This window comes from Lonchura striata, chromosome 34 (assembly GCF_046129695.1).
Source record: "Lonchura striata isolate bLonStr1 chromosome 34, bLonStr1.mat, whole genome shotgun sequence".
Lineage (NCBI taxonomy): Eukaryota > Metazoa > Chordata > Aves > Passeriformes > Estrildidae > Lonchura > Lonchura striata.
In genome coordinates this window covers 5,118,376-5,173,031 of record NC_134636.1, presented here as the reverse complement: position 1 = coordinate 5,173,031, position 54,656 = coordinate 5,118,376, and the positions used below count along the sequence as shown (strand labels likewise).

General features: G+C 47.8%; 1 long non-coding RNA gene and 1 pseudogene across 1 annotated transcript; both read left to right on the top strand.

Annotated features, from left to right (window-relative positions):
- Positions 1–4,899: 4,899 nt before the first annotated feature.
- Positions 4,900–13,890, top strand: LOC144247869 (uncharacterized). Its single transcript, XR_013341348.1, has 2 exons — positions 4,900–5,016; positions 13,049–13,890. It is a non-coding gene; the product is annotated as an uncharacterized LOC144247869 (long non-coding RNA).
- Positions 13,891–14,300: 410 nt separating this feature from the next.
- Positions 14,301–21,799, top strand: LOC144247868 (uncharacterized; annotated as a pseudogene).
- Positions 21,800–54,656: the final 32,857 nt, after the last annotated feature.

The following is a 54,656-nucleotide window of genomic DNA, read 5'->3' as shown; positions in this document are numbered from 1 at the left end:
TCCCATCACGTGACACCAGACAAAATATTCTGCTGTAGCAGTCAAGCCATAAGCCAGACACAGCCTGAACACAAATTGTTCTCTGAATTATGTTATTACTCTTTGTTTACCCTAAAGAACCCTATTGCTTTCCTTTCTTAACTCTTACCAAAAACCCCTAACCTTATACCCACTCCCCCATCCTTAGCATAGAAAAAAAAAAAAAAAAAGTGGGGGCAGGGGAAGGAAGGGAAGGAGGATAACAAATTTTGCTTATATTCCTTATCAGAACCCCCATCCTTGTCCAAAGATGAAATTGTCTCTGTTGGTGCTGTCCTCACTGCTGCCTGGATGCCCCTCACTGTACTGTATGCCTTCTGCTGGATTAGCCACGGCCTAGCCACAATGGTTGGGTAACCTTAGCAAAGACATTAAAACAGGATAACATGTTCTTATTCATGGGAAGCATTGATAACCCACTTTCCACATGTTTGGTAGGGATTCCATTCATAGCAGGTGACAGAGCTCCTCCGCACCACAGGTGAGAGACCAAACATGGCAGATACTTGGGACGAGTGGACAAAAATATTGCCCAATGCTCCAGAGGAATCCAAAGAATTGGACATGTTGGGATCCTCCAAGGCAACATACTGTGTCAAATTTTACTTTAGGTGTCCAAAGAACAATTGGCCAGAAATTGACAAGACAAAAAACACATACAGAAAAGACAGATCACCCATTAATAAAGCCTATAACTATCCGGATTGGTGCAATTACACCATTCGGGTGATCTCTGTATCCTCTCTCCACCCCAAAGTATTACCCAAGGGAACGTTTCTCATGTGTGGTGACAGAGTATGGGCTGGGAGCCTCTCCTGTCTCCAGGGAGGTCCCTGTAGATTTGGAAAACTTTCTACCCTCACTCCAAACATTACCTTGTTACATAATTGGAAAAAAGAAAGCGAATTGAAATGCCACAAAAGATCCTACATGGAATTTGATCAAAATTGTGATCCAAAATTATATAATTAGAACAAACCAAAAAAGATTGCAGTCTCTCTGTTCCTACCCTGGGTAGCTGCAGCTAAAGCTCTTGCCAAAATAAATCACTTAGGGTGCTGGCTCAATAAGCAAGCCAACGCTACCTCTGTTGCCCCAAGTGATCTTTTAAAGGAAGAAGAAATCACAAGACATGCATAGTTTCAAAATTGAGCAGCAATCGATTTCCTACTGCTAGCCCATGGACATGGCTGCCAAGATTTTGAAGGAATGTATTGCTTCAATCTCTCTTCATGCTCGTAATCCATCCAAACAAACATCCAGAAACAGAAGGAACTTGTGAAGGACTTAAAAGTAGAAAGCAACCCAGACTGGGTCAATGACCTTTTTGGTCAATGGGGATTAACAGGATGGGTTGCATCTTTGGTTAAGGGAATTTTGTGGATTTTCATTGCACGGTGACTGGACCACAAAAGCCCCTCTTCTGCATTCGGGCCTTCGTTATCTCTCTGTAAGGCTATAGGTTGTATTCTCCTCAACCCTGGCAATTGGACAATTTCCAACACCCCGTTACCCTATATAAACCCCCATCTCTGCCCAGTTTGGCAGAAGAGCTGTCACTGCATCCCTTCAGAGGAGCTGGCAATAAAGGACACCACTGTGGAACCACATACAGCCTTCTCTCTATCCCTGTGTGTCTGCCAGAGGCACTTGTGAGCACAGAGCGAAATCACTAAGAGCTGAACTCACAGAGCTGAAATCACTACAGAGGTGCTCACTAAGTTGCCTGAGGCTGGGACCTGAGCCGAGGGACCCAGACAGGCTGAGCCTGACAGCGCAGCGCTATCCCGACACCCATGGCAGTGGCTGCCCAGGGGCCAGATGGACCCCTGGGACCCCAGGCCACATTAACCAGGAGTGACTGGGATCACAGAGGAACCATAAAGGAAGTTACTGGAATAATACTGGGACTATGTGGGAGTGACTGGAATCATACTGGGTGACTTGGAGTGACTGGGACCTTACTGGGGGCAAATGGTACCATAATGAGAGTGACTGGGTTCATACTGGGAAGGACTGGAACCATACTGGGAGTGCCTGGAACTATTGTAGGGGTGAATGGGAACACCTGGGAACATGCTGGGATCATACAGGAATCACACTGGGAGTGACCGGGATGATACTACGATCACTAAGTGCAACTGGAAGTGACTGGGACCATACTGGGGGTGACTGGGAGCCACAGGGCCCATGCTGGGAGGAGCCTGGGGGGAACTGGGAGAACTGGCCCAGCCGGGGCTCAGGGTTGTTCTCCTCCAGGACTGCCCTGGGTCCTCCTGCCAGCCCTGGCCTCACAGAGCCAAGGGACAGGGGACAGCTGAGGGACAGGGGACAGCCGAGGGACAGGGGACAGGGCACAGCTGAGGGACAGGGGACAGCCAAGGGACAGGGCACAGCTGAGGGATAGGGACCAGCCAGGGAACATGGCCTGGCCAAGGGACACTGAGGCCCAGAACTTTGGGCTGTTGCCCTTGGGGTCCCAGCACAGGCCCAGGGGCAGAATCCCCTCCAGAAACTGTTGTTTGCTTTCAGCTCTGCTCTGGAACATTCCCCAGGAGCACCTGCAGTGGCTGCAGCCCGGCTGGGTGCCCGGGGCCACCAAAGCCGCTCTGGCAGTGCCCTCCTGTCTTGGGCAGGGCACGGAACACTCAAGGAAAGGCTCGTGCTGGGCTCAGGGCAGGGACAGGGCACTCCCCTGGTGCTGCAATGGGCACAGCAGAGCCAGCCTGGGCAAAGGACTGGGACAATGTCCCATGGAATCCCAGCATGGATTACTTCTCATTGCACTGCTCTCATTGGATTGGTCATCAATTGAAATCATTCCCCCATGGAATTCCCATGGCAGTGAGTTGCGGGGGAGATCCATCCATGGAATTCTCACCTGACTGGGACGAGAGTGACATCTGGTCATGGAAATTCCATGGGAATCCCTGCATTCCCAAGTCCCCCATTCCCATAGGAATTGCCCTTCCCCTCTTACACCCACCCTTGTGCTCCAGAGCCTCCTGACTAATATCTGATGTATTTTGGGGGCCTTTCCACACAGCTGTGTCCCAGGCAATGCTTCATCTGCTCCACCATGATCCCTTTGGATTCCCAGCACCTCTGGGTGATCCAGGTGGCACCGTCGGACACTGCAAAGCTCCCAGATCGCAGTTGGAAGGAGATGAAATCTCAGCCCTTGTAGCCGTACCCATGGGATCCACGGACGCTCTGTTGGACAGGAGGTCACAGCTGGAAACTACCTGCAGCGTGTGGAGACTTGGGAATGAGGAGAGAACGAACCCATGGAGTTGTGTCCCAGCCCCAGGGAGCACCTTGGAGATGGAGCTCCCTGGATTCCCATCCCAGCCCCACAGATCCCCTCCATCAACAGAGATCCCATCCCAGCCGTTCAGAGTCCTCCATTCCCACAGATCCCAGCCCAGCCCCTGGCTCCCCCCACTCTGGTTGTACTGGCCCCGTCTCCAGGTCACTGTCGGCCACGGGCCGGTTCCTGTCCTTAAGCTGGGTCGGGCTGTCCCAATATCTCAGCTCTAGCTGTCCAAATATCCCAGCTCTGGCTATCCCAATATCCAAGGTCTGGCTGTCCCAATATCCCAGTTCTGGCTATCCCAATGTCCCAGCTCTGGCTATCCCAATGTCCCAGCTCAGCTCCCGCCCCCATCCCCAGTGTCTGTGGCTCCATCCGGCCCTGCTTGCTGCCGCAGTGCTCGCAGGGGCTCCCATGCACATCCCCCACAATCAAGGACTGGGGGACCCGCAGGCTGGGCTCTGACAGCGCCACTTCCAGGAAATGCCGGGAGTGGAGAACTGGGGGGACATGGAGATTTGGGGGAGCTGAGGGGGTGGAAAGTGAGAGTTTAGGGATCCAGGGGGATCCACACACCAAGGAAAGGGGGGACATGAAGAGCAGGCAGAGCTGGGAAGGAGGTTCAGGGGCTCAGAGTCAAGGAAAGGGAGAGCTGGGATGGGGTGTCCAGGGAATCCTGTGCCCAGGAAAGGGTGTGCCAGGGCTCTTGAGTGTGAGGAAAGGAGGGGCTGGGGGCTGGGAAAGGCAGGAATGGGGGCCCAGGGGGCCCAGATGAGGGGAAAAGGGTGGGGCTGGGGGCTGGGAGAGGTGGGGGGCAGGGAACAGGTTGTGTTGGTGCCGGATAAGGGGGTGCAGGGGGGTCTCAGTGCCAGGCAAAGGGGTAAAAGCGGGTCTTGGTTCTCAGGAATGGGGGTGCAGGAGAGTCTCAGGGTCACGGAAACGGGGGGCAGGGACGTGGAGAGGTAGAAGGGAGTTCCAGGGATCCTTGAGCCAAGGAAAGGGGAGGCCAGGGTTTCCCAAAAAGGGGGAATCAGGAAGGGGACACCCGGGATGTTCAGGAAGGGGGAGTTCAGGACGTCTCTGGTTTTGCAAAAGGGAGGGCTGGGGGCTGGGAAAGGCAGGAATGGGGGTCCAAGGCGTCCCAGGATCAGGCACACGGGAAGTCTGGAGGCTGGGAGCCGGGAAAAGGGGAGCAGGGGGCCCTGATGCCCGGAAATGGGGGATTCAGGGCGGTCCCTGTGCAGGAGAAGGGGAGCAGGGGGGTCCCGGTGCCGGAAATGGCGGATCAGGGTCCCGGTGCCGGGGGTCCCACTCCCCCCTCGCCCGCCAGGAGCGCCCGCAGCCCCAGCGCTGGAGCCACCGCGCTGCTCCTCCTCACTCCCAGTATGATCCCAGTAGAACTCAGTCACCCAGGAGCTGCTCCCAGTATGATCCCAGTACAGCGCAGTCACTGCCACTCCTGGCATCCCCCCATCCCTCTCAGCGTTCCGACCGGCCCCGGCTCCATCCCCCGGCTTCGGCGGCTGCGCGGCTTCGGGAGCGGAGGAGGAGGGGGAGGGAGGGAGGAAGAGGCGGAGCGGCAGTCGGAAAAAGCCGGAGGTGAGAACGGGGAATCGCGCCGCCTGAGCCCGCAGCACCCTGGGAGCATCGGCCCCATCCCGCAGGTGCCCGGGGTGGGGGAGCTCGCCCCAAATATCCCGGGTTTGGAGTTTCTGGGGGGCTGTTCGGAGCTGGCAGGGCTCCCAAGCCGAGCCGCAGCTGCCCTCGGGGGACATCGGGGGTCCCCGGGAGGTGTTTCTGGGGGGTCCCGGTGGGCGGTGGTGGCGGCAGAGCGCCGGCGGGAGCACACTGGTTTTGGGGAGCCCCGGGAGAGCCGCGGCTTCCCTGGGCGGGAGCCCAGAGATAGGAAAGGCCTAGGAGCCCCAGCGGGGACCCCGAGAGGGGGGACCCCTGGCAGTGCCAGCATCCTGGCAATGGGGGGTGCTGGGGCTGGAGGGGCGGCATGGCCGGGAAAAGGGGTTCGGGGCTCCCGGGGCCACCAGGGACTGCTCCCAGCAGAGGCCCAGTTGCTCACCCTGCGTGCTTCCTGTTTCAACGGTACTCCCAGGATGAGCCCAGGTGCAGCAGTACGCGGAATAAATAAATAGACTCCACAATTTGGGGTAGTTATGATGTGGGTATGTATTGTCAGCGCCCGACACAAGTAAGATAGCTCTCCAAGACTTGTGCCCTGAGCTTCAGTATGACCCACACCTTTATTCACAAAGGTGTTCCATATGCAGTACCTTACACGACTTTTCTATGCATATTCAACCCCTGGCCCCGCCTGTCCTTGCCTCTCATGCTAAATAGGTCCACACCCTTCTAGGCATGTGTGGTTTGCTGTGGTGGTCCTGCCGGGGTCTCTGGTCGTCTCTTGAGGCTGAAGATCGTGGTCTTCCTCATGGTTGAACTTTTTAATTTCTCTCCTCTGCGAGTGTGCTTTTGGTGCTTATCTGAGTACCGTCTGTCAGTCTCGGTATGCTTAGGGACAGAGGAGCCTCTTTATCTGGGTTCTTTGTATCTTCAGTTCTTTCTGCTATTGTGCCTTATGTAGGAAGCTTCAGAAATTTGCATTTTCTTATGCTCTTTTGTACCATGGCAGAGGTTTCTTAAGTAAAAGGTTAAAATTCAAAAGTGAACTCCAAAAATCTGCATTTCAGTCCCCCCTTTTCTTAAAAATATAGTAAATTCTTTTACTATAGGGGTTTTGATCTAAATTCTGACTTACCATTATGATGGTTCTTTTTTAGTAGGATTCCGTGAGTCCTTGAGAGTGAAGTCAAAATAGCCACGTGCTTTAACATTCCACATGAGTGTTAAAACAGACATCATTATACGTATGGTAATTAAAATCAATAAAACTATAATTCGGTGACATAAAGTGTTCATGATCCCAGTTGCTGTTGGCAAACATCCAAATAGTGCATCCCACCAGTTATGACTTGTGTCTTGTTTTACTCTTTGCAGGATTCTGTTTATTTTGTGTATGCAGTTACAGAGCTGTCTGCCCATTCTTTTGAATCTCTTCTACAATTTTGATTAGATATTGATGTTTCATCTTGGGTTAAATTCATTCCAATGGGTGTTGGGTGGTAATTCATTGTATGTCGTGTAGTTTGATTTGATTAAGTGGTGGGATACGACTGGTGCTGAATACACAAAGTCACACCTGGTAACCTTAATAAAGTTGCAAATACAAGAATTTGAATGGCTCTTAACAGCTATGGGGACTTTGTTCCTATCAATTTCTATGATATCACATTCAGTCCTTAACCATACACAGTTATTATCTATATACACTAGTGCAGTTTGTTGGTTGGTGTCTGGGTGGATCTCAAAGTGGCAAATGCCTTGGTCAGTGTCAAGGCATATGTCTTGAGCACTAACCAGATTATTCTCACAGATGAATCCTTGTTCCTGAACATTGCAAGGCTCTAAGTTAACAGTTTGCCATCTCCCTTGGATTTTCCAAGCCCATACCCTGTGTTCTGAGTGGTATAATACCAATTTTTCATGACTCAACCCTAAGGCAACAATGGGGTGAATAGCATGGCATTCAATGGAGTGAACTGTGGCGTTACATATAGTGAGCACAAAGGCAGTAGCCGTGTTAGTGGTGGGATTATATGTAGAATTTACCATGGTCCACCAAGATTGGAAGTTTCTCTCCAAGTCTGTAGCACTGTCCCAGACAACCTTTTTTACTTCAGTTGGAAACACCCCCTCGCTTCCTTATGATTAGAGCAGCTGTTGACTGTATCCATAATTGTGTTTGTATACAGCTAAGGGCTAAAGGTATGCTATCCTGTGCCCCCTTTAGTGCATCTGTTACTAAGCTATGGTCTTGATGTTCAGTTTCTCTCCATCTTGGCAACACCTTTGAGATTTGCCACTGACTGTTTCCCAATGCCAATAGAGATGATTGTAAAGGCTGTTTCAATTTTATCAGATCGCTAGTTGCTACAGCTAATTTGTTCATTAATATTTCAGTGTCAATCCCATTCAAAACCCCTAACCAGGTCCCTAACATCCCAGTTAGATCCCATCACATTCTGTCCCTGAAGTGTACTTGTTTTTGCAGCTATTTTGTCCATCACTCGAAGGATGACCTTAGGAAGGGGGAGCAAGCTGGTTGAACCGTCGAGATATTAGTTTGCATTAACAGTTCAACATGCTTAAGGGACCATTCTGCATTAAATAACAGTTTTTGTTTACCCGTATTCCTTATAACATACGGGCCAATTTCATAAACCTGAGGTTCAGGCTTAAATGGCATATTTTGGGTTTGTGTTTGAGTGCTGGGTTGGGTTGTAACGGGCTTGACTATAGTGCTTATCATAAATTTGAAAGACAGTCCAATAGTGTTGCGGGCCCAGAGGCAAACCACATTGACTGCTTATCTTAATGTGAAGTTGTGCCAACAGTCTAATTCATTTGGATGATTGCAAATCTTCAGCACTTATTCACACTGATTTGGGTTGCTTTACTATGAGTAGTCCCATTAATCATTTGACATCCTATTTTAATTACCTCCCCTATGGTCCCTTGAAGTGACCACAACCTCTCTTTATGCCACTCCTGCTTTTTATATATTTGGTCACTGTGCATGACCAGAGTTGTTAGATATGAACCTTTTAAAGATTTCCCCATGGTTTTGATGTATTGAGTAAAGGCTTAGGACCAGGGCCATTCAGCGTTGCTCTGGCTAGGAGTACTTTCTAATTTTTGGATTACAACTATGGTTGTAAACAACACTTTAGCAAAAATCCCCACCCACCATGATACATTCATTTTGTCTAGGTAAATTTCAGTTTCAGCTCACTATCACCTGGTGTTATTCTCCAAGTGGCGTCTGGAGTTTTCTTAACATGCCTGTGGTGGATCCAAGTGCTTTGTTCTATAATTTTGTTTGCAGTGAAGTGGTAAGGAGCATTTGGTATGGTCCCTCACATTGTGGTTCCAAGGCTCTCTCTGTAAGAGACTTAACACATACATAGTCTCCAGGTTGTATGTCATGTACTGGTGTATCGAGCCCCGCACCCCGAGTTCCAGCCATATATTCCTCAATTGCTCTATGTTGTTTATTTAGAGTGATCGTATAGGAGGTTAGTGACACATCTTGGGTAGACATTCCCTTATGCAACCCATATGGTCTCCCATACAGCAATTCAAAGGGACTCAGCTTTTCTTTAGTCCTGGGTTTGGTTCGAATCTGCAGTAATGCTAATGGGAGGGATTGAGGCCATGATAAATTAGCCTCTTGTCCTAATCATACAACTTGTTTGATTAAATGATTCATTTTCTCTATCTGCCACTTGATTGTGGGTTATATGGGGTGTGAAGTTCCCAGTCTATGCCCAAGTATTAGCTAACCTGTTGCACCAATTTTGCGATAAAATATGATCCCCTATCTGAGGAGATTGTGGCTGGGACTCCAAAGCGTGGTATGATTTCCTGTACCAATACTGATTTATAAAAAAAATATGGATATTGATCTAGTACTGATATCCAACTGTGACGGATGAAAACTCTCTAACAGTTTAAAGTTAGAAAGTGTATGTTTATTCAACGCCGGGCAGCGTGTGGGATAGCTCCCAAATACACACCGCACCTTCCAGGTGATTATAGAGTCTTTTTATCCATACAAGTATTGAATACATAAAATACAAATACATATTCATAATTTTGGTACATCTCATTCCCCGCTTCATATGCTAATTACTCCAAAAGCTATTAAGCATGCATAGTTTGTTCCTTGAAATGGGTCGGTGGTCCCTTTCATGGGGAGGGCTCCCATAATGAGGTAGTAAATGAAGTCTTCCTCGTTCTGACCTTTCTGCCTTTTCAATGCAAATATGACAAATGAACTCTTGGTAGAGCTCCCATTCCTTGTCTTCTATTGATTTCAGAACAGAGGAGGCCCACAATTGTCTTATGTTCCTAAAAGCTATTTGTCAGTTTCTATATTCTTCATTATAAACCCAGCTAACTGAACATTGTGCTGACAAGCAATCAATTATTAGTTAACTACTAACTCCTTACTTCATCTAGGCCTACTCATTTGTTATTATTATTTTAATTAACTCTAGTAAGGCTTATTTCTAACTAAAATCTTAGCTCCTCTAAAATCTCTAAATTCCTTAAAATTTACATTTCAATACCTTAGTTACTTCCTGAGCTTTAGAAGTCCTGGTGAGGAATGCTTCTGGCTATCCTGAAAAGGTATCTGTTAGCACTAGTATAAACTTATACCACCCTTTTCTTGGCAATTCCGTGAAATCGATCTGCCATTGCTGCCCCAGCCCATGACCCTTCCCAGTCTGGCCAAGTTTTGGTTTGGGAATATTTTTGGGGTTGGTCTGGAGGCAAAGGTCACATTGTTGAGTCACTTGTGTGATAGTTGCCTGTAAATGCCTTTCTATGATCCTTTCATTTAGATATTTATATAGGGCATCGATACCTAAATAAATTAGGGACCATAATAAATAGGAGGGTATAACTAATTTTCCATCTATGGTGGCCCATCCCTCTTGGTCATAGTCTCTTTTTTGCTCATAGATAATTTTTTTGTCTAATTTGTTGTATTTTGGCTTACCTTCAAGGGAAATTTGCCTGTCTGGAACCAGGGCCGCCTCAGTTATTACCTCAATTTTTGCTGCTTCTTTTGCTTCCCTATCTGCCAGCTCATTCCCTTCTTCCAATTCTGAGTTTATCTTCGGATGTGCCTTAATGTGCATGATTGCTACTTTCTCTGGCAACTTGACTGCTTCCCAAAGTCACAGTATTTCTGATGCATGTTTAATATTTTGCCCTTGAGAGTTCAGCAGTCCTCTCTCTTTCCAAATGGCTCTGTGAGCATGCACTACTCTAAATGCATACTTTGAGTCTGTATATATGTTTCTTTCTTTCCCTCTTGCCAATTCTAAGGCCCAAGTTAGAGCGACTATCTCGGCCTTTTGTGCAGAGGTATTCGTTGGCAGGGGTCCAGATTCTATTACCTCCTTGCAGGTAGTTACTGCGTACCCGGCATGCCGTTTTCCACTGATGACGTAACTGCTTCCCTCAGTGAACCAGACTTCTGCATTATCGAGAGGGGTGTCTTTCAAGTCAGGGCAGCTGGAATAGGTGGCCTCGATGGTCTACAGGCAGTCATGTTCTACTGGTTCTCCCTGGTTTCCACTGAGGAAGGAGGCTGGATTGACAATGTTAGTCACCACTATCTCTACATCATCTTGCTCCACCATGATAGCTTAGTATCTCAGGAACCGTTGTGGGGAAAGCCAATGTCCGCCTTTCACCTCTAGCACTGCAGACACAGTGTGGGACACTAGCACAGTCATTTTCTGGCCCAGGGTAAATTTACATGCCTCTTGGATGTTCAGTACAACTGCTGCAACAGCTCTGAGGCATCCAGGCCACCCTTTAGTGGCTGCATCTAATTGCTTAGAGAAATAAGCCACTGCTCTGTGGTACGGGCCGAGGTCCTGTGCTAATATTCCCAAGGCAATTCCTTGCTTCTCATGGGAGAACAAAAGGAAAGGCTTACTCACGTCTGGTAATCCTAGAGCTGGAGCTGACATGAGGGCTTTTTTCAGTTGGTTGAAAGCCTGTGTAGATTCCTTTGTCCATTGAATGTCCCTGCTTTCAGTTGCAATCAGTTCATATAAGGGCTTCACAAACAGTCCATAGTTATAGATCCATAACCCGCACCCCCTGTCATCCCCAGGAAAGTTCATAGTTCCTTTACAGTCTGAGGTTTTTGGGTCTGGCATATTGCCTCCTTCCGGCTTTGGCCTAGGGTACGTTGTCCAGCACTGACTTCATAACCCAGATAAGTTACCTTTTGTTTTACTACTTGGGCCTTTTTCTTTGATAGCCACTACCCTTGGAGTCCCAAAAAGTTCAAGAGGCTTACCATCCAGGCCACGCATGCTTCCCTTGTCTGCGTGGCTATCAGTATGTCATCTACGTACTGTAGCAGCTTCCCTGCCTCTGGAGGGGCTTCCCAGGTCTCTAATTCCTTTGCAAGTTGTTCTCCAAACAAAGTAGATGAGTTTTTGAATCCTTATGGGAGTCTGGTCCATGTAAATTGAGTTCTTTGCCCGCTTTTAGGACTTTCCCATTCAAATGCAAAAATTTTCTGGCTGGCTTCATGGATAGGAAGGCAAAAGTCTTTAAAATGGTAAACCAAGTTAGTTTGGGTGTTAAGCAAGTTAATAATGCGTAGGGATTGGCCACCACAGGATACAGATCTTCAGTTACCTTGTTCACAGCTTGCAGATCTTGTACCAGTATGACCATCAGGTTTGCAAACTGTTAGGATAGGAGTGTTAAAATCAGATTGACATTCTTTTAATAATCCTAGGTGCAAAATGTTCTCAGTTATTGGGCTAATCCCTTCCTTATCCTTTTTCCTCAAGGGATACTGTTTAACCCTGACAGGTTGCTTTCCCTCTTTTAGTCTGATCTGTATAGGGGGAATGTTTCTTGCTCTCCCTGCTACATCAGAGGCCCATACCCCAGGGAATACCTGATTGATTATCTCTTCATCAGTCTCAGTTTCTCTCATGACTTCACTAGTAGTTAGTATCAAACTCAATACTTCTACAGACTATTGATCATTTACCTCCAGAGTCATCTCCCCATTGTTAAATATAATAGTTGCCTGTAATTGTCCCAGCAAATCTCTGCCCAAAAGTGGCTCAGAGGAATTGGGTATATATAGAAATTTGTGGATCCCCTACCGTTTTCTTAGTTTATATTTTAATGGCCTAAAGAAAAATGCCTTTTCAGTTTGGCCAGTCCAACCTGTAACTATAGCATAATCATCCCCTATGGGCATCAAGGCTGTATTTAGAACTGAGTACATTGCCCCAGTATCAACTAGGAATTTTGCTTCTTTCTCCTTTGTCCCCAGCTTCAGATTTACAACCAGAGGGATTGCTGGGGTAGTCTCTTCCAGTCCCCCCTAATCCTCCTGCACATGGGCAACCACCCCTCTCCTTTGATTCCGTTGACCATTCTGTTTCCGTTCTGGACAGTCCTTCTTCCAATGGCCCTGTCTCTTACAGTTAACACACTGATTTCTGCTTAATCAAGGAGGGCCTTGCTTGGATGGCCCCTGCCTGCTCTCATGTTTTTCTCTCCGCTCCTCCTGCACCATTGCTATTAAGTTTTTAATCCCTCATTTATACCCCTCTTCCCTGTTGCTAAAGACTGTCCAGGCTTCCCCCAGTAAAGCTTCTAAATTCCATGCATTTTCTTCTCGGATTTTTTGGAGTTTGCACCTAATGTCCCCCATGGACTGTCCCAAAGATAGATTAATTAGTTGTATCCCCACTTCAGATGCAGGGTCTAGTGGTGTATAGCATCACATTGCATTTCTCAGGCAGTCCAGGAACTCTGTGGGGGATTCTGAGGGTCCCTGTTTAATAGCATATAAAGCTGACCAGTTTATAGTTTTAGGGATTGCTCTTTCCACTCCCAGTATAATCCAGTCCTGATATTTCTTTAGCCTCTGTCTTTCCTCTGGGTTTGGGTTCCAGCCTGGGTCCTGAAGTGGAAAGTGTTCCCTTAGACCCACTTCTTGTTGTCTAAAGTGGTCTGCTACCAGATCTCTTGCTGTTTTTAAAACCAACTGTTTTTCTGTTTCAGTGAATGTGTCTAATAACAGCTGGATATCACCCCAGTCTGGATTGTGCTACTTCATAATGTATCATAGATGTTTAGCAGTATTTACTGGGTTATTTTGGTAATCTCCTGCAACCCTTTCCCATGCTTCCAAATCAAGGGTGGAGAAGGGCACCTTCACTAATATCTTTTCCCCTCCTGGTATTAGCGTCTCCCATAGAGGGGACTGTAATATTTGTCCTCTGGTTTGGGATGCAGTTGGGCTGCTTGGAGGGGTTGGAGCAGGAGTCTTCTGTAAAGGAGGAGGAGTAGAAGTAGTAGAAGGGATAGGAGGAATAGGTGGAATAGATGGAATGGGGGGTGCAGGTGGAATAGGTGGTGTAGGTGGGATAGGTGGAGTAGGAGGCAGTGTAGGTGGTACTGATGTCCCACCTACACCAAGCCTCCACCCCTACTCCCCTGCCCTCCCAAGTGAAGGCTAAAGGTGGCCTAGATCTCGTTCCTCTAGTGCTGTGCGAGACACTTTGTTCTGGTGCACCTCTGTCTTATGCTACAAGGCTGAGCAGGACCGTTAAAGTTCTCCCATTTTGCTTCTGTTTTCTTTTTCAAGAGCCAGAACGAGGGGGTCAGAGAGGGGCCCTGATGCCTCAGTCCCTTTGCCAGTCAGGGTTATTTTGGAGGGAGAAGAACATATCACAGCAGGAAACCTCTTCCCATTTCCTCTCTCTTTGTAGAAATAACATTAGCTGTAACAAGGTATTATATTCTAATGTACCTGTAGGAGGCCATCTGGCCCCCTCCTCTAGGCGATAGAGTGGCCACCAACGGGAGCAATATTTGATTAAACTTTTTTTATTTTCTATGCCCCCTTTGCCTACTATTTCTTTTCAGTGTGCTAAGACACATCCTTGCGGGCTGGCCTTGGGTACTTCCTTACTCTGTTTTGCTCCCATTTGTCTTTTAGAGCAAACTTAACTTATTCAGTTCTGAATGTTCAAATATAAGTCACAGATAAAAGGACCCCTTTTTATTTTTTAGTCATTAAAACAAAATATTAATAAAAATATAGTTATTCAAATAACCAAATAAAATATTAATAGCCAAATTAATAATTGATAATATTTTGATATTAGAATATTATTCTATTATATAATTAACCATCAATTGTTGTTAATTTATTGTTTTCCCAGTGCCACATAAATTTACTAACTCCTAAGGGTTCAATCCAAACCACTGGGGAGGAAAGAAATGGGGAAAAAAATTTCCTTTGGTCTTCCTTTTAATACTAAGGCTGTGCCACTCTTTTATCCTTTCCCAGTCGTCTTCAAATACGTCCCAGGTTTCAGGGTTAGGTGATTTTTCTCCCAGATTAAATTCACTATTTCACACCTTGCTTGTTCAACCCCTGGGTTATAGTATCTTTGTATTTCAGGGGTACACGCACGACATGTGGACTTCCGCCTATATGAAATACAATACTACCTCCTCTGACACTTCAAGCATTGGAGGAGAACCCAAGCTATGTGCCAGTCTGGCTTCCAGCAAAAGGCTGTCAATCCGCACACAAAACAGGGGATTACCCCTCTAGACCCCACCTCAAGGGGTTTCTCTGGTGGCTGTTCCCAGTCAAAGGCTAGATAGTAACTTGTTGAACTTTGGTACATTCCTCCTAAGAACACTCTGTCTCTCCCTCCGCCTTCCCATTCTATGACTACCCAGTCCCCTGATGGATGAAGCTTGGTTCAAGCTGAAACCACCTGTGTAGAGCCTGTCTCGAAGGCTGGGCTCTCTTGGCCCAGGCTTGAAGTTCTGCAGCCACTGTGGGCAGATTGCCTCTCACTTGTAACAAAACCTATCAGCAAACCCCGCAATGCAAAGGATCTCTCAGTGACAGCTTGGTAACACTAAAAGGCAGTGTTATTGCCCAATAAACATTTAACTCTTAGCCCAGTCTAGCTTGCTGGTTATCTTTAGCTAGATCTTGCCCCTTACTAACCAGCGATACTTGTAAGTGGTGCTTGGAAGTCTTGACTTGTACCATGCCCTTACTAGGTGCACTATCAGCTAACAGTGTCCAAAGCAACTCCACAAACCACGCCTTGTGTCTATGCGCCTGCTGCACTATCAGCAGGCTGCGCTGAGCACCTTTGCAAGTCTCAACTTAAGCCCTGCGCCACATTCTCTCCGCTTGGCAGAGCAGATATGCCAGCTCTCGCCATGCCACTTGGGCTTTCCAGCACTGCTGCGCCGCTCTTAGCAACTTTGTGCTGCTCCTAGCAACTCCACACCGCTCACACTTTCCAGCAATGTCGCAACACCGCACCATGCTCCACTGTTTTATTCACACAGACACATGCACACGTACACAAGCATGCACATCCGGATGTAACAGACACACCACACCGAAATTGGGACACACCACACTGAAATTGCGATTTCCTCCTTCCCCAAGTCACGCTATCAGCTCAGGGGGTTTCTCCCACTGCCAGTCTCAGCTCCGGCAGGTGGCCTGCTTGCAAGCCCCTGGGCAAAACTATGTGCAAAAATGTCTTAATGCAACTTATCATTGCCAACCTTAAAAAGAGAAATTAATACATACTGCTTTCGTCTGCTGCTGATGGGCCATGGTCTTCTCCCTGCAGTGTAGAGCTGAGATGCAGAGTCCCTCCAGAAAAAACAACCCATGCGGCGCCTGAGGGTGTCTGCCCCTAACTAGACCCACGAGTGAGCAGAGCCGTCCCACCAGAGTCGCCAACTGAAGCAATACACGGAATAAATAAATAGACTCCACAATTTTGGGTAGTTATGATGTGGGTATGTATTGCCAGCACTTGGCACAAATGAGATAGCTCTCCAAGACTTGTGCCCTGAGCCTTAGTCTGACAGACACCTTTATTCACAAAGGTGTTCCATATGCAGTACCTTACACGACTTTTCTATGCATATTCAACCCCTGGCCCTGCCTGTCCTTGCCTTTCATGCTAAATAGGTCCACACCCTTCTAGGCATGTGTGGTTTGCTGTGGTGGTCCTGCCAGGGTCTCTGGTCGTCTCTTGAGGCTGAAGATCGCGGTCTTCCTCATGGTTGAACTTTTTAATTTCTCTCCTTTGTGTGTGCACTTTTGGTGCTTATCTGAGTACCGTCTGTCAGTCTCGGTATGCTTAGGGACAGAGGAGCCTCTTTATCTGGGTTCTTTGTATCTTCAGTCCTTTCTGCTATTGTTCTTTATGTAGGAAGCTTCAGAAATGTGCATTTTCTTATGCCCTTTTGTACCTTGGCAGAGGTTTCTTAAGTAAAAGGTTAAAATTCAACACATAATTCTACAAGCTAGAATATAAATGCTTAATTCATTTCGTTAACTTAAGTGAACTCCAAAAATCTCTGTTTCACAGGCATTCCCAGTATGAGCCTGCTCCCTTCAGCTCACTCCTTGTAGGATCCCTGTTGCTCCCAGTATGAGCCCGGGCACTCCCAGTCATTCTCCATTATGATGCAATTTGCCCCCATCACATTCCCAGTGGCTCCCAGTGTGGCCCCAGTCACCACCTGCATGTTCTTGGGCTCTCTCAGTATATCCCAATTGCCCTGAACATTCTCGTAGTCATTGCCAGGCACTCCCAGTTACCTCAGCATGGTTCAGCTGCCTCCACTTTTATCCCAGTCACTGCCAAGACATCCCAATTGTCACCAGCATGCATCCTGTCATTCCCAGTTGCTCCCAGTTCCTCCCAGTGTGTGTGCAGTTGTCTCCCAGCATGAGCTTGGTAGCTCCCAGTAACACCCAGTTCTTTCACACACACTATAATCCCAGTATGATCCCAGTCACTTAGATTCTAATCCCAGTCACTCCCAGTCACTCCCAGTATGATGCTAGTGACCCCCAGTGTGATCCCAGTTGCTCCCTGTCAATGCATGACCTGCCAGCATGACCCCAGTAGCCTCCAGTATGATCCCTGTGACTCCCCCTGTGACTCCCAGTCTTTCCTAGTATATCCTAGTCACGCCCAGCATCTTCCCAATTACTCCTAGTCAATCCCAGTATGATTCAAGTCATCCTCTGTGTGATTCCAGTCTCACCCAGCATGGACCCAGCTGCTCCCACTGGGATCCCAGTATGATCCCAGTTGTCTCTAGAATAGTCCCAGTCCCTCTCAGCATGGTCCCACTCACTCCCAGCTGTTCCCAGCATGGTTCCAGTCCCCCCAGTATGGTCGCAGACACTCCCAGTATATCCCAGTTGGCTCAGTAAGGTTCTGGTGGCCTCAGAATGATCCCAGTCTTTCCCAGCTACTCTCAGTTGCCTCCTGCATGATACCAGTTTCTGTCTGTTGCCCAAAGTGCCGTCCCAGTTGCTCCCAGTATGGTCCCAGTTGTGGCCTCAGTCTCCTCAGCATGGTTATAGAACCTTCCAGTTAATCCCAGTTGCTCCCAATATATCCACATTTTCCTCCCACCATGGGCTCAGTAGCTCCCAATAACCCCCAGTCAGAATCCATTCACACCTGCTGGAATCCCAGTGGCTCCCCCCCACTATGGCCCCAGTCACTCCCAGATTCTCCTAGTATCGTTTCAGTCACCACCACTATGGCCCCAGTCACTCCCAGTATTATTCCAGTCATGTCCAGAGTGACTCCCTGTCACTCCCAGTGTGGGTCCAGTTGCTCCCAATCGCCTCCAGCGTGGTTCCAGTCACAGCCAGCAACTTTCCAGTCACTCCCAGTATGATCCCGGCCAGTTCCAGTAGGATCCCAGTATGACTGCATTATCATCCAGTGTAGTTCCAGTTACTCCCATCTAGCCCACTGTGGTTTCAGTCTCTCCCAGGGTATTCAGTTGGCTCCCAGCTTGTTCCCAGTCGTTCTCACTTGTCCTCAGTTGCTTCCAGCCTGATCCCAGTTGCTTACAGCCACTCCAAATCATCCTCAGTACAGTCCCAGTTGCTCCAAAAAAGAACCAGTATGATGCCAGTCACTCCCAGCATGGTCCCAGTCATGCCCATTTCCTCCAGTGTAGACCCAGTCACTCCCACTCGCTCCCAGTTGCCCCCAACATGGGGTCCCAGTTCTCCCACCCAGTATATCCCAGTTTCCTCCAGCATGCATCCAATTATTCCCAGTTCCTCCAGTTTGCTTGCAGCATGATCCCAGTTTCTCTCTGTTGCTCCCAGTAGCCCTAACTATGATCCCAGTTGCTCCCTTTCAACACCAATATAAGCCCAGTAACCTCCAGTATGATCTTTGTCACGTGCCAGCACTCCCACTATGGTCCCAGTATAATCCCAGTAACTTCCAATCACTCCCAGTATGGTCCCAGTTGCCTCCAGCTAGATCAACCCAGTCAGTCTCAGTATGATGCCATTTCCTCCCAGCGTGCTCCCAGTCACCCCCAGTATGGGGGATGATATGCATGGTGTGTTCCCAGTCACTCTCAGACACTCCCAGTATTAGTCCAGTTCCTCCCAGTATGATCCAGAGATGACCCCAGTGTGCTCCCAGTCACTGCCAGTATGAACCAGTTGTGCCCCACATGGTTCCAGTTGCTCTCTTTCACCCTCACTTTTGTTCCAGTCACTGCCAGTCTCTCCCAGTGTACCCCAGATCCTTCCAGCATACTCCCAGTCACTCCCAGTTACTTCCAGCATGATCCCATTTGCTCACAACCACTCCCAGTCAGCCTCAGTATAGTGGCACTCACAGTGCCAGTATGATCCCAGTCACCTCCAGCATGAACCCAGTTCATCCCAGTATAAGCCCAATTGCTTCTGATCACCCCCAGCATGCACCCAATGACTGCCAGTTTCTCCCAGTTGCTCCTAGCATGATCCCAGTTGCTCACAGCTGCTCCTGGTCACTCTCTTCATGATCCCAATCACTCCCAGTATATCCCATTTGCCTCCAATATGGTCTCAATTGCTTCCTGCAGGCTCCTACTCACTCCCAGTGTGATCCCAGTATGATCCCAGTCTCCCTCAGTGTGATCACAGTGTCCCTGGCATGGGCCCAGCTTCTCCCAGTATGATCCCAGTATGATGTCAGTACCAGTACCGTCACACTCACTCCCAGTGTGATCTCAGTATGATCCCAGTACAAACCAGTCTCTCCCAGTGATGCCACTCTTGGGATCCCCCAGCCCTCTCTGTGTTTCCCCCTCCCAATCTCCCAAGAGGAGCCCCAAGGGCCGGCAGTGCATAGGCAGGGTCCCCAGCCAGCCCCAGATGGGATGTGCAGCCCCCAGTTTTCCCAGTTTGCCTCTCCTTTGGCCCGTGCCGGGACAGCGGGTGGGAGCAGCTGAGAGCCCCACGCTGCCCATCCTGACCTGTCCCAGCTCCATCCCTGCTCCTGCCGCGGGCTGCCGAGCTACAGGAATGGGGCACTGAGGGTGTCGCTGCTCCTGGGGGAGGAGGAGGAGGGAGGGAAGGGCAGGGATGGAGGAGGAGAGCCAGAAGGGATGGAAGTAGGGGAAGGAGGTGGGCTCAGGGAGGAGGAGGAGGAGGAGGGCTGGAAGAGGAGGGACAAAGGAGAATCAGGGAAAGGAGAAAGAACCAGGAGGTCGAGCACTCCCTGAATTCACAGCCGCCCACCCATGGGATCATCATCCCACACGTGAGCAGGGAGGGGGAGCCTGGCCCAGATATCCTGGGGGGTCCCTGGGTTGGGGTTTTTGGGGGGATGTTTGGAGAACGAAGAACCCCAAAGATGAGTGGAAAAGGCCCCTTGGGGGGACACTGGGTGGGGGTCCTGGTGGCGGCTGCTGGCAGAGGCAACCTGGAGGAGCAGAGCCCTGTGTCCCCCAGGAGCCCAAAGTGGGGAGCCCAGGGAGCGGGGAGCACTGCCATTGGCAGGACGCTTAAGAGCCTGGAGAGGGGCAGGGGGGACTCCTTGGAGCCCCTGCAGCCCAGAGCAGAGAATAAGGGGAGAAGGGACCCTGGGACTCGAAAAACCCCTGGCATCTCTTAAGTGGGGAGAGTGAAAAGGGGGGAACTTTTTGGATTCCTGGGACTCTCAGCAGCCTGGGGAGGGCGGGGACTGAGTAGACAGGGGACCCCCAATCCAAGCGTGATCCCCAGCAGCTGGGACAGGGGGAGCCCTGAACATGAAGGGGAAGAGACCAGAGGCAGGGAACTCCTGGGAGGCGTTTTCAGGGCTGAATCTTGGTGTTTGGGAGATTTTCATGGACCCGAGATGGCTGATGACTTCTAGAGATGGACTTGGGTAGAGTGACCTTCATTCTCAACATGCTCATCCCTTGTTTTTACCCAAACCAGGATTTCCCATTCCCAACCCTTGGCTGCATGGAGAAAGTGTCTGCAAGGAAGAGGAAGATGCCCCAGGACACCCAGGCAGGTGAGGAGGAAGTCAGTGCCCCTTTCCCTCTCTCTCCTGCTCCATTTCCCAGCCCAGCATGGCCCCCAGCAGGAAAAGCCCCCTGACGACACCATCCTGCTTGGGTCGCACTGGCGGGATCTCCTTCCTCTTCCCTCTAGCATGGAGGCAAATCCCATCCTCTCCTTGTCCTTCCTCCCCCAGACAAGGAGCTGATGATGGAAACTAGGGACGACAAATTCCCTCAGCAGAGCCTTGTGGAAGAGGCCATTTTGAGCAGCTCCATGGTGCAGGAATCCAATGGGGAGGAAAAGCCCCAGAGATCCCACAGGAGGAGGGGCTGCAAACCCAGCCCAGGGTGCTCTGAGGAGGAAAGACCCACCCTGTGCCAGGAAGGTGGACAGAGCTTCAGCCAGAGCTCACAGCAGGTGGTCCCTGAGCAGCTTCACGATGGGGAGAAACCCTACAAGTGCTTGGAGTGTGGGAAGAGCTTCAGGCAAAGCTCCAAACTGATCCGCCACCAGATGATCCACACTGGGGAATGGGCTTACGAGTGTGGGGAGTGTGGGAAGGGCTTTAGCTGCAGCTCAGAACTCATCAGGCACCAACGCATCCACACCGGAGAGAGACCCTATGAGTGTCCCGAGTGTCAGAAGAGGTTTTACACAAGCTCCAGTCTCCTCTTGCATGAGCGGATTCACACGGATGAGAGGCCCTTCCGCTGCCCCGACTGCAGGAAGGGCTTCAAGTACAACTCTGCCCTCATCTCCCACCGGCGCATCCACACTGGGAAGAGAGGCCCTACAAGTGTGGGGAATGTGGGATGAGCTTCAGCTGCAGATCCTACTTGATCAGCCATCAGAGGATCCATACTGGGAACAGCCCTATGAGTGTGGGGAAAATGGGAAGAGCTTCAGCTGAAGGTGCCAACTGATCATCCACCAAATGAACCACACTGGGGAGAGACCCTATAAGTGTTCCAAGTGTGGGAAGAGCTTCAGCCAGAGCTCTACCTTGACCCAACACCAATGGAGGCACAGCTAAAGGAAGCCTTGTGAGTGCCCTGACTGCAGGAAGAGCTTCGTACCCTGCTCCAACTCCATCCCCCATGGGAGGATCCACATTGGTCAGAGCCCTGGTGACCCACATTGCCAGTGATCTCTGCTGAGAAGACACCTGCAAGGTGGTCTCCACATCATCCTGGATCCCCACAGGCAACTGGTGAACTTGGCAGGAATATCCATCAGGACTTTGATCAACATTGGAAATTAATTGAGAAGAGCTGTTTCTTTGAATTTACAGCCCGAAAAATCTCACCTGCTCTGTCCTTTTTTCTTCTGATGGCATCAAGCAACAATGGCTGTACTTGAAGGTCTTTTTCTACCTGAATAATTTCCATGTTTATCCCATCAAAACACCTGGAATTGGGGTTAAAATAAAGAAATTAAGCAAAGAGATCTAAAGCTGAATCATTTTACTAGGATTTGAGTGTGAATTTGGGGTTCACAGGAAGATTCAGGAAGGATTTAGGTGTTCTGGGACCATCCAAGCCAGGAGACATAGCCATGTTCCAGTAGTTGTTCCAGCAGAACATGTCCATCTGATCCCATCTGTTCTCCAGGAATTGCAGTTGTCTGTCCCAGTCCCTGGCCTAGGTCTGCCCATCCAGGGTGTCCCCCACAAAATGCCCAAATCGCTACTGAAGTGCCCAAACTGATCCTGACTGTGGATTTTCCTGTCCACTAACCTCTCCTGGTCAGCTCCATGGAGGGCTGTGAGGGGTTTAGGGACATCTGGTGGGACTGAGAGAGACTTTTGTGGCTCCTGGGGCCATTTGTGGTGCTGGGAGAGGGTTTGGGGGCCTGCTGGAGGTAACTGGGATATACTGGGAATGAGTGAGGTCATCCTGGGGGCAAGTGGAACCATAGTGGGGAATCTGGGGCGACGGAATGAGCATGCTGGGGCCAACTGGGATATACTGGTAGTGTCTAGAACCATACTGGAGGAGACAACACTGGGAACAGCTGGGACCATGTTGGGAGCAACTGGAGGCAACTGGGAGTGACTGTCTATACTGGGGGCCACTGAAGTCATACTGGCAGTGTGTGGGACTGTGCTAGGGGTGACTAGGTGCAACTGGGATTGTACTGGGTGGAACTGGGATGACACTGAGGGGGATTAGGATCGTACTGGGAGTGACCAGGAGCATGTTGAGGGCAATTTGGACCAAGTTGGGGACAACTGGGATATACTGAGAGGGACTGGGAGTCACTATGATCATACTGGGAGTGACTGGAACCACGCCAGTGGCCTGGGCTGGGTGATGTGAGGTCTCAGGGAGCACAGAGAGCACTGTGACACTGGAGCCTGATGGAACCAAGGGGACATTGTGACACTCTGGGCCCAGCCTGGCCATGGGGTGTTTTGGGAGCCCCGGGGTGCCCAGGGCAGCAGAGCCCCTGGCTCAGGGGCCGCAGCTCCCTGGGACACCCTAGCCATGTGGGCAGCAGGGGATGCCCAGGGAGAAAAGGAAGCCAAGGCCCAGCGCCCCAAAGGTGGCACTAGATGAAGGACATGACAGGAGGGAGAGGCTGCTACTGGGATGGCACTGGGGCTGCCCAGCATTGAGTCAATGTTGTGTGACATCACAGGGCCTGTATGACATTACAGAGTGGGCTGTGACATCACAGGGGGCTGTGTGCCATCACAGCCATGGCTGTGTGACATCATAGAGTTGGCTGAGTAACAGGTCAAAACTGGCTGTGTGACATCACAGATTGGGCAGTGATATCACAGGGGCTCTGTGAGGTTATGGGGCGGGGTCACTCTGCCCCAGTTTCCCCTCCCAGTTTCCCCCAGAGAAGTCCAACACTGCTCATGCACAGTGGGGTCCCCTGTCCACCCAGGTCCCCCCGCCCCCATCGCCACAGCCTCCCCCAGAGGATGTTCCACGAGATCGACCCCAGAGCCCGACACAGGGACGAGGGCTGGGGCTGTGGGGGGTGGGACGGGGGGACAGAGACCCCCTGGCAGTGTCCCTGTGTCCCCCAGGGCCAGAGCCTGGGCCAGGGCTCCTTCACCCTGTTACCAATGAGGGCTTGAGAGCGCTGAAAAAATCCCTGGCAAGGGATCAACAAAAACCAGATTTAATATTAAGCGACAGCACCACAAAGTTCCTTGGCAAGAGTCACTCTGCTCCTGACTGGACACTTCACACTTCAGGCACACCTAGGAAACAAAGCAACAACAAAACCAAACAAAATCCAGTCAATCAAACCAAAAATGATCAGAGAACTGTCCCTATGTGTGTGTGTGTGTCACAAGGACAGTGAGGGCAAGGATAAAAGGAATACAGTCAAAAAAGCTGAAGAGAGCTCAAATTTAACAGGACTTAACTTATACCTTAACTTCTACCTTCAACTTCACAATTTAGCAAAATAACAGCACTTTATAGTATTTAACCGAACTTAAAACCTATGACCTTGCAATTCAACAGGGGAATAACATTTAACAATACTCAGTTTATAATTTACATTAAAAAGAACAATTTAGCAAAAGAACTACTCTTAGAAGCATTTAACTTCGCTTAGACCTTGTGATTTAACCTCATAGACCTGACTGGCTCAGCTACGCAGGGCACTCAGAGCCCTCAGAGAGCAGCATTTCTGCCACATTTCCCCAGCACAGGCACTCCTGTGTGCACACAGACACAGAGTCAGTGCAAGGCACCTGTGAGAAATTCCCCTGAGGGCAGGGAAATGCTCCCTGAGGATGCTTTGGCATCTCCCCAGCAGGGAAGGGTTGAGCCTGGAGGAGTGGGGGGATTGGCCCAGGCTCCCTCCTTGTTCAGGATCCCCGAGTGCAGCAAACGGGAGAGTTCCCAGCTCAGAGAGGCCCCACTCAGAGGGAGTCGCTGGCCCAGGAGAGCTCCAAGGGCTCCTTTTGGAGCGCTGTTTGTAGGGCCCCAAGAGAGGGGCTGCAGTCCCAGCCATGTTTCATCCTGGCAGCACTTGGCATCAACAGCTTTCTTTGGCAGGGTGAGAACAGGGATGTTGTGCCACTGGGGGAACACAAACAGTTCCCAGGGCTGCTCCTAAAGTAACCAGGATCTGGCTGGGCAGCAGCAGTGCCTGGAGCAGACAGTGTTTGTGATGAGCTCCAGAGGAGCTGAGCCCAGGGGCTGCTGGCCAAGACCGAGGCCCAGCGAGGATTTCTCAGCTGGCAGGGCGGCCTGAGGAAGGGAGGGGGGAATGCACCAGCACAGGAACCATGGAACCAAGGAGCCATTGTGACACTGTCAGACCCCAGGGCGCCAAAGGTCCATTGTGACATTGCAAGGCCTCATGGGATCATGGAGACACCATTAAGAAACTTCAGAGCCTCATGGAACCAAGGGGCCATTGTGACACTCTGGGGCACCATGGAACCAAGGAGGCCATTGTGACACTTGAGAGACTCATGGGATCATGGAGACCATTGGGACACTATGAGACCTCATGAAGCCAGTGTGACCATTGTAACCCTGGGGGTCCCCACATAACGAAGAGGACCATTGTGACACTGCTGGGCTGCATGGAACCAAAGCTCCAGAGTGACACAGAGGGGCCTCGTGTCATCAGTGGTCCATTGTGACACTGTGGAGCCAAAGGAGACCACTGGGACACCACAAATCCCCAGGGCCTAAAGGTCAATTGTGACATTGCCTGGCTCATGGAACAGAGGAGTCAAGTGACATTGTGGGGCCTGGGGAACCTCGGAGACCATTGGGACACTGCTGTACCCCATCAAATCAATGCATCATTATGACACTGTGAGACCCCATGGAACCAAGGGAACCTTGAACAGGTCTGACTGGTTTGGCCTCCCGGGGGCCACCTGACATGTCAGGCTGATCTTGGAATGTCAAGGTCGGCCTCTCATCTGCTGCTGAAACACTGGGGCTCCGTGCTTTCCTTCCTATAGAAAAGATCTGTCCTTCTCCTCCTGGCAAACATGGCCAGAATTTGGATTTTACCTCCAAATTTCCTTATTTCCAGGGATTGTTCCCATAGGAATATTGCCAGGACAAGTCTGCCTTGCAGTGGTTTCACAAGGCTCACCTCCCATCTGTCCCCAAAACACGGGGGAAAGCTCCGTGCTTTCCTTCCTATAGGAAAGAACTGGTCCTGCATCTCCAGGTGCCCATGGCCAATACTGAGGTTCCACTTCCAAAATTCCCTGTTGTTGGAGAAGATAGATAAATATAATTATTCATAAATTATATAGTCAGGATGAGAACAGTCCTCTCTGCTAGCTGGACAATGCCCTTGCCTACAGATGGGTCCAGGGGTCAAGTGGACTGTTCCATCTCACCCCCCAAAATGTATGGTTCACCCCGCACCTGTATTCCCTCCCCTAAAACATCAAGTGCCTGTAACTCTATTGGCCCAAGCCTTGTTCCAGCCCACCTTGAAGCCCCCTGAAAAGGGGGCTCTAAGGGGCCGGACTCTCTCTTGGAACTTTCTCCCCTCTATTGGAACTTCCCCTCCACTTAGTACTCCCCCTCTCCTAGAGGATCCTTTTGTCTCTCCCCTCCCACACCTCCTCAAGCTTCACCACGTGCTGCGTCTAGTAGCTCGAGGCAGGACCTCTCTACATCCCTAATAAACCTTATACCCCAAGAGCAACCTTCAGAGATCTCTTGCCTCAATCCATCTACAGCGTCCTGGAGCAGGCAGCTATCGCTACACCCTGTAGCCAAAGATTGCTCCCAGACAAAATCTGCCATTACTGACAAGTCTGGCTGGCCTTGGCCCAGTGAGGTTCTCACCTGCCTTCCACACCCTGTGGCTTTGTGCTTTCTTACCTATGGAAAAGTATTGTCCTTCTCATCCAGGTGCCCATGGTGTAAAAGATGGTCTGAAGTTTCCCTCATTTGCCTCACGACCATTGCAAGGACAGAGACTCAGATCCTGCAGACCCTGAGTGCAGTTCTGGCCTGGTTGAGGTGGATTCTCACCAGGTAATGTTTTGCAGGTGTGTTTGCTGTGCCACGCTGCACTGCTTCTGGCAGGGCCTGGCAACGAGTGGCATGTCTGTACACTTATACCTGCTGCATGATCCCTGCTCATCACAACAGCCCATTAACTTCCCCACCTCTCAGCCAGATGCTGCTCGCTTTAACTTCGGTGATCCCCCACGGAAGATCCCTCATCTGCCTCACCACCGCCGTCAAGGACAGAGATTGAGGTCCCCTCCCAAGGGCTGAGACTGAGACCCTTAAAATTCTAACACAGGGCACTGGCCTGACCGAAGCAGGATGTCTGCCAAGTGTTCCCTCAGGTGTGATCGCTGGACCAAGACTGGTTTTCCATGGCACCCAGTCCTGAAACAATGGGTTCTGCTCGCTGCTGGGACTGGTTAGTCCAGTTCAGAACTGGACTGTCTGTGCTTGTTCTCAGCTTATTCACCACTGCCCTGTACCTGCTCCCTCAACTATAAAAGACCCCTGAGTTAACCAAAGATTTTGAGATTCTCCCCAATGTGACAAGACAGATCTGTTGGCTGGACCACGAGGATTTTGTCTCTCAGTTGGTAGTTATTTCCCTTCGCCCTATTTCTCTCTCTCTCTATCCTTTATCTCCTTCCTAACCCTTCTATCCCATCTGCTGAGGGCACACAATGAAAGGTGCACTTGCTTTGACTGATACTGAAAGTCCCCCTGCTGTGTGTCCTTTGCACTCTGAGATTAGTAAAATGAAACATAGGACCCCCACTTGTACCAGTGGATCGTGGCAGCCCAGCACCCCTAAATGGGGAGAGCCAAGAGAGGGGAGCTTTTGGGATTGCTGGGACTCCCAGCAGCCTGGGGAGGGCAGGCACCAAGGAGAAGGGGTGTTGCAGAGGATAGATAGATATGATTGTTATCTTAGCTAGCCGAATGTCACTTCTACCCTTGGATGAATCCTGGAGTGAAATGGACTGTTCCATCCCACCCCGCAAAAGATTGTGGCTCATCCTGCACCTCTGTACCTGGCCCTAAAACATCAGAGTCTGTAACCCCATTGGCCCATGCCTTGTCCCAGCCCACCTAGGAGCCCCTGAAAAGGGGGCTCCGAGCTGCCATGCGGCCTCTTGGACTTCCTCCCTCCTCCCCTCTAGGACTCCCTCCCTCCCTGGGGCTTCCCCTCTCCTAAACCCTCCGTTTCTCTCTCCCATCCCCCGTCCTCCTAAGCCCAGCCACGTGCTATGCTTGAGAGCACGAGGCTCGGGCATTCCTGAATCTTTGAATAAACCTCTTTCCCCAAGAGCAAGCTTCAGAGATCTCTGCCTCACTACACCCCAACCGTGCAGAGGAGAATAATCATTCTCACAAAGGGGGACCCTCAATCCAAGCGTGACTCCAGCAGTTGGAACAGGGGGAGAGCCCTGAACAGCAAAGGGGAGGAACCAGGGAGGGGGAACTGCTGGACGTTTTTTTCAGTGTTAGAGGGAATGCTGTGGGAGACAAGACTCATGATATCATGATCATCGTCTCAGTTTATTGTAACAGATTACACAGTTTATATATGTTCGTTAATTAGCTCATACATATTGCAAAAGCCAAGCTCATGATTGGTTGCTATGTGACTTGTACTATTACTTAAAAGTATCTTTGTGATCGATACATGCCTGTCCAGCTGGCCTTGCAGTTAGAACAGCTTAGTACCCCTTTGTTCTTCTCTATCTACTTCTACATACCAAGCAGTTTCAATATCCTGCTTTCTGCACACCATCTACTCTTCAGGGCCATGCAAACTTTGCAGCAGTCACGTAGCCCTCCCTATTTGGATTAATTTTACAGTATCATGTCCCTTGTTGTTCAACCATTCCTCTGTCAGGCTCTCTTCATCTCCCCCGTTTTCCTTTTGTACAAGAAGGTGTGCATTCAGCATTTTCTGCAAAAGCTGCTGCATCAAGCCTTGCAAGCAAGTAAACACACAGGGCAAAACAAGCAAAACTATCACAATTATGCTTAGAACTATTATGCCATATTTGATTATGTCCCTCAACCATGGTCCGATCCCCAATCCTTTCAGCCAGCCTTCTAAGCCCAATCCGTCCTCCACCTTCAACTCTTGAGTTAGCTCGGTCAATTTTCGTATTTGCTTATGGATGGATGTAGAGTGATCAGATAAGTTCATACAGCACATTCCTTCAAATTCTTCACAACTATGACCTTGGGCTAGAAGAAGTAAATTAGTGGCAGCTGCTCTGTTTTGCAGAACTGCATGACAGATACTACCTATATTTGTGGCAAGCTCACTTAACATTTTAGATGAAATATTAATTTATTTTTCTGTCCAGTAGGCTAGGATTTTTAATTGTGTGAGAGCTTGCACTGAAGCAACTCGTGGGGTGAAAAAATGAGGTTAGTATTACAGAAATGCACCCCACTTCATATTTCTCATGTTTTTGATTGTTCTGTTTAACATGAAAGGAACAAACTTAATTCTAAATACAAACTATATTTATGATAATGTTATGCTTTTGATTATCTAATTGATTGTCCCTCTTTTTCTTTTGCCATTGAAAAGCAATGGCAAAATGAACAGAAAAATCACAGGCATTACTAAAACTCATTAAAACTTAGTAAAAAAGTCTATAACATAATTAAAAATACACAATCTTTTGTGGGTGAAACACAAATCTTTGCACAATCCACTTTTGCTGTGCATCCTCTGATTTACTTGTGGAGAGATTAGTGTTCTCTTGAAATTGATAAGTTTAACATTCTTCACTGAAATCTATCCAGATTCTGCACCTGCTAAAACACAAACAAACTCAACACTCCCCACAGGGACTGGAGGGTCCTCTCTCAATTCTGTTTCTTAAAATTTGCATGAAGAAATGGAAATATCAACATCTTTGTTATAAACATGAAAAAACATCAAGAACAAAACAATGCATACACAATTAATATTACATATAAAATCACAGTTACCAAGTGCTACACTATCAAATTGTCATCCCAGAGTCTGCAGCAGCTGATAAACCTTAAAACAACAGAGATTTGGATAAAACATGTCCGGATCATGTTTCTCCAAAACTCCCTTTGAGGCTCAGCTGCCCTACATGGTCAAATTGTCAAGCCAAAAGGACTTGAATACTTTTTGATGCAGAAAACACCTGGGTCAATCACACCATCCACGTAGAGCCAGAGCTTGGCCAGAGCTCAAACTCTAATTGGAGGATATGTTTTAACACATTATAAAACAAAAGTCCTAGAAATAACAGTTATAAGTAAAAAACCTTATTATTAAAAATTTATCAAACTATCAAATAATTGAACCTGTCTAAAATCTCTTTCAAGACAAAAATTCTCTAAATACAACAAACCCTTTCTTCAGAAATCTGAAAATTTGAAGTCTGAAATCTTGAACTAAAATTTGGACAATGAATTTTTAAAGGAAGATGAATTGCAGCTGCATAAAAGATTGGATAAAGAAAACACATGAGTAGTTAAAAAATCAAAAACACAGGATCCTGAAAAAACATATTGTAATCAATCACCTAAAGAGACAATAAAACATATGAAAACTGACTGTAAATACTATAACAACACCTTAATACCTTAATAATAATTCTTATCACAAAAATCAGACAACTCATATTTTATGATTAACCTATTAACAAGAAATGTTTAAAATAGTTTAAGACAATCCTTTTAAAGCACTCATATAACATTAGTAACAATCACTACTTATCATTACTTACAAAAACTTAACAATCACTATTTATCGTATTATCTATAAAACTTAAAAATCACTATTACTTATATTATTATCATCTATAAAAACCCAAAGACAGAGATTACAAACTCAATACTAAAATTCCATCAGATGACATTTTCTCAACTCTTTGTTTGCAGAGACATTTTTGGTAATTAAATAATTACTAACATTTCTATATTTATACAGTGATTTTTATCCATATCATATTTGAAATAACATTGATTCACATAATGTTCATCCTTCTTGGTATCTTGGAAAACACTCGGTCCTGCTGTACTTTTTCATTACGTCTTCTGACTCTTGTAAGAAATTGGGAAGATGCTGTTGAAATTTTTGCTGTAGTGTTGCGATCCCGCCATCGGTGGCGCTGCTGCTCTCGGCGTTGTCGCTGCCATGGCAACCAGGACTGTGCCGCCATCTCCGCCGCCATTGCTGGGCGCTGTGGGGAGATGAGGGGCGGCGCCGCCTCGCTCCCGTCCTTGTTGTGTCACCTTGTGGATGGGAGAAGAGACACCCCCGCCACGGCCGCGCCCCGCCTGCTCCGGCTCCAGCGCGGCTGAGCCCCAGGAACGCCCCTCTCCCCCCTTGCGCTGCTGCTCGGCAACAAGGAGCCTTCCGTCTCTCGGCTGATGTCCGCTCCGCCCCGGGCTCGCCTCCGGCTCGGTGCTGGCCGTCCCCGCTCTGTCTGGCCCCGCGCCCGCTCCGTTCTACCTGATTCCCGTTCACAAAAAGTGAATTTGGGATCCCAGTCCCGTTGCCATAAAGCAATTTGGATCTCAATTTCCAGCACCTCAATGCTACTAGTGTCTATGGGAGGTACAGGCATTTCAGAAGCAGAGATGGGAATGGGAAAATTTGTGAGAACCGGAGGGTTTGGCTCACTGGAGAGAAGCGAGGGTTTACATTCCTTATTTTTCTCCAGAGCTGTCCGTATCACTTCCACCGCCCTCTTTTCTGCCTGACACATTAACAATTCGTTATCAACCACACTCCAAAGTTTACTCATTTTCTTGCCCGGTTTATCCTCATCTAACACTAATTCCCACAACTTATCCCTATATCTTCTCCATTCTGAAAGTTCATGAACACTATGGGGGTTAACGAAAAAGCCGTAAGACTCAGCATGATGCAATAGCGAAGGGAGATCCTTATCTAAGTCAATCCCCCTAATCTGCCTTTTTCTAAGAGAAGCACTAAATAAATCATATGCTGCTTGCCTTTCCATGATTACGTCGGTACCGTTGCTGGCTCCTTCAGGCTTCGGCAGCACGTATCGGCTGAGCCCGCTTCTACGGTCACTCAGGGCGCGGAGCAGAGCGTTTCGCCTCTTCTCTTTATTTTCGCCGTCCTTCCAGCTGCAGGACCCGAACCCCAACGCAGCACCTCTCTCGCCTTTGGCTCAGATGAAGTCCCTGTTTTCGGGCGCCAGTTGTTGGAGGGATGCCGCGGGAGACAAGACTCATGATATCATGATCATCAAGTCTCAGTTTATTGTAACAGATTACACAGTTTATATATGTTCGTTAATCAGGCTCTCTTCAGTCTTAGACTAACTAATCCTATGTTTATAACAAATAATCATCTACTCAATCCTAACTTGAAGAATCCTAAAACCTTAATCTTCTTTTAAAATAAGTCAGCCCAGATTCATAGATGCTTCTTTGCTGAAGCAGACAACTGGTGCCAGGACTCCACTTGCTGCTTGCCAAATTCAGATACTCATTGCTGAATGTGGGACAGCTTTTTGTGGAGGTATTGGCATCTGCTCTTCATCTCAGAGTAGCTGGGGCTACCCTAGGAAGGAGAAATCAAAAGAAAATTAGGGCATGTCAGCATTTCTGCAGAGTTTAGAATTTCATTACCTTTTCTTTACAATCGCCTTGAGGCAGGCTCAGAGGCTACCAAGCCAGGCCAGTCTGGTTTTATTAATGTAAAAAAAATAAAATTACTCTCAGTTTGACTTTGGACGTATTTTTCTATGTGAGCCACCATTCTTCTGGGAAATTTGCAAACTGAGGCTGTTGTGTACTACAGACCTAAAAACAAACTCTAGACAAGTCTGAAACCACAACAACAACAACAACAACCACCCAAAGCACAGCAGCTCCTAAAGAGGGCAAAACTCATTAATGCTTAAAGCCACTGAAGGGAGCCAAACCTTCTTCAATCCCTTCTCCCTCAAATCAACAGGTGTGAGGTTTATCAAGCTCATGATACAAACCCAAGATGAGGTGGCAATGAGAATAATAGATTCCACATCCCAACACTGTCACACCAAAGCTTCTGCTCCTCTGGGACTGAAGATCTGGTTCTCTTTGCAATGACAAAAACTCATTCCACATGGGAATAAACACTTCAAACCATCCTGAAATAAATATTTACAAGGAATAAATCTTTAACAAGTTAAAATTCAGTACAAGTACAGACAACAACATATGCCAGGGATGCATCCCAGGCCAGATGCACCTGACTGGTGTGCAGGATAAGTCTGAAAATAAAACTACAGATGCCTTTCAACATTTTCAGAGGTTCCCGAGAAGCAGTAGCTTCGTCCACTGGCCTCTGCCCAGTGACATTTGCTAGCAAGAGCCCGAGCACAGGTCTCACTGCACTGCTGCCCTGCAGGGCCAGGCTTGCCCTCAGCCTTCCCCAGAGCATCCCTGGCTGTACCCAGCGGGGCCCAGGGCCCTGCCTGCTCCAAAGGCCACAGCTGCCCCAGAGCCCCAGAGCTGCAGAAGCCTGCCTGCCCTTGCCAACATCACTGCTCTGAGACAAGCTGGGAGCAATTCCCAGTGTTTTATACCACACACACCCACACACATTTCTCCCTCCCCTCCTGCGCTGCAAATACGATGAGGGGATGCAGCAGCACTGCTGCAGCTGAGCCTGTGCAGCTGCACTGCAGGAAGGGAGGGCCCATCCGGGCCTAACCCACCTCGGTGTTCATCTCAGCACTTCTCCACACCTGGCCCATCTCCTCCTTTAGCTTTCTATCTCCTTAGCTGACATTTACTATTAATAATGTCTGTACTATTGACTCTGGATTATGGTCTATCTTGCACCTTAATTCATGCAGAGGTTTCTCTTAATCATCAAATCTTTACTCCATCATTATCCACACTGGAGTTAGGAAAAGCTGCACATTGGTACCTTCATTGAGATCCAAGGGACACTACTGCTTCAGCCTCCTGAATTCTCTTCACATCCTTTTTGACATGGTAGTCTTCAACACACGAGTGCTGTCATTGTAGAACTCAGAAATTTGTGTCTTTCTTGAGCCTAAATGTTGCAGGGGAAATGGAGCCGACATTTGGAGACAGGTAGGAAGTAGAATGGGATGTCACAGCCAGCACCCAGGAAGAAGAGTGGCCACCAGGTGCTGGCTGGAGGTAACTGAGCTACTGCTCAATCCTCCGCTTCTTGCTCATTGCAGGACTGGTCAAGCCAGGAGCCCAAGGCTGTTTCTACAACAATAACAAAACAGTTCATTAATCTCTGACCCGGATCAGGTTTTGCTCCCATTCTACAAAAGCAGGATTTGTGAACTGGCAAAGGTTGAAAACACATGTTTTTTAAATAAAAATAGCTGTCAAACATGGAGGACCTCCAGGTAAATATCTGCTCTATTGCATTCCGGGCTTCTCATCTTAGGACTTAGCAAGTCCTTCTCCAAGTCTACTGCTAAAAGGCTTTGGGAAGTAGACACTCCCTTCAGCAGCTCCAGCAAAGCCTCCCCAAAGGGGAGGTCCAGTAAGTTTTATCTAGGTCCCAATTTCTGCTTGCACACCCCAGGAAAAGACTCAGCTTTTGCTGTCAAACATCCACATGATTTACTGAAGAGGCACCTGGCTAGAGTTTTATGTGTTAAAAATGAGATTAGTGCTTCACTCTTAGAATCCAGGAGTACAGGGGGTGATGGTTGGTTGTGAATTCTCATCAGGATGAACAAAGACAGCAGCCACATGTCAAGGAACTCTTATGCTTTTAGGAGCAGCTGTCTTAAATCCAGCAGGCTACCTGCTGTGCAGACTCAAAAGCTCTTGGCTAACAAACCCTTGAATTTGTAGGAGAATGTCACAAGTGGTTACCAACAAGCCCTCACTGTTGCTCAGTGCCCTTCAATCATCTCTCAGCTCCTCCCAAGGACCTTCTCACAGCTGCTGACTCACAAGCCACAACACAGAGCCACAAGCTCCCCACACCCACAGCAAACTTCCAAACTGAGGATGGAGCAGAACAGGACAGCCGTGTGCGCCCAGGCAGAGTGAGGGAGGAGAGAAATAGAGGCAGAGGAGGGACTGAGGAAATATCACCATTCTGTAGCTCCTGTGTTGGTGCAGCCACGTGGATAGTGCAGAGCTGGAGTCAGCAATGAGAGTGACAGACAGACAGAGGGACAAGAGAGCAAGAGGGCTCCATCTGCCCCACCCTGGTGCGACCTCTTATGTACAGGAGATTTTTCCTGCAGAGCCTGCCCTTTGAGGCCTCCTCCAGGGAATGAGTTGAGGGTGGGGACTGAGCTCAAGTCTTCAGGCAGAGCAGAACTTTGGCTCAGGACAGTGCTGCTCCAGCCCTGCAGGATCCTCTCTTCTCATCACAGCCTTCCTGTCACAGCACTTGGAATGTCTGAGGCAAACCATGCTTAGGCCTGGTCCTGCACATTCACATCACCAGCATTTTATACCACCAGCAAGTCTGCTGGAACTTAATACAGAGTACAGAATGTTAAAAATGCACAAAATACCTGAGCAGGTCTTCCTGGAGCATCTCTCTCAGAAGGCCCTAGAGATGTTACTTGGCTGCTGCTGGTGGGGTTCTGAGATGGAGCTGTTTTTCTGTAAGGATGGTCCAATATTTGAAGTTACAAGGCCTAAATATCAACTGTCATAGTCCTTTGCTTGCAGACCTTCAGTGCCAGGACTCAAGGAAACAGCATGAAGCTGAGTTGAGGGAGCTTTAGGCAGGATATCAGGAAAACATTTGTGCCCCAGAGGGTGCTTGAGCACTGCAACAGGCTCCCCAGGCCAGTGGTCCCTGCAGCAAGGCTTCAGGAAGTGTTTGGACAGCACTCTTGGGCACCTGGTGTGATTCTTGTGGTGTCCTGTGCAGGGCCAGGATCCTGGCAGGTCCCTGCTGCCTCAGCATATTCTAAGAACCTAGGCTTCATTTCCCAGGGCTTTCTTCTGAAGAGGCTCTTTTCCCTCCCTAAAAGACTGAACTTACCTAGAAAGTATTAACTTCAATTTCACTGTCTCAGTTTTGCTGTAGCCAGGCCAATCAGTCTGAAGGGTTTGAAACAGATGTTCCTTCAGACTGAAGGAATTATCCTTTGCATTCAGGTCTGCAACCTACAGGCAGACATTTTGGAAAACAAATGTTCATTACACCTGTATATGCAAACTACAGAAACCTAAATGGGCTACTTCAGTTGGGATGGCAAAACGTGGCTCTCATTATATTGTGAATGTCTTCAGGGTGAAAAATCCCTGCCACTGCCCTGGGCAAACACAGCAACAGACCTCACAGGTTCAGGGAATCAGTTCCTTAAAGTCACCGTAGGATCAATTGAAAGTGTATCCGTGTTGAATTTGAGTCCTTTGACTAGGTTCCAAAATGCTTTTTCCTAGCTAAAGAGGAAATGTTCCTATTTGATATATTAATGCTTGCATTATTCAGCAAAAGCCTATGTGGATGGGGAATATTTAAAAAGGAAGGAAGGATCTACTGCATCTTTCAATGGGTGTGCATTTTAAGAAAGCCTATGAGAAAGCCATCCCAGTGGAACTTAACTCGAAGGAGTATTGGAAAAGTCTCTAATTTAAACAGGTGAGGAAGTAGTAAAATTATGAGCAGCAGAATAGCATGGTGGAAGAAGTGCTGGCACATGCTCCACGATCTCACCTCCTGAAGGATTTTTCCAAGGGAATCCTTGTCCTTTTGCCTGACTCCATCTCTCTGCAGCCGAGCAAGTAACTCTGGCTCCTTGTAATCCCTCAGAGCAAGTAAATGAATCACCCTGTCCCTGTAGGGTCGGCCATAAACAGCAGCGCAACCGCTCCAGTCAATGTCTGCAAGTCTCACAGACATCATCCTCTTCTTCTCAGGCACAGGACCTGAACTGCTTTGTTGGGCTCCTCTTGCATCTGCTTTTTCACCTAAAGAGAGGGAAAACCAGAAAGAAATAGTTCAGACTGGAGGTTTGGAGAAGGCAAGGAAGTTGATTCAAAAGGATATACCAAGACTTTTGAGCCTCTATTTGCCCATCATTTACAGATCTCCAAGAATCCAAACAGTAAAGCATTATAAAGAAACAGTCATTAAAAGCTGGTAAAGGAGTGATACTGGATGGGAAGTTTTTATGGAAAACTATGTTTATGCATTTTGCTTTTATATGATTTCCCCAGTTGGTAAGCTCAAGCATTCAGCTATGTCTAGAATGACATTAAGTGCACCCTCAGCAAGTGCATCCTCTAGAATGGATTCGGTGCACCCTCAGCAAGTTTGCCCAAACCAGAGGCATGGGATGCCGTCTGGAAGGACCAAAAAGTGGGGTCTTTGGAACCTCATCAGATTCAACAAGGCCAAGTGCAAAGGGCTGCATCTTTGGGTTTGGAACATTCCCTGACACCAAGACAGGCTTGGGGATGAAGGTGGGGAGGACTGGGAGGTGCCGGGGGATGGGAGGCTTGATATGACTAAAAAACCCATACAGATATACAGTAAAAAAGGAAATGGAAGCATATCTAAAAGTGGTCCATCAGTTCGATACCCTTTGCACTTGGACTGCGTGACTCCTTTTCTGCTTGTGTCCTGCACTCTCTGCTATCTCTTTGGCGTTGCTCATGGCAAGCATTTTATTGAAATCCAAAGGATGGGATTTTTTCCCCTGTCTAACTCTGTTTTCTCACCTTTGGAATAGGGAATCTTCCCCTGCACCCTGACAGGAGCAGGGATTCCAGATAGAATCCGAATTTTATCTTTCTCTTGTAGCTGACGGGTGGATGTGGAAATGGAGCTGACACTTGGAGACAGGTTCAGAGTTGAGCAGGATGTGGAAGGCAGGTCCAAGGAAGAAGGAGAGTGGCCACCAGTTGCTGGCTGGATACCACTGGGCTCTTGGTCAATCCTCTGCTTCTTGGTCATCACAGGATTGATAAAGGCAGAAGGCAGAGGCCGTTTCTGCAAAGATGATGCCAATTAGTTTTGCTCTGAAAAAGCAGCATTTCTGGCCTGGCAATGGTTGAACACACACCTTTCTTACCTAAAACGGCCTGTCATACAAGTAGGTGCTGCAGCTCAATATGTTCTCTATTTCATTCCTACTTTCTCACCTGAGTATTCCGCAAGTTCTCCTCCAACTCTGTAGCTAAATGGCTTTGGGAGAAAGACATTCCCTTCAGCACCTCTATCAAAGGCTTCCCCAAACTGAGGAGCTCAGGCTGGTTTTATCTTGCTCCCTATTTCTGCTTAGACACACCAGGAACACACTCAACTCTTGCTGTCACACAGCCACACGATTCACTAAAGCGGCCCCAAGAAGCCGCCGGTGCGGTGCTGAGCGCAGCGTGTCCAGTGCAGAGATGATAACAACAGAGAGAAGCCCCAGCCTGGCTGCAGGTCTCATTCCTGCTGTTCTCCAGAGGAAAGCCTGGATCACAGCCTCTTCCCTACCAAGCACACACTGCTCCCACCATCAGCAGCTCAGAGCAGGACTGCCAGACACAGCTCTGTGCCAGCCTGCTGACACAAGTGCTGTAGGCATGGAGGTAGGACATAAGAGGATGCTGGGCCCTGCAGCAGGGTCCTGCTCTGACTGGGAAAAGAGCTAGGGAAAACCAGGGCTGTTTAAAAAAATTCTTTAAGGTATAGAAAATATACCTTGCATGCAGTGTTTTCCAAGATTCTTTCAAAACTTTTTCCTTGCCCTCTTGTATTGGCCATCTCTTGGTGTTAAGCCTGACAAGTCCAAGGTATTCCCTAATGATTCCAAGTCCCCTCCTCTCACATGGGATAGCCTGAATCAAAATGGGAGCCTAAATGCTGCTTAGGACAGAAAAACAAGTTTCCTACAAATGCCTCAGTACTGGAATTTGTCCTTATGCTAGACTTCCCTAAGATTTCTCTTCAAACAGTAGCACTGGCATTTCCATGCATGATTTAGGTACTAGAGCTGCCATATGATCAAGAACCCTGCACAGACACAGCTAGGTACCAAAACCATGTCCACATCTTGTCCTTAGCAGAGTTTCGTATGCACCATGACAAACAAATCATGGGTGCAAGCTTGTTGCAGGCTTTGACATTGTAACCATCTTGAAAACCATACAGGAATCCCGTTAGAAGTACACATTTCAGGTTTATATGATGTACAGACAACACTACTGCTTCATATCACAACTTGGACACCAAGAGCAAGTGGGATAAAACATCATATATGGTAGAGAATGTTTAAAATTCACAAAATACCTGAGCAGTTCTCGGTGGAGTATTTCTTTCAGAAGGTCCCAGAGACAGTGACTGGCTGGTGTTGGTGGCATTCGGAGATGGAGCTGTTCTTCTGTAAGGATGGTCCAGCATTTCAGGTTACAAGGCAAAAATATCAACAGTCATTGTTCTTTCCTCACAGTGAAAACAGACCTTCATTTCCCCAACGGTTTTTTTAAAATTGTTGTTGTCCTGGCTGAACTTACTGAAAAAGGGTTCCCTCTAATGTCTTTCTGTCTCCTTCACTGTAGCCAGGCCAATCAACCTGAATGTCTTCAAAGAAATGTTCCTTCAGACTGAAAGAATTGCCATTTGCATCCAGGTTGGCTACCTACGGGCAGACATTTAAAACATCAATATTCATTACACCTAAAGGCAGACTACAGATGTAAAACTGGTAGTACAAAGCTAAAGCAAAGCTGAAAAGAAAATCATGCACCAGTTTTCCAGGCCTTTTGTTTGATGTGAAGAACAAAGCAGCTGTCATGTAAGAGGCAGCAATATTAAAGAGGTGTGGTCCATTTGAGCTGTGGAAATTTGGATGTAAGTAAATGCCAAACTGCTGCAAGCATGGAGGAAATGGGCACTATGAAAACCTCTCCCTGCACCATGGATCCAGGCTTTTTCTCCTTTAATGCAGCTTTGAGAATCAAGGTACACTATGCCAGAACTCTCAGTCCTCACCATTTGAAATACATGGAGAGACCAGGTTTTTCCTTTCTGTTTTCCTTTTCTTTTGAGGACCTGAAGAACATAATCTCCATGAGCAAGTCCATATTTTTCCACCCTCCGGAGGACACCTGCTGCCCTCTTGTTTCCCCCAGCTACATTGCCATGGCAGAACACAGCCTGGACCTGTAACGGGGCATGTTTTTATCATCTCATGAAGCACCACAGGATGTTGGCATTTGTCTCTGCAAACAGAACTGCTTTTCTTTCTCAGGTGTCTGCTCAGAGGAAACTACAGCTTCCTATGGAACACTTATAGGAGATAACCTACCTAGAGCTACATTTCAACAGCTTAAAAGTAGCAAAGGTACCCAGAATCAGGAATTCACTTTTTAAAAGCAGAACTAAGGCTGTGTTGGAAGAGAAGGAAGGTTGTGAATAGAAGAGCTCAGCAAGTTCTCCCTACTGGTTTTTCATGTATAGCAAAAAACAACACCACCTCCCTATGAAGTTTAGAGAAATGTGAATAACAGTTTTCAGGATGTAGTGCTGTTCACACAGCCCTTTCAGAATGCAAACTAGTATCACCAGGCAGTTCACACTGCAAACAAGAAAACACTCCTTCAAGATCTCCTTAAACATTAACAACAATAAACAGAAAGGAGACAGTTTTTTCATCTCTTACCCTCTAAGGAGCTGAGCTTTGAAATCTTATCATCACCTTTTTCGTAGCTCAAAAGGAAATATTGCTACTTGTTATGTTAACGCTTGCATAATTCAGCAACAGCCTACATTGATGGGGAATATTGAAAAAGGAAGGAAACAGCCACTGCATCCTTCATTCCATGTGAATCATATGAATGACTGTAATAAAGAAATACCAGTGGCACTAAAAGGACAACTGGATAATTATGAGAAATAATAGGTGCCAAGGAAGTCGAAGACTCAATGCACACAACAGCAACGAAACTCTGTGTTCAAAGTTGGGCCACCATCTTTATCATGTAGGATTTGCCTGGAACACCCTTCCCTGGAAGGCAATCCCCACAGACCCCAGTAGAAGCAAATGCCATTGAGAGGCCACCAAGTCCCTTCAAGTGAAATACTGCCCTATGCAGCCACCAAAATTCTCTCCTCTGAAACTTGTCCCAGGGTATTTTAAGGACTTCAGCAAAGTGTTTCACCCAGTTGAGTGTTTCACCCTGTGAAGTTACTTCATGAAGCAGTTTACCAGTGCAAGGAAAAGAGGGAGGATTACAATAAGGCATGAGAAGCAACAAATTTACAAAGAATTTACATTGAGAGCTATTCTAGAAAAACAGCAACAAGGCCTACAAAGTTTTGAAGATTTCTTTCTTTTTGTCACATGGACTTGCAGTTTGGTGGAAACTGGGTAAAGTTGATGGAAAAATGCAAACAAAGAGCATTTCCTAAGCTTCTCATTAGTTTGTAATTGAAACCCTGAAGTAAGACTGCTAAGAGTTAGCATTGCTGGCAGCTGCTCCAGGATCTCACCTCCTGAAGGATCTTTCCAAGGGACTCCTTGTCCTTTTCCACAACTCCCTCTCTCTCTAAGCAGGCAAGTAGTTCTGACTTCTTGTAATTCTTCAGAGCCAGTAAATGAATCACCCTGTCTCTGATGGGTCGTTGAGAAACAGCACTGAAAAGTCTCCGGATGTATTTTGCAGGGTTCATAGGCATCGTTCTCTTCCTCTCAAGCACAAGATCTGGAGAGCTGTGTGGGGCTCTCCTGAGCTCTGGTATTTTCACTTCAGCAAAGAAAAAAACAGAAAACAAATTGTCAAATGGGGAGTGGGAGGAAGCAAGGTAGTTGATGCAAAAGGATGTACCGAGACTGTTGAAACTCTATTTGTTCAGAATTTATAGATCATTACGAATCCAGACAGTGAAGCACTAGGCAGAAACAGACATTAAAAATACCGTGTGAAGGAGTGGTACTGGAGGTGAGGTATTGATGAAAAACTCTTTATATGCATGGTGGTTTTCATTTGATTTCTCCAGTTTGTAAGCTCAAGCACTAAGCTATGTCAAGAATGATATGGACAGTGGGATTAAATGCTTCTTTGGCAAGTTTGACAACACCAGAGGCCTGGGATGCCATCCAGAGCAACATGGAGAACCTTGGCAAGTAGGGCCCTGGGAACCTCATCAGATTCAACAAGGCCAAGTGCAAAGTGCTGCATCTTTGGGGTTGGGACATGCCCTATCCCAGCTGGGCATGGATGCTGGGATGGGATGAGGAGCCTGGGATGAAGGTGGGGAGGACTTGGGGGTGGTGGTGGATGGGAGGCTGGGCATGAGCTGGCAATGTGTGCTGGCTGCCCAGAAAGGCAACCATGTCCTGGGCTGCATCAGGTGAAGCGTGGCCAACAGGTCAAGGGAGGGGATATGACACAGCAAGCACTGTTTTGAAACCAGGAACTCCTGCTTAGTGGCTGATGGAGACTTGATGCATATTGGTGAGAAATCCGGGAGCTCTGTCTCTTCCGTCACACACACAGAGACTGACCTTTCTTGACACGCTCCTTCAGTCTTTCAATGTAGCTCAAATTTTTAATGCCTTTCTCCACTTCCTGTTCCTTGGACCATGCCTCTCTGATATTTGTCTGCAAACCTAATTGCACAAACATCACATACTTCAATTATTTAGAACACTGTAAACATGCCAGTTGACACTGCTATTGTTCTGAGAAGTTCAATCCAATGTGGATAGAGAAACTTCCCAAAGCATTCAAACAGAACACCTCCTAAAACCATACCCCTGAATGACTTCGAAAGAAAATTACCTGAAGCCATAAGCAAGCATTAAGATGGAAATTAGGTAAGAGTTCTTCACCCAGAGTGTGATCAGGCATTGGGACAGGCTCCCCACAAGACTGCTCATGGTCCCAAGTCCACTAGAGTTCGGAAAACATTTGGACAAGTTCCACAGGCACCTGGTGGGATTCTTGGGGACAGAACTGCACTTGCAAATTGTTGTGGATCCCTTCCAAGTCTGATTCTGATTCTCTGATTCTGTGACAAAGCCCAGTCCCTAACTGGTACAGCATGGAGCATGTTGCAAAGGCACCCTGTACCCTAGCAGCAACCAGACCTGTCTCACCTGAGTTTCTCTGTGCCAGCCTAAAGCCAAAGCGGTGCCAAGTTCCACAATTGTCTCACTACTGCCAGTCCTCACACCCCAGTTACCGAATGCTAAATATTCCCTTAGGATCTGTGCACACCACCACCAAGAATCACACAAATCATCATTCACATGTGAAACAGAATGTCCCCAATGAGAAATGTGAAGTTTAGTTTTGTCTCTGCAAAAAGCCACCATGGCGCTAGTTTAAAATGCTCTGCAGTAGGCTAAGGCAGAGCAAGAGCTGCACTTGCAGTGGCAGGGAAGTCCCTGCAGGCAGGTGAGTGCAGCCACAGCCAGGTGAGAGCCTGCTTTTCTCAGGGCAGCTGGCTGTACCTGGCTCAGCTCACTGCTGCAGGCAGCACCACTGAGTGCCTGTAAGGGGAATGTGCACCTCGAGTCTGCCTGGAGCCCGGCTCTTTGGGGAAACAGCATTGAGAACAGATTAATAACAAATGACATCACCTAAGTGCATTGTGCTTTGGGGGAAATGATGGAATCCGTGGGGAAGATGACATCAATATCTTCCTTTCAATTTCCTTGAAAAGAACCCAACACAGTGTTGTGGCAACACTCACTTATTAATGACCCAGAGAAAAAATTAAATCAAGCAAAGTTTCCCACACTGAAGCTATGAAATTCTCTATGAAACATTCTCAAGGCTGCATAGGTTTACCCATTTAAATTTAAAGTATAATGACAGTGCCTAGATACTCCAAAAGGAAAACCTTAGCTACCAAGGCTGTGAATTTAGGAGTAGTCCAAACCTTGACCTCAATGCTCCAAGTTGCATCCCATCAACCAATATGCCAAGAAGGAAGGACTAGCAGGTTTTCACAGGGGAAAACAAACCAGTGGCTAAGTGCAGTGACAAGAGACTGCAAGGTTCACCTGAGGGCATCCCACCTCCAGTTGAGATCTCTGAACACAAGAGATCCCCTGTCCCAAGAATATGCTGAAAAAATGAATTACCAAGTTGAAAATCTTACAGACATTGAGCAAAATGTGAAAGGCAATCATACCTCCAGCTGGGTTATACAAGTTGACATTCTGCGCACTTCCATTGTGCGATGCCTCGCTGTCATTTGGCTAAAAGGAAAAAGATATTTTCTGTAAAAACTTCAGCCTACTCTCCATCACTGCTGATTAACTAGGCCCTTTGTTTTAAACAAGAGCTGTATTTGCAAAGGTTTGCTGTCACATCACTAGAAAGGGCTGCTTTGACACAGTTCTCCCTCTGCAAGCAGCTGGCTACAGAACTGCCCTGAGAGAGCAACCCTCACCTGGCCTCTAACGCAGCAAAGCGTTCAAGTAGCAAGTCACCCTTTCCCAGTTCTGGAATTTATAGGCACAGGCTTCCCCTGAAATCAAGCACCTGAGTACAACTGAACTGGCCAGTGTTCAGCTAACAATCCAGGTGAGAGTGGTTCAAAAAAAGATAAGAATTTTGGACACAACCTGATGCTGGGACTTATTTGGTACTAAGGAAGCACATCTTGGAGTCAGCTCCAAGAAGAATTTCATCTGCATAAGGTGAATTTTGACTCTCAATAGGCATGAAAACCCTTGCTCTTGTCCTCAGCTCTAGATACAATTCTTTGCAGCTGTGAAATGGAAGCAGTTTATCCTAGGTTAATCAGATATAACAAAATTTGTGTTGCTTGGCTGATCTCATAATTTAATACAGAATGTATCACATTCTGTGTGAGGTTAAAAATCACTAAAATGTTCATCAGCCTAAGTACATTTTTTAACAGAAACAACTACTGCCAGCCAACTGCTTCATTCTGTAGGCAAAATTTTCTGAGATAAAATCTAAAAAGCTATGATAAATGGACTGAAAGATGTGAATTCATTACCGTGAGAAGGGAGACATCAATACCAAAGAGAAGATAGAATATTATTTAATTGAAGAAAATATGTAATCTGGAACCAATGAAGATTAATTTTTTTGTTAGCAAAAAATGCTGAAATTTCTTTGTTTGGAAATCTTTGAAAATGGTGTGCATGTGTCTGGAGTTCTCCACTATGCATCACAGCTGAGAATAAAGAAATGTTTATTCCTAATACTAAAAAATACAGTTAGAGAGGTTCCTTTATCCTGACATGTTTGGTGAGTGCAGTGCAAACATGGAGCAATGAGAAATCCATGCATTTTGACCATGAGCCATGCCCAGAGCATGAATTTCCTGAGTGTCCCAGCATTGAGAACATCTGTCTTTCACTGGTACCTCCTCAGTGTCATCCCTGAGAAACACATCCATCAGAGAACTTCCCCCTTCCGCTGGCACCTCTTCTGTGTCATCCCTGTGAGTGGCTTCCCCCGGGCAGCTGCCTCAAAGGGGCCCTTGGAGCACCAGTGGGGCCCCAGCCCTGCCCAACAGGTCCCGCGGGGTCGGCAGCACCTGACACCAGCACCATGGCCAAGCCCCCACCCGCTGGCAGCCCGCAGAGCCCGACACCTGCCCCTCACCTCTTGGTCCTGGCACCTCTGGGTCACCCTGACGGGCACGGCAGTGCTGTCGGGGGCCCTGCGGGACGCAGTGCAGACCGGGGCCCTGGGGAACACTCTGGATCGTGCCCAGGCCCACAGCTCCGCCATCCTGCTCTGCCTCAGCTGCTCCGGCTCCCACACAGCCACTGGTCCTGATGAAGAATCTGCAAAATGCAAAATGTTTGTAAGGAAAATGTGCTCTTTGATGTTTGTCCTTTGTGGCTTTCAAGGCTCATCAACAAGAAGGGAGATTATTCCCATGCAACAAGAAGTAGCCAAGGAGTGATGGCCAGGCCTTTGAAAGGCAGATTACTTCTTGGCTGAATTGCCTTGTTGAGGTGTAGGGCTTGACAGGCTTCAGCTGCCTCAGACACCGGGGAGGTTAGCAAGGCTTGGGAAGAAGGATGTACCACTGATGGTAGGCACAAAGAATGCAGAATTTAGGGTCACAAGGACATTTGGCAGAATCCCCAAGGAAAGGAACAAACTGATAAAGCCAGTGCAGAAACTGTGCTGAATCACCTTCTGTGAGGTAAAAGGCCATTCCAGCAGGGGCAGACCATGGCCATGTGCTCTAGAAACTATTGACATAAAAGAAGGGAGAGACTGAGCATGCAGACTAATGAACATGACAAGTGAGAGGATCATTACCCAACAGCAGATAGAATACTAATTATGAAGAGAACTAGGGAACTTGCAGTCAATGAACACTAATTCCTTTCTTTGCTAAAATGTAGAAATACTAAAGACACTGTACTTCTTGTGGTGTTGGCTTTGTCAATTTGTCCCTGAGCCCCCTCATTTCTGCACAGAACTGTAAATAATTACCTCCACTCAGTGTGTGGATCAGCCGCTTGAACAACGTGTGCTAGAACCAGCTAAGCTGGACCAACACTCGCTGTTGCTCTGACACCTCCGCTCTCACCGCAGCTGCCGAAGGGTCTGAGCGGTCCTGCTGTGTGCTGGTGACAATGGCCACGTGTCCTTGGAAACGGGGAGTTCCATGTTCCAGGCTGGGCGGGATGTCACTGAGGAGCGGGACGCGACACAGGCAGGGCACAGGGAGTTCAAATGTGCACACGTGGGGAATGCCCTGCCTCATCCCATGACTGACTCAGCTCATTTCCAAGTGCAGAAAGGGCTGCTCTGGCCACACCAGTTGCTGCAGTAGCTTTGCAAACCAGGGCTAATGAAGTGTTTCTGCACAAAAGTGATGCACTTGGCTCTCTCTGAGGCAAAGGAGCAGCTTAACACCCCTAACCAGGGCAGCAAGGTGCAGCCCCCCCAGCACTGGGCCATCCTGTCATGGGCCAGTCAGTCTGTGAGGCTTCCAGCACATGCACAGTCACTCAAATATCTCTTTGACAAAACCCCCGACCTTTCCTCATCCCAGTCTCCTAAAAGGAAACAAGCCAGCAGCATGCCCAGGCCCCCATGTGCTGTGCAGGAGGAGCTGACATGGAAAGGCCCACGCTGGCCCTGAGCACAATTACAGGCTGATAATTGTGCTGACTGCAGCTGGCCATTGAAGTTACTGACACATGTAGATAAACATTTTATAGTCATTTTATGGTGGTTTTATTGTCATTCTCCCCTTACCCAAGATTATTCCTGATTTAAGTCAGGTGACACCAAAAATCAGTGTTGTCCAGTCATTACAGGGAGAGAGAAGAGCATGTAGTTGAGAATGTGTTGAATATTACCATCCAAAGCACATTTTCTATGACATCTTGTGTTTGTTTTCAAGACCATTTCTATATCTTCCCATGTCTGATATCCTGGCTGCCCCACTCACTAGGACAGTGCAGTTTGGGGAAAGAAAGGGAGGAAGCAATTTGTCAAACACCAGAGCCCACATCTGTGTCCCTTTTTGGGAATGACTGGATGCTGCTGATTACGGATCCCAGTTATGAACTATTGGAAAAGCCTGTGTATGAATCATTAAAGGAATCATGGAGGTGTTACACTGGACTCCGGAATGTCCACCAGCCCTTCTATATATTTTAAAGGTTATTGATGACAACCCCTGCTCTGGAGTAACCAGGTTTGACTGACCCCTTTGCACTGTTCATATGTGAGTGCCTTTGCCTTGCACAATAACTCCATCTTTAGCTCAAAGAATGGGAGTAAAGGAAGTAACCCTGTGGTATTTTGAGCCTATTTCTCAAAAGACAACCAAACAATGTACTACAGGAATGGCCAATGCACCTCAGAGTGGGAGCCACTTCAAAATAAATGGGGAAAAAAGTGACAGTTGATGTGCCACACATGGTTATATCTCGTGTAGAACAAAAAGAAGGTCACTGGTTCTCCCTGAGCAGAATCCGAAAGTAACAGGTGGTACTCCTGGAACAAAAGACCTTGAGACCCAGGCCCCTCAAAAGCTTTCTTTGTCCTTGCTGCACGTGTGCCTAGAGTGACATGTGGGTCACCTTCCTGCCAGTTCAGAATGTGCAGAACTGCACCTAAGTGCTACTTCTGTTCAAAGTTTTCTGGAGGCAAAAAGGGAGCTGGGACAGTGGCAGAAGGGGGAATGTCCATAAGTATTAGGTTGTCCTGAAGTGCCTTTTGCCAGGCAGATGCCATGGGGGGCTGTCACCCAGAGGAAGAGCCAGGACCCGCAGGGCAGATCCCGTGTCCTGGATCCGGCCAGGACAGGGGTAATTTTTGCAGCAGCCAGGAGGAGCACGGCCAGGACCTTGGGGTAACTGGATATCACCTGCCACGTGGCAGGGGGAAATGGAAGGGGTTTGTTCTTCCTCCGCCGGTGTGCCGTAAATCGTGGGGTGTGCCCAGTTCTGTATGGTGAACAATCACGTGTGACTCGGTCACCTCTTGTACACTCTCCTTTTAGTCTTGTTATTACCACTTGTGGGGGTTTTATCACTGCTGGTTCTAGTAAATTGTTCTTAGCTCAACCTGTGATCTTTACCTACTTGTGCTCTTCTCTCCTCCTGCCACAGGAATAGTGGTGGGGAAGTCAGTGAGTGGCACATGGTCTGAGCTGTATCAGGGTGAGCACAAAACTGGGGAATACCATTCCTACACTGCAACAATGTGGAAAAATCAATTTCCTAAGTTACTTTCCTTGTCTAGTCCTACAGGAAAATTAGCCTGCTGAAAAGCAACTGCTGTAATTGAACTGAAAACCTGCTAGGTAACGTATGTTTTAAAGTACAGATTTAATAAAGTTACACAGAAAGCAAAAATTAAATATTGATAAATAGTCTTTAAAATAGTGTTTTAAAATATTGTTTAATCTATGATGGGAGAAATTTCTGTGATCTTTTACCAGTCCCACAGTGACTAAGAATTCTATAAAGCAAATTACAACTGAATGTTTTCAGCCTCTAAAAATAAGTTAAGCAAAATAGTAGTAGTAGTACATTTGAGTTGCATTTCCAAAGCAGATGATTGACATTAATGCTTAAGGCTAAAGAAGGGGAAATGAGAGAATCTGTCTATTGAAAAAAATCCACCCATAATGGAACTGTGCAAATGCATTCTGTTCCTCCCTGAAATGGAAATTCTCATATTCAAAATATCATTGAAAGTTGAGGCCATAATTTCAAGTGATTTAATGGCAATCAGCTGTGTTAAATCATTAAAGAGAACATTACTGATCTGGCTTCACAGGTGTCTGAATGAATGACAAACAGAAAATTGATACATTCCTAATCATGTTTTCTTGGATAAGTCAGATTTTCCAGAGGATTCAGAAAATAGGTTTGGGTTTGGTGTTTTCTCCCTCTAAAAAATGGCCGAAAGAGTTCATGCTTTCCCTTAATTCTGAAGGGTCACTCAGCTAGTATCAAGGGCAAAGATAGCAGATTCCAAAAAGATGTCCTTGATTTTAAGACTTTTCACATGCAAAATACCATGAAAGAAAAAATTTAAAATCAATTGAATGCAGACACCACTTTGCTCTCCATTTAACCACAAACCCACACTCTACCCTAACCCTAACCCTTCTCATTAATACAAACACAGAAACACTGACAGCCTTGGTTGGCAGAAAAAGGAAAACTGTAATTTCTCGACAACTCATTGAGAGCAGTCCATGTTAAAGCCCCTGCCCTGGGTTTCACTGCCACTCCCCACCTGTGCCCATCCCTGCAGGGCAGGACCAGTATCAGGAGGACCTGTGGCCAGAGGTGGTGACAGCAGCAGGTCCCTCTGCCCGGGGCAGAAGGCACAGCACCTCTGCTCCTGGTTGGAACAGGGGCCCCTTGCCCGGGGGGACATGGTGTCCCAAAAAAAGGAGCAAGAGGCCAATCCCCCAGCAGCTCTAGCAGGGCTCTGGCAATTCTTTATTCAAGGAAAAGGAAATAAATTGTTATTTCCCTCACACAGTCCCTAGACGCTGGTTTCTCTCCCTTCTAATGCCCTTCACCTTCCCCCCGTGCCCCGCTGTGGGTGACACCCCTGTGCTGGAGGGCACAGCCACGGGCCCCTGGAGTCCCAGGGCTATGTCAGCAGTGGTACCTCTTCCCACAGGAAATCCTGCTGCAGCTGCCATACCCTCAGTAGAGCAGATGCCAAAGGCAGAGCAGGCAGCAGGAGCAGCTGGTCTGTCAGAGCACCAAGCCCCTAAACTTCCTATCCAAATATCTGGATACACAGTGACTCCACAACCCGATGTAATCGACTTGGGGGCACTCTCCTCTGATGTTTCAGCCCAGAAAGTAGAACTAATTTCAGTCACTTGAGCTTTGGAATCGAGTAGAGGAAAATGAATTTACATTTGAAATTATTCAGAATATGCCTTTGGAGTGGTACATGCACATGGGACTTCTGGAAAGAAAAAGAACTTTTGACATATCAAAGCTCCAATCAAAAACAGAGAACAAATCTTGGGTTCACTTGAAAGTATCAGAAACAAGAGGAAGTTGCCATCAGGCATTGCAGAGCACACCAAGTACATAAGACCAAACTGGAATTGGGGAAACAGCCAAGAGTGCAGAAGACATGTTAGAAAACATGTTAGGAAAAAAAGTTTTCTTATGCTGCAAAATGAAATATAGGTATTAAGAAACTAGTTCCCATATGGAAGTTAGTCTCAAGAAAAGGGGGGACTTGATTAGGACCATAGAACAGATTGTCAGCGTTCAGGAACACACATAATCACGGGATATGATTATATGCAGGTGCTTTTAATTGAGAGCTCTGGGAATCAGGGGTACAGACCCAAATCTGACTCCACATGGCTTTTGAGCTGAATGTATTTTATATTCTATCATTATATAACTTACATATTAATGATTAACCTTATATTGTTCTATTGTATACATTGACTTTATTCAAGCATGAGTTTCTCGTGATCTTTCTGAGGCCCCTGACCACAGTTTCTCATGATTATTCCTACAATTAAAAAGTAATTTTATTTAATTACTGAACAATCATCATATCTAACAATTTTATCATTTATCATGTACTAGCTACACAGGTGCAGTTCTAGCAAGGTGCAAGGCCTACATGTACCTAGGGTATTTTTTTTTTCAGGGCTTACTAAGCTTAATTTTCCTTTTAACCCTAAATCCCCATGATTTTAAAACCCTTTTACTATGAAAACCATCATCAGCACTTGGGGGTGGCACAATTCCAGTGGCACAAACAGTGCCTTGAGGCCACTTCACTCTGTTAGAAATGCCTAATGCAATGGTTGGCACTCGCAATGCAGAGATTAATATTATATGTATGTTAAGGAAAGTTTATTGACTTGTAGTTGCGTTATTGTGATTTGTTGTTTAGATGTCCTCTGTTCTCCCCATAGTCCATCTTCCCCAGCCCGTACAGTTGCCAAGAGAGGGCCTCAGTAGTCCAGGCATGAGGAAGGAGGGTGTGTACCTGTGCCTGTGCATAAAACATTTGAGAAAAGGGCGAGCTTGTTACTAGGAAGTGCAGCATGACAACACCTCACCTCCAATCAAATGACAAGAAAGAAACCTCCACTGATGAATGGCAAAGAAGAGTCGACTGACAGACCTTGGCAGGGGCCAGGGTTGCCTGAGGCAACCCCCAGGGGTACAAAAATCGGAGCAGCCAATTTATAGATGAGCTCATGGCTGCTGGGGTTGCCAACTCCCAGCATTGCACCGTCCTTTTTCCTTATTCAGTCCTTTGTTGTATTTTGTTAAAGTTTTTAGTAAACCTTTAAAATCCTTAAAAGTGAATGACGCTTCTCACAACTCAGAGAGTAACATCCTCTGGGAAACCACCTGAATTCTTTCTTGCAGTGTGCTGAGGGCTGCATGGAGAGAAATATCCAGGGCAGGGAGGCTCCAGGGGAAATGCTCAGGACAGCCACGGACTGCACAGAGGGACATTAGAGTGGTGGGTCTGCAGGGAGAAGTCACAGCTGCCTCCCTTCTGAACCACCCTGAGGACCTGGACAGGGCTGTGCCATGCCCTGGGCACTACCTGGAACTGAGGGATGTGGCAGAGGCCTTTGGTGTCAGGGATGTTGAGAAGGCTGGGCAGTGTTACGGTGAGACCTCTCTCAAAGCCCCTGGAAAGGCCAGAGCCATCCCACAGGGTCCTAGACATTTGGGAAGGGCAGACATAGAACCAGTCTGCAAACAGGGCAGGGAGGGCATGGGGACAGTGTCTTGGTTCTACAAGACAGGAATCTGCGAAGGAGGGCTAAAGCCTCCTGTGCAATGGAGAAGGTAAACCCCCTCCCTCCTAATTACTAGGAGTTTTAAATCAAAAGGCTCTCAGGCAAAGATATGGGAATGGGAGTAACAATTCTTTACTAGGAGAAAACTAGACAACAATTTAAAAAGGCAAATGCAATCGGTACAAACAAAACCAGTGAAAAAGTCCAGAACCTGAGGATTCGGGGTGCCAGTAGCAGTCCTGCTGGGACTATTGCTCCCCTTGCAGTGGTTGATGAACTGCAGCTGCAGTGGTGATCTTTAGAAGGGTATAGTTTTCCTCTGAAGATCTGGTGGCAGTGGGGCTGGTCTTCCTCTGCGCCGGGGTTGCCTCCGAGCTCCGCCGCCGCCGCCTCACCGCGCTCCGGCTGCTTCGCTGCGAGTGCCGCCGAAGAGAGCTGCTTCTCCAGGAATCCCCCAAAGTAAAGAGCTGCTCTGTCCCCAAAAATAAAAGAGTGCTTGGCTTCCCCCTCTGGGTGGAACATCTCACAATAGGATGGTGTTATGTTACCAGCCCTGCATTGAATCAGTCAATGGCCCACTAACAAACCATTACCTCTTAGGAGCAAAACCGGTTCTTGGAAAAGATAACAAAACCTGCCCAACAGGTTTGCCTTCAACAGATGGCAAATAAATAGAATACAAGCTTATCTTACAACCCAGGACATTATCCACCCCTTATTCTATTTCCATCTGCACACCATGAAATCTTACACCCAGTTCTCACTTAAGACCAAGTTTCCCTGTGGTACACAGCGGGTCTCCCCATCTTTCTGCATTACCCACCAAGTGTAACCAGGTCCTTGAGCAAAGACAATCCCACGAATAGGTTGGTCTTTGCCTGAGGTGGGATTAATCCAAACAGTTTTCCCTAAAATACCTTTCATATGTACTACAGGGACCTTATCTCCATCTACTGCGTGTAAGGGTTCTGACTGGGCAGGGCCAGCTCGATTGACAGACCCTCGGGTGTTGACCATCAAGGTTGCTTTTGCCAGGTTAATTTCCCAGTTTCTAAATGTTCCCCCACCAGGTGCCTTTAGGGTAGTCTTAAGGAATCTGTTGCACCATTCAACTTTGCCGGCAGCTGGAGCATGATAGGGAATATGATATATTCATTTGATACCATGTTCTCTGGCCCAGGTGTTGATAAGGCTGTTCTTGAAATGGGTGCCATTGTCAGACTCAATTCTCTCAGGGGTGCCGTGTCTCCACAGGACTTGCTTTTCCAAGCCCAAGATGGTGTTCCAGGCAGTGGCATGAGGTACAGGGAAAGTCTCCAGCCATCCAGTGGTGGCTTCCACCATGGTCAGCACGTAGTGCTTGCCTTGGCGTGTCTGGGGCAGTGTGATATAGTCAATCTGCCAGGCCTCCCCATACTTGTACTTGGACCACCGCCCACCATACCATAGGGGCTTCACTCTCTTGGCCTGTTTGATGGCAGCACACGTCTCACAGTCATGGATAACCTGGGAAACACTGTCCATGGTTAGATCCACCCCTCGGTCTCGTGCCCACTTGTAGGTGGCATCTCTGCCCTGATGACCTGAGGCATCATGAGCCCATCGAGCCAGGAACAACTCCCCCTTATGGTGCCAATCTAAGTCTATCTTTGACACCTCTATTTTTGCTGCCTGATCTACCTGCTCGTTGTTTCGGTGCTCCTCATTAGCCCGACTTTTGGGGACATGGGCATCTACATGACGGACTTTCACCGTTAGCTTTTCCACCCGAGAGGCAATGTCTTTCCATATATCAGCAGCCCAGATTGGCTTTCCTCTACGCTGCCAGTTGGCCTTCCTCCACCTTCCCAGCCAGCCCCACATAGCATTGGCTACCATCCATGAATCAGTATAAAGGTAGAGCTTTGGCCACTTCTCCCTTTCAGCAATGTCCAGAGCCAGCTGAACGGCCTTGAGTTCAGTGAGCTGGCTTGATCCACCTTCTCCTTTGGTAGCTTGTGCAACTTGGCGTGTGGGGCTCCATACGGCTGCTTTCCACTTCCAGTTCATCCCTACAATGCGACAGGAACCGTCAGTGAAAAGAGCGTAGCAGGTCTCCTCTGCTGGTAGTTGGTTGTATGGTGGAGCCTCTTCAGCCCTTGTCACTTGTACCTGCTCCTCATCATCAGTGAGACCAAAGTTTTCACCTTCTGGCCAGTTCGTAATTATCTCCAAAATCCCAGGGCGATTCAGGTTTCCAATACGGGCGCGTTGAGTGATGAGGGCAATCCATTTGTTCCATGTGGCGTCAGTGGCATGGTGGGTAGTAGGAACTTTTCCTTTAAACATCCACCCCAGCACCGGTAGTCGGGGTGCTAGGAGGAGTTGTGTTTCTGTGCCAATTACCTCCGAGGCGGCTTGAACTCCTTCAAAAGCAGCCAAGATTTCCTTCTCTGTGGGAGTGTAGTTGGCTTCAGACCCTCTGTAACTTCGGCTCCAGAATCCCAGGGGTCGGCCTCGAGTCTCCCCAGGCACTTTCTGCCAAAGGCTCCAGGACAACCCATGGTTCCCGGCTGCAGAGTAGAGCACATTCTTGACCTCTGGTCCCGTTCTGACTGGGCCAAGGGCTACAGCATGAGCGATCTCCTGCTTGATCTGGGTGAAGGCTTGTTGCTGCTCAGGGCCCTAGTGGAAATCATTCTTCTTTTGGGTAACCAGATAAAGAGGGCTCACAATCTGGCTATACTCAGGAATGTGCATTCTCCAGAAACCTTTGGCACCCAGGAAAGCTTGTGTTTCCTTTTTGCTGGTTGGTGGGGACATAGCTGTGATCTTGTTGATGACCTCAGTGGGAATCTGGCGCCGTCCATCTTGCCATTTCACTCCCAGGAACTGGATCTCTCGGGCAGGTCCCTTGACTTTGCTCTTCTTGATGGCAAAGCCAGCTTCTAGTAGTATCTGGATGATCCTCTCACCTTTCTCAAACACTTCTGCCGCTGTGCTCCCCCACACAATGATGTCATCAATGTATTGCAGGTGTTCTGGAGCCTCACCCTTTTCTAGTGCAGTCTGGATCAGCCCATGGCAGATGGTGGGGCTGTGTTTCCACCCCTGGGGCAGTCGGTTCCAGGTGTACTGCACGCCCCTCCAGGTGAAAGCAAACTGAGG